Here is a 71,352-nt window from a genome sequence, read left to right on the forward strand (position 1 = left end):
AGTAGTGACTGGGCTCTGCTATTCCATGGTATATATATATATAGGGAGGCAGTGGTAGTAGTGACTGAGCTCTGCTACACCATGGTATATATATATATATATATATATATATATATATATATATATATATATATATATATATATATATATATATATAACATGGCGGAGTAGATGGGGCTTTGTCTCTCTGCTTGTATGTAGTCACTGCTGACGTCCATCACAGCGTCTGACCCGAGCAGAGACGGCAGGAGCGGCCACTGATAACGCTGCTGCCACCTGTCACTACCAGCGGATTATGGTAAATAAATACAGTCACTTCCGGAGGATGAGCCGTTGTACTTCCGGCGCGGCGCTGTTTTCTGCAGGCACTTCCTCTTTATGAGCCGTAAAACTTCCGGTACGCTGCGTTCCATAGTGACGCTTACTTCCCGAGCGCCGCGTTCCAAGGAGTTAATTCCTTTTTTTTTTTTTTTTTTTTTTTTTTTTTGTGTTGCGTTCCATATTGAATAATATTTCCGGCGCTCTGCGTTTCATACTGACGGCCGTTTCCGGTCTCAGCTCTGAAGGGGTGGAGCTTTTCAGGCCCCGCTCGGCTTCCGTACTTTTGATGTGGCCTCAGCTCTTCCACGTCACTGAGAGACTGAGCTGTTCTGACATCCGGGCAGAGAGCAGGTAACGTCCCCGGGAGTCCCGGACCGTCCTGGGCCCCTCTGGTATCTCTACACACCCGGTGTGTGTGGCCCCGCCGCCTCCTTCTTTCTCTATGGAGTCTCCCCTATTCTCTGTATGTCCGGTATCGGTGAGCTTGTGGCTCCTTGTACACCAGGTATATGTACAGGTGCACGCTATGTGAGGCTCCTAGACTGATGGCGGCCGGTCAGTAATATGGGGGAGGGCGGTCAGTAATACGGAGGAGGGCGGTCAGTAATACGGGGGGAGGGCGGTCAGTAATACGGGGGGAGGGCGGTCAGTAATACGGGGGGAGGGCGGTCAGTAATACGGGGGAGGGCGGTCAGTAATACGGGGGGAGGGCGGTCAGTAATACGGAGGGAGGGCGGTCAGTAATACAGGGGGAGGGCGGTCAGTAATACGGGGGAGGGCGGTCAGTAATACGGGGGAGGGCGGTCAGTAATACAGGGGGAGGGCGGTCAGTAATACGGGGGAGGGCGGTCAGTAATACGGGGGAGGGCGGTCAGTAATACGGAGGGAGGGCGGTCAGTAATACGGAGGGAGGGCGGTCAGTAATACGGGGGGAGGGCGGTCAGTAATACGGAGGGAGGGCGGTCAGTAATACGGAGGGAGGGCGGTCAGTAATACGGAGGGAGGGCGGTCAGTAATACGGAGGGAGGGCGGTCAGTAATACGGAGGGAGGGCGGTCAGTAATACGGAGGGAGGGCGGTCAGTAATACGGAGGGAGGGCGGTCAGTAATACGGAGGGAGGGCGGTCAGTAATACGGAGGGAGGGCGGTCAGTAATACGGAGGGAGGGCGGTCAGTAATACGGGGGGAGGAGCGGTGCGATGGCGGCCGGTCAGTAATACGGGGGGAGGAGCGGTGCGATGGCGGCCGGTCAGTAATACGGGGGGAGGAGCGGTGCGATGGCGGCCGGTCAGTAATACGGAGGGAGGGCGGTGCGATGGCGGCCGGTCAGTAATACGGGGGGAGGAGCGGTGCGATGGCGGACGGTCAGTAATACGGGGGGAGGAGCGGTGCGATGGCGGCCGGTCAGTAATACGGGGGGAGGAGCGGTGCGATGGCGGCCGGTCAGTAATACGGGGGGAGGAGCGGTGCGATGGCGGCCGGTCAGTAATACGGGGGGAGGAGCGGTGCGATGGCGGCCGGTCAGTAATATGGGGGGAAGGAGGTGCGATGGCGGCCGGTCAGTAATACGGGGGGAGGAGCGGTGCGATGGCGGCCGGTCAGTAATATGGGGGGAGGGAGGTGCGATGGCGGCTGGTCACTAATATGGGGGAGGGCGGTGTAATGGCGGCCGGTCACTAAGTGTCAGTAACATGGGTGGGGGAGAATACTATAATGGCGGTCGCTGGCGGTAACCGGTCAGTAATGTGGGGGGGGGGAGGAGCTTTGTTTTCTCGAAGCTTTGTTCCTGGTCATGTGATGGGTCGTTCCTTGGAGGAAGCATTGGTGGTGTTGCACAGAAAGTCGCCGTTAAAGGGGTACTCCACTCACACACAACTTCTGATATGTTGCTGCCCATGGTGAGACTAACAATTCCTTCCATACTTATCTATTCAGTCTCCTTCCCCCAGTTCTCAGCTGCTGCTTTCTGCTGAAGACACAAAAATCTGTGTGCGCTTTTCTCTGTCTCCCCCTCCTCACCCCTCCCTTCTGAGATGGCTGATGTTAACACGTCCCTGGCTGGCTGTATCTGCAACATTGTAGCTTCTCTGTAATCTTCGATGACTGTGATGTAATCGCTGCCAGTCTTCTCTTATTTACCATTTATTTTTGTTCTCCAGGTCCAGAACCTGCCGGAAGTTTTACCGTATATCTGAGATTGTCCGTGCCGTGCCGGAGCCATGACGGCCGCAGAGAACGTGTGCTACACACTCATCAACGTCCCCATGGACTCGGAGCCTCCGTCAGAGATCACGCTGAAAGCTGACCTAGGTGAGGAGCCATCCTGTGACCTCGGGACGGCAAGGGGAGCTTGTCAGGCTGCCTGCTCTTCATCCCACGGATGGGTCGGTGGTAGGCGGAGCCCCAGCTGCTAATGGGAGGAGCTTCTGCTGTAGACAGCCCCCAAGGATCAGCCCTGGGCAGACGCCATTGGTTTTATAGCCCTGATATCTTTCCCTTCCTCGAGCATTAATGGTGAACTACAAGAACCAGGAATCAATGCAGGGACTGGTCATGGAAGGTTGGAGCTCTGGGGGAGGGGGGTGCGTACTCTGGGGCCCCCAGTGATGTCACAGTAAGGGAAAGGAGCCTGTCTGAGCAACATACGTGTAGGAGGAGTCACTGAGGGGGTGGAGTCAGTCACTAGATAATAGGGACAGTAGGTGGAGCCACTGAGAGGGTGGAGTCAGTCTCTGGGTAATGGAGACAGTGGGAGGAGCCAGTGAGGGTGGAGTCAGTCTGTTAGATTGTCTGTCTTTCTGACTCCTCCCCCTTGTACCATGACCTCGTGCAGAGAAGGGTGACGTGAAGTCCAAGACGGAGGCTCTGAAGAAGGTGATCATCATGATCCTGAATGGGGAGAAGCTGCCCGGCCTCCTGATGACCATCATCCGCTTTGTGCTGCCGCTGCAGGATCACACCATCAAGAAGCTGCTGCTCGTCTTCTGGGAGATCGTCCCCAAGACCACGCCGGACGGCAAGCTGCTGCAGGAGATGATCCTGGTGTGCGACGCCTACAGGAAGGTGAGCGGGGGAGGGGGGGGTCACCCGAGGAGCCCTGGGGGTAGGGGTAACTGTGTGAGGAGCCCTGGGGGAGGGGGGGGGGGTCACCCAAGGAGCCCTGGGGGGAGGGGTAACTGTATGAGGAGCCCTGGGGGGAGGGGTAACTGTGTGAGGAGCCCTGTGGGAGGGGGGGGTCACCCAAGGAGCCCTGGGGGGAGGGGTAACTGTGTGAGGAGCCCTGTGGGAGGGGGGGGGGGGGTCACCCGAGGAGCCCTGGGGGTAGGGGTAACTGTATGAGGAGCCCTGGGGGGAGGGGTAACTGTGTGAGGAGCCCTGGGGGAGGGGGGGGGTCACCCGAGGAGCCCTGGGGGTAGGGGTAACTGTATGAGGAGCCCTGGGGGGAGGGCTAACTGTGTGAGGAGCCCTGGGGGAGGGGGGGGGTCACCCGAGGAGCCCTGGGGGAGGGAGGGGGTCTGTGTGAGGAGCCCTGGGGGAGGGAGGGGGTCTGTGTGAGGAGCCCAGGGGGAGGGGGGGGGTCTGTGTGAGGAGCCCAGGGGGAGGGGGGGGGGATCTGTGTGAGGAGCCCAGGGGGAGGGGGGGGGGGGGGATCTGTGTGAGGAGCCCTGGGGGAGGGGGGGGATCTGTGTGAGGAGCCCTGGGGGAGGGGGGGGATCTGTGGGGGGGGGGGGATCTGTGTGAGGAGCCCTGGGGAGGGGGGGGGGATCTGTGTGAGGAGCCCTGGGGGAGGGGGGGGGATCTGTGTGAGGAGCCCTGGGGGAGGGGGGGGGATCTGTGTGAGGAGCCCTGGGGGAGGGGGGGGGGGATCTGTGTGAGGAGCCCAGGGGGAGGGGGAACTGTATGAGGAGCCCTGGGGGGAGGGGGGGATCTGTGTGAGGAGCCCTGGGGGAGGGGGGGGGGATCTGTGTGAGGAGCCCTGGGGGAGGGGGGGGGATCTGTGTGAGGAGCCCTGGGGGAGGGGGAGGGGGAGGGGGGGGATCTGTGTGAGGAGCCCTGGGGGAGGGGGGGGATCTGTGTGAGGAGCCCTGGGGGAGGGGGGGGATCTGTGTGAGGAGCCCTGGGGGAGGGGGGGGATCTGTGTGAGGAGCCCTGGGGGAGGGGGGGGGGATCGTGTGAGGAGCCCGGGGGGGGGGGGGGAGGCGGTGTCACCATGTGAGGAGCCCGGGGGGGGGGGGGAGGCGGTGTCACCATGTGAGGAGCCCGGGGGGGGAGGCGGTGTCACCATGTGAGGAGCCCGGGGGGGGGGGGGGGGGGGAGGCGGTGTCACCATGTGAGGAGCCCGGGGGGGGGGAGGCGGGTGTCACCATGTGAGGAGCCCGGGGGGGGAGGCGGTGTCACCATGTGAGGAGCCCGGGGGGGGGGAGGCGGTGTCACCATGTGAGGAGCCCGGGGGGGGGGGAGGCGGTGTCACCATGTGAGGAGCCCGGGGGGGGGAGGCGGTGTCACCATGTGAGGAGCCCGGGGGGGGGGAGGCGGTGTCACCATGTGAGGAGCCCTGGGGGGGAGGCGGTGTCACCATGTGAGGAGCCCTGGGGGGGAGGGTTACCAGTGTGAGAAGTGTCACTGTGCCAGGAGGCCGGGGGGGCTGTACTATATATATGTGTGTGTGGGGGGGGGTAACTATGTCATAAGCCGGGTCATGGGCTGTACTGTGGGGTGGGACGTTGGTTGTCACTCAGCTTTCCCAGGTACAGCTGCATGGATTCCACATGGATCACTCAGGCCTCTGTACGTTTTCCCATCAGGATCTGCAGCATCCAAACGAGTTTATCCGGGGATCTACGCTGCGCTTCCTCTGTAAGCTGAAGGAGGCCGAGCTCCTGGAGCCCCTGATGCCGGCCATCCGAGCCTGCCTGGAGCATCGCCACAGCTACGTGCGGAGGAACGCTGTGCTCGCCATATACACCATCTACAGGTCAGCACACTGTAATAACCCCTCAGCTGTAACCTCCGCTCAGTGCACAACACTGCTACACTGTAACAACCCCTCAGCTGTAACCTCCGCTCAGTGCACAACACTGCTACACTGTAACAACCCCTCAGCTGTGACCTCCGCTCAGTGCACAACACTGCTACACTGTAACAACCCCTCAGCTGTGACCTCCGCTCAGTGCACAACACTGCTACACTGTAACAACCCCTCAGCTGTGACCTCCGCTCAGTGCAGGACACTGCTACACTGTAACAACCCCTCAGCTGTGACCTCCGCTCAGTGCAGGACACTGCTACACTGTAACAACCCCTCAGCTGTGACCTCCGCTCAGTGCAGGACACTGCTACACTGTAACAACCCCTCAGCTGTGACCTCCGCTCAGTGCACGACACTGCTACACTGTAACAACCCCTCAGCTGTGACCTCCGCTCAGTGCACAACACTGCTACACTGTAACAACCCCTCAGCTGTGACCTCCGCTCAGTGCACAACACTGCTACACTGTAACAACCCCTCAGCTGTGACCTCCGCTCAGTGCACAACACTGCTACACTGTAACAACCCCTCAGCTGTGACCTCCGCTCAGTGCACAAACACTGCTACACTGTAACAACCCCTCAGCTGTGACCTCCGCTCAGTGCACAATACTGCTACACTGTAACAACCCCTCAGCTGTGACCTCCGCTCAGTGCACAACACTGCTACACTGTAACAACCCCTCAGCTGTGACCTCCGCTCAGTGCACAATACTGCTACACTGTAACAACCCCTCAGCTGTAACCTCCGCTCAGTGCACAATACTGCTACACTGTAACAACCCCTCAGCTGTAACCTCCGCTCAGTGCACAATACTGCTACACTGTAACAACCCCTCAGCTGTAACCTCCGCTCAGTGCACAAAACTGCTACACCGTAACAACCCCTCAGCTGTGACCTCCGCTCAGTGCACAACACTGCTACACTGTAACAACCCCTCAGCTGTGACCTCCGCTCAGTGCACAACACTGCTACACTGTGACAACCCCTCAGCTGTGACCTCCGCTCAGTGCACAACACTGCTACACTGTGACAACCCCTCAGCTGTGACCTCCGCTCAGTGCACAACACTGCTACACTGTGACAACCCCTCAGCTGTGACCTCCGCTCAGTGCACAACACTGCTACACTGTAACAACCCCTCAGCTGTGACCTCCGCTCAGTGCACAACACTGCTACACTGTAACAACCCCTCAGCTGTGACCTCCGCTCAGTGCAGGACACTGCTACACTGTAACAACCCCTCAGCTGTGACCTCCGCTCAGTGCACGACACTGCTACACTGTAACAACCCCTCAGCTGTGACCTCCGCTCAGTGCACAACACTGCTACACTGTAACAACCCCTCAGCTGTGACCTCCGCTCAGTGCACAACACTGCTACACTGTAACAACCCCTCAGCTGTGACCTCCGCTCAGTGCAGGACACTGCTACACTGTAACAACCCCTCAGCTGTGACCTCCGCTCAGTGCAGGACACTGCTACACTGTAACAACCCCTCAGCTGTGACCTCCGCTCAGTGCAGGACACTGCTACACTGTAACAACCCCTCAGCTGTGACCTCCGCTCAGTGCACGACACTGCTACACTGTAACAACCCCTCAGCTGTGACCTCCGCTCAGTGCACGACACTGCTACACTGTAACAACCCCTCAGCTGTGACCTCCGCTCAGTGCACGACACTGCTACACTGTAACAACCCCTCAGCTGTGACCTCCGCTCAGTGCACAATACTGCTACACTGTAACAACCCCTCAGCTGTGACCTCCGCTCAGTGCACAACACTGCTACACTGTAACAACCCCTCAGCTGTGACCTCCGCTCAGTGCACAACACTGCTACACTGTAACAACCCCTCAGCTGTGACCTCCGCTCAGTGCACAATACTGCTACACTGTAACAACCCCTCAGCTGTGACCTCCGCTCAGTGCACAACACTGCTACACTGTAACAACCCCTCAGCTGTGACCTCCGCTCAGTGCACAATACTGCTACACTGTAACAACCCCTCAGCTGTAACCTCCGCTCAGTGCACAATACTGCTACACTGTAACAACCCCTCAGCTGTAACCTCCGCTCAGTGCACAATACTGCTACACCGTAACAACCCCTCAGCTGTGACCTCCGCTCAGTGCACAACACTGCTACACTGTAACAACCCCTCAGCTGTGACCTCCGCTCAGTGCACAACACTGCTACACTGTGACAACCCCTCAGCTGTGACCTCCGCTCAGTGCACAACACTGCTACACTGTGACAACCCCTCAGCTGTGACCTCCGCTCAGTGCACAACACTGCTACACTGTGACAACCCCTCAGCTGTGACCTCCGCTCAGTGCACAACACTGCTACACTGTGACAACCCCTCAGCTGTGACCTCCGCTCAGTGCAGGACACTGCTACACTGTAACAACCCCTCAGCTGTGACCTCCGCTCAGTGCAGGACACTGCTACACTGTAACAACCCCTCAGCTGTGACCTCCACTCAGTGCACGACACTGCTACACTGTAACAACCCCTCAGCTGTGACCTCCGCTCAGTGCACAACACTGCTACACTGTAACAACCCCTCAGCTGTGACCTCCGCTCAGTGCAGAACACTGCTACACTGTAACAACCCCTCAGCTGTGACCTCCGCTCAGTGCACAATACTGCTACACTGTAACAACCCCTCAGCTGTAACCTCCGCTCAGTGCACAATACTGCTACACTGTAACAACCCCTCAGCTGTAACCTCCGCTCAGTGCACAACACTGCTACACTGTAACAACCCCTCAGCTGTGACCTCCGCTCAGTGCAGGCAGTGATGGCCGCTTTCTGTCAGTGTGGCGCCCTCCCAGCTTTATACAGTAATGGTATATGTGTGGTTGCACAGCTGCAGCTTTGTTACTTTATCATAATCTTCTTTTATCTATAGAAACTTTGAGCATCTGATCCCGGACGCCCCGGAGCTGATCCACGACTTCCTGGTGAACGAGAAGGACGCCAGCTGCAAGAGGAACGCCTTCATGATGCTGATCCACGCCGACCAGGTACCATGCCCATGTGACTGACCGCCCTCATCTGCGGGCCGCTACACCTGACCCCTCCCATCCCCATCGGGGGGCCGCTACACCTGACCCCCCTCCCCATCGGGGGGCCGCTACACCTGACCCCCTCCCCATCGGGGGGCCGCTACACCTGACCCCCCCCCCCTCCCCATCAGGGGGCCGCTACACCTGACCCCCCTCCCCATCGGGGGGCCGCTACACCTGACCCCCCTTCCCATCGGGGGGCCGCTACACCTGACCCCCTTCCCATCGGGGGGCCGCTACACCTGACCCCCCTCCCCATCCGGCAGGATGGTCGTGTACAGCCACACAATGTCCCTATGATAACTCTGACTGTCCTTGGGATGTTGTAGAGATGGGGGTCATTCTCTGTGTTTCAGGACCGGGCTCTGGATTATCTCAGCACCTGCATCGATCAGGTCCACACCTTCGGGGACATCCTGCAGCTGGTCATCGTGGAGCTCATATACAAGGTGCGTGCTGACCACCACTGCCATTGTTTGGCCTCTTAAAGGGCCAGTACACAAATAAAAGGTTTAAAGAGGTAAGGCCTGCAGAAATAGTGCAACCGTGTGTGTGTGTCCGGCAGGTGTGTCACGCCAACCCCTCGGAGAGAGCCCGCTTCATCCGCTGCATCTACAACCTGCTGCAGTCATCCAGCCCAGCCGTGAAGTATGAGGCGGCCGGGACCCTCGTCACCCTGTCCAGTGCTCCCACCGCCATCAAGGTGCTTATAGTATAGGAGGAGGGATGCGGTGTTGTAAGTACGCCGGGGTGTTGTGGTCTGGTACGCCGGGGTGTTGGGGGAGTGCAGTGTTGTGGTCTGGTATGGCGGGGTGTTGGGGGAGCGCAGAGTGTTGTGGTCTGGTACGCCGGGGTGTTGGGGGAGTGCAGAGTGTTGTGGTCTGGTACGCCGGGGTGTTGGGGGAGCGCAGAGTGTTGTGGTCTGGTACGCCGGGGTGTTGGGGGAGCGCAGAGTGTTGTGGTCTGGTATGGCGGGGTGTTGGGGGAGCGCAGTGTTGTGGTCTGGTACGCCGGGGTGTTGGGGGTGCGCAGAGTGTTGTGGTCTGGTATGGCGGGGTGTTGGGGGAGTGCAGTGTTGTGGTCTGGTATGGTGGGGTGTTGGGGGAGTGCAGAGTGTTGTGGTCTGGTATGGCGGGGTGTTGGGGGAGTGCAGTGTTGTGGTCTGGTACTCCGGGGTGTTGGGGGAGCGCAGTGTTGTGGTCTGGTATGGCGGGGTGTTGGGGGAGCGCAGAGTGTTGTGGTCTGGTATGGCGGGGTGTTGGGGGAGCGCAGTGTTGTGGTCTGGTATGGCGGGGTGTTGGGGGAGCGCAGAGTGTTGTGGTCTGGTATGGTGGGGTGTTGGGGGAGCGCAGTGTTGTGGTCTGGTACGCCGGGGTGTTGGGGGAGCGCAGTGTTGTGGTCTGGTACGCCGGGGTGTTGGGGGAGCGCAGAGTGTTGTGGTCTGGTATGGCGGGGTGTTGGGGGAGCGCAGTGTTGTGGTCTGGTACGCCGGGGTGTTGGGGGTGCGCAGAGTGTTGTGGTCTGGTATGGCGGGGTGTTGGGGGAGTGCAGTGTTGTGGTCTGGTATGGTGGGGTGTTGGGGGAGCGCAGTGTTGTGGTCTGGTATGGCGGGGTGTTGGGGGAGCGCAGTGTTGTGGTCTGGTACGCCGGGGTGTTGGGGGAGTGCAGTGTTGTGGTCTGGTACGCCGGGGTGTTGGGGGAGCGCAGTGTTGTGGTCTGGTACGCCGGGGTGTTGGGGGAGCGCAGTGTTGTGGTCTGGTACGCCGGGGTGTTGGGGGAGTGCAGAGTGTTGTGGTCTGGTACGCCGGGGTGTTGGGGGAGCGCAGTGTTGTGGTCTGGTACGCCGGGGTGTTGGGGGAGCGCAGAGTGTTGTGGTCTGGTATGGTGGGGTGTTGGGGGAGCGCAGTGTTGTGGTCTGGTACGCCGGGGTGTTGGGGGAGCGCAGTGTTGTGGTCTGGTATGGTGGGGTGTTGGGGGAGCGCAGAGTGTTGTGGTCTGGTACGCCGGGGTGTTGGGGGAGCGCAGTGTTGTGGTCTGGTATGGCAGGGTGTTGGGGGAGCGCAGAGTATTGTGGTCTGGTATGGTGGGGTGTTGGGGGAGCGCAGTGTTGTGGTCTGGTACGCCGGGGTGTTGGGGGAGCGCAGTGTTGTGGTCTGGTACGCCGGGGTGTTGGGGGAGCGCAGTGTTGTGGTCTGGTACGCCGGGGGGTTGGGGGAGTGCAGTGTTGTGGTCTGGTATGGCGGGGTGTTGGGGGAGAGCAGAGTGTTGTGGTCTGGTACGCCGGGGTGTTGGGGGAGCGCAGTGTTGTGGTCTGGTACTCCGGGGTGTTGGGGGAGTGCAGAGTGTTGTGGTCTGGTATGGTGGGGTGTTGGGGGAGCGCAGTGTTGTGGTCTGGTACGCCGGGGTGTTGGGGGAGCGCAGTGTTGTGGTCTGGTACGCCGGGGTGTTGTGGTCTGGTATGATGGGGTGTTGGGGGAGCGCAGAGTGTTGTGGTCTGGTATGGTGGGGTGTTGGGGGAGCGCAGAGTGTTGTGGTCTGGTACGCCGGGGTGTTGGGGGAGCGCAGTGTTGTGGTCTGGTATGGTGGGGTGTTGGGGGAGCGCAGAGTGTTGTGGTCTGGTATGGCGGGGTGTTGGGGGAGCGCAGTGTTGTGGTCTGGTACTCCGGGGTGTTGGGGGAGCGCAGAGTGTTGTGGTCTGGTACGCCGGGGTGTTGGGGGAGCGCAGTGTTGTGGTCTGGTAAGTGTGTGTGGGGGGCCCTCTAGCGGGGGTCCAGCCGCCCCCCGTTCCTTCCCTCACGTTCTTCTCTCTCGGCCTCCAGGCTGCGGCTCAGTGCTACATCGATCTGATCATTAAGGAAAGCGACAACAATGTGAAGCTGATCGTCCTGGACCGTCTGATAGAGCTGAAGGATCACCCGTCCCACGAGCGCGTCCTGCAGGTGGGTCCTCTGCCGCCGCCGCCGTACATTATACTCCGCCCACCTCCCCATCGACTTGTTTCCTTTCTCTGCTCTCTGATTGTTTCATCACCGGCCGTAATGAGTTATATGCTGCAGACTAGGCGTACATGGTATATATACTATATACTGCAGGCTAGGTATATATGGTATATATTATATGCTGCAGACTAGGTATATATGGTGTGTGTGTGTGTGTGTGTGTGTGTGTGTGTATATATATATATATATATATATATATATATATATATATATATATATATATATATATATATATTAATATCTCCTAGCCTGCAGTATATAATATATATACCATATACACCTAACTTGCAGTATATAATATATACCTAGCCTGCAGTTATTTATATTTATATATATATATAATATAAATAAATAAATACTGCAGGCTAGGTATAATATACTGCAAGTTAGGTGTATATGGAATATATATTATATACTGCAGGTTATATATATATATAATATTGCAGGTTAGGTATATATGGTATATATTATACGCTCATATATCTATCACCTTCTCCCTCGGTTACCCCAGGATCTGGTCATGGACATCCTGAGGGTCCTCGGTACCCCCGACCTTGAGGTGCGTAAGAAGACGCTGCAGCTGGCGCTGGACCTGGTGTCATCCAGAAATGTGGAGGAGGTGAGACCTGGAGGGGGTGTATATGTGTGCATATAGGGGGGTCTGTAGAGTGTGTGGGGAGGGTCTTTAGTGTGCAAGTCAGGGGTCTATGGCGTGTGTGTGTGGGGGCCGGCTCTGTAGCTGTGTGTGTGTGTGGGGGGGGGGCTCTGTAGCTGTGTGTGTGTGTGTGGGGGGGGGGGCTCTGTAGCTGTGTGTGTGGGGGCCGGCTCTGTAGCTGTGTGTGTGTGTGTGTGTGTGTGTGGGGGCCGGCTCTGTAGCTGTGTGTGTGTGTGTGGGGGCCGGCTCTGTAGCTGTGTGTGTGTGTGTGTGTGTGGGGGCAGGCTCTGTAGCTGTGTGTGTGTGTGTGTGTGTGTGTGTGTGTGTGGGGGCAGGCTCTGTAGCTGTGTGTGTGTGTGTGTGTGTGTGTGTGGGGGCCGGCTCTGTAGCTGTGTGTGTGTGTGTGTGTGTGTGTGTGTGTGGGGGCCGGCTCTGTAGCTGTGTGTGTGTGTGTGTGGGGGCCGGCTCTGTAGCTGTGTGTGTGTGTGTGTGTGGGGGCCGGCTCTGTAGCTGTGTGTGTGTGTGTGTGTGTGGGGGCCGGCTCTGTAGCTGTGTGTGTGTGTGTGTGGGGGGGGCTCTGTAGCTGTGTGTGTGTGTGTGGGGGGGGGGGGGCTCTGTAGCTGTGTGTGTGTGTGTGGGGGCCGGCTCTGTAGCTGTGTGTGTGTGTGTGGGGGCCGGCTCTGTAGCTGTGTGTGTGTGTGTGTGGGGGCCGGCTCTGTAGCTGTGTGTGTGGGGGCCGGCTCTGTAGCTGTGTGTGTGTGTGTGTGGGGGCCGGCTCTGTAGCTGTGTGTGTGTGGGGGCCGGCTCTGTAGCTGTGTGTGTGTGTGTGGGGGCCGGCTCTGTAGCTGTGTGTGTGTGTGTGGGGGCCGGCTCTGTAGCTGTGTGTGTGTGGGGGCCGGCTCTGTAGCTGTGTGTGTGTGTGTGTGGGGGCCGGCTCTGTAGCTGTGTGTGTGTGTGTGTGTGGGGGCCGGCTCTGTAGCTGTGTGTGTGTGTGTGTGTGGGGGCCGGCTCTGTAGCTGTGTGTGTGGGGGCCGGCTCTGTAGCTGTGTGTGTGTGGGGGCCGGCTCTGTAGCTGTGTGTGTGTGTGTGGGGGCCGGCTCTGTAGCTGTGTGTGTGTGTGTGTGTGGGGGCCGGCTCTGTAGCTGTGTGTGTGTGTGTGGGGGCCGGCTCTGTAGCTGTGTGTGTGTGTGTGGGGGCCGGCTCTGTAGCGCTGTGTGTGTGTGTGTGTGTGTGTGTGTGTGTGTGGGGGGGGGTCTGTAGCTGTGTGTGTGTGTGTGGGGGGGGGGGGTCTGTAGCTGTGTGTGTGGGGGGGGGGGGGGTCTGTAGCTGTGTGTGTGGGGGGGGGGGGGGGGTCTGTAGCTTAGTGTGCAGGTGGGGGGTCCGTAGCTGACAGTCTGTCCTCTTGTGGCAGCTGGTGATTGTCCTAAAGAAGGAAGTCATAAAGACCAACAATGTGACGGAGCACGAGGACACAGACAAGTACCGGCAGCTCCTGGTCCGCACCCTGCACTCCTGCAGCGTCCGCTTCCCAGACATGGCCGCCAACGTCATCCCTGTGGTATGTGCTGCTTAAAGGGGAACTCCTCTCATCCGCAATGACTGTGGATGTGACCCCCACTTTCATAATGTGTGATACCGCTGTCTCCTGTGTGTATGTGTATATAGTATATATATATAACCATGTGACCCCTGTGTCCGTAGCTGATGGAGTTCCTGAGTGACAGCAATGAAGCTGCGGCCGCAGACGTCCTGGAGTTTGTGCGGGAGGCCGTGCAGCGGTTTGATAACCTGAGGACGCTGATCGTGGAGAAGATGCTGGAAGTTTTCCATGCGATCAAATCTGTGAAGTGAGTAACAAAGTCCTCAGTGATCAGTGACCGATCCCGAGGAGGCGTCTGTGTGGCCGTCCCCACTAGTCACCAGGAAGGTGGGGGGGGGTCCAGAGTCATCTCTGTGGTCATGGGTGGTGGGGGGGCATGGCGCCATCTTTGTGGCAACGCATGCATTGTGATGCCTCTGGTTCTGCAGGATATATCGCGGAGCGCTGTGGATTCTGGGTGAATATTGCAGCACAAAGGATGATATCCAAAGCGTGATGACAGAAGTGCGACGCTCCCTGGGAGAGGTGAGAGGGGGGCGCCTCATAGATAGAGGTGGTGGTGAGGGGGATGGTGATGGTGGTGGTATGATGGTGGTGAGGGGGGGGGATGATGGTGGTGGTTAGGTATATGATGATGGTGGTGGTGGTGAGGGGGGATGATGGTGGTGGTGGTGGTGACTGGGGGGGTTGATAGTGGAGATGGTGGGGGTGGGGGGGGTGGATGATGATGTTGATGTCATCGTCACTGCCTTCTCTCTCTCCTCCAGGTTCCCATTGTAGAGACAGAAATTAAGAAGGAGTCAGGGGAAATGAAGGGGGAGGAGGAGGTGATGGTCGGCCCCTCCCAGAAGCTGGTGACAGAAATGGGCACATATGCCACCCAGAGCGCCCTCAGCAGCTCCCGGCCCACCAAGAAAGAGGAAGAGAGGTGAGCACCCTCATATACTCAATCACCTCCAGAGCTGTATTCACACTTCTGCTCTCTATCTATGATGACTGCACGGGCAGATATACAGTGTCACACTCCAGAGCTGCGCTCATTGTTCCGGTGGCTGTTATTTGAGGTCATAAACTGTGCTGTCTCTTGCAGGCCGCCTCTCCGGGGATTTCTGCTGGACGGAGATTTCTTTGTCGCCGCTTCTCTCGCCACCACCCTGACCAAGATCGCGCTGCGCTACGTGGCCCTGGTCCCGGATAAGAAGAAACAGAACGTGAGTACAAAATCCTCATTGTAGCTGTGGGTGTCCTCATGTACTGGGGGTGGTGGTGACCCCTGCTGGGACCGGGGGAGCCGGGAAGGGGTGATGGAGGGATGATAATGATGATGGGGGATGGAGGGAGGGGAGTTGGGGGAGGGTGATGGGGGGGGGGGAGGGTGGGTGATGGAGGGATGATGATGATGGGGGATGGAGGGAGGGGAGTTGGGGGAGGGTGATGGAGGGGATGAGGAGATGTGAAGCAGCTGATGGTGAGTCTCTTCTCTCCCCTCAGTCCTTTGTGGCGGAGTCCATGCTCCTCATGGCCACCATCCTGCACTTGGGCAAGTCCTCCCTCCCCAAGAAGCCGATCACAGACGACGACGTGGACCGCATCTCTCTGTGCCTGAAGGTTCTGTCTGAGTGCTCGCCGCTGATGAACGACATCTTCAACAAGGAGTGCCGCCTGTCCCTGTCCCACATGCTGTCCGCCAAGCTGGAGGAGGAGAAGCTCTCACAGAAGGTGACCCCCCCCCCCCCCAATATGGCCGCCTGGCAGGGGGGACCTGCCACTCTCCAGCTGTGACACAACTACAACTCCCATCATGCCTGGAGGGCGGAAGGTTCCCCATCCCTGCACCACATGATGTACGGCCCGGATACTGATCGCTGGTTTCTTTTCCTCGAGCAGAAAGAATCTGAGAAGCGAAACGTGACTGTTCAGGCCGACGACCACATCTCCTTCATGCAGCTGACCGCCAAGAGCGAGATGGCGTCCAAGGAAGATCAGTTCCAGCTAAGTCTCCTCGCTGCTATGGGCACAACCCAGAGGAAGGAGGCAGCTGATCCACTGGCATCCAAGCTGAACAAGGTATCATCCAGGAGGCGGGGCTTTGACTCCCTCTCTATACACAGGATATACAGGGGGCGGGGCTGTGACTACCTCTATATATACAGGGGGCGGGGCTGTGACTCCCTCTCTATACACAGGACATACAGGGGGAGGGGCTGTGACTCCCTCTCTATACACAGGATATACAGGGGGCGGGTCTGTGACTCCCTCTCTATACACAGGACATACAGGGGGCGGGGCTGTGACTCCCTCTCTATACACAGGATATACAGGGGGCGGGGCTGTGACTCCCTCTCTATACACAGGATATACAGGGGGCGGGGCTGTGACTACCTCTCTATACACAGGATATACAGGGGGCGGGGCTGTGACTACCTCTCTATACACAGGATATACAGGGGGCGGGGCTGTGACTACCTCTCTATACACAGGATATACAGGGGGCGGGGCTGTGACTACCTCTATATATACAGGGGGCGGGGCTGTGACTACCTCTCTATACACAGGACATACAGGGGGCGGGGCTGTGACTCCCTCTCTATACACAGGATATACAGGGGGCGGGGCTGTGACTCCCTCTCTATACACAGGACATACAGGGGGCGGGGCTGTGACTCCCTCTCTATACACAGGATATACAGGGGGCGGGACTGTGACTCCCTCTCTATACACAGGATATACAGGGGGCGGGGCTGTGACTACCACTCTATACACAGGATATACAGGGGGCGGGGCTGTGACTCCCTCTCTATACACAGGATATACAGGGGGCGGGTCTGTGACTACCTCTCTATACACATGATATACAGGGGGCGGAGCTGTGACTACCTCTCTATACAGAGGGTATGATATATACAGGCTGGGTGGATCTCATCACGTTGCTCTTCTCTCCGGTGCAGGTGACGCAGCTGACAGGGTTCTCGGATCCAGTATACGCTGAGGCCTATGTCCATGTGAACCAGTATGACATTGTGCTGGATGTGTTAGTCGTCAATCAGACCAGCGATACTCTGCAGAACTGCACCCTGGAGCTCGCCACCTTAGGTGAGTATCTGTAGTACCTCAGTGTAGACAGCAGGTGGCAGCAGTGTGCTCTCCTTATAGTGAATGAATCATGTGGTTTGCAGCGTCTGTTGGGAGGATCAGCAGTTGTCTCCATATACACTTGCTCTGCACATGTTGGGGGTGAAGATCCATATGATAAAGTTATACCCTCAGTATACACTGGGGTGCAGAGCTCTAGAATTTACCTTTTATCCTCAGTATACACTGGGGTGCAGAGCTCTAGAACGTTCTTGTATCCTTCGTATATGCCGGGGGTGCAGTGCTCTAGAACGTTCTTATATCCTCAGTATACACTGGGGTGCAGCGCTCTAGAACATTCTTATATCCTCAGTATATGCCGGGGGTGCAGTGCTCTAGGACGTTCTTGTATCCTTCGAATATGCCGGGGGGTGCATTGCTCTAGAACGTTCTTGTATTTTCAGTATACATCGGGGTGCAGAGTTCTAGAATCTTCTTGTATCCTTAGTATATGTCGGGGGGTGCAGAGCTCTAGTACCTTTTTTATATCCTCAGTATACGGCGGGGGTGCAGAGTTCTAGAATCTTACCTTTTATCCTCAGAATATGCCTGGGGTGCATCGCTCTAAAACGTTCTTGTATCCTTCGAATATGCCTGGAGTTCAGAGCTCTAGAACGTTCTTATATCCTCAGTATATGCCGGGGGGTGCATTGCTCTAGAACGTTCTTGTATTCTCAGTATACACCAGGGTGCAGAGTTCTAGAATCTTCTTGTATCCTTAGTATATGCCGGGGAATGCAGAGCTCTAGAACCTTTTTTATATCCTTAGTGTACACCGGGGGTGCAGAGCTCTAGAATCTTCTTATATCCTCAGTATACGTCAGGGGTGCAGAGCTCTAGAACATTCTTATACGTCTCAGTATACACCGGAGGTGCAGAGCTCTAGAATCTTCTTATATCCTCAGTATATGCCGGGGGTGCAAAAGCTCTAGAACATTCTTCTATCCTCAATATACAGCGGGGGTGCAGAGCTCTAGAACATTCTTTTATCCTCAGTATACGCCGGGCTGCAGAGCTCTAGAATCTTCTTATATCCTTAGTATATGCCGGGGGTGCAGAGCTGTAGAACGTTCTTATATCCTCAGTACACATCAGGAGTGCAGAGCTCTAGAACATTCTTCTATCCTCAATATACAGCGGGGGTGCAGAGCTCTAGGACGTTCTTGTATCCTTCGTATATGCAAGGGGTGCAGAGCTCTAGGACGTTCTTGTATCCTTCGTATATGCAAGGGGTGCAGTGCTCTAGAACATTCTTGTATCCTTCGTATATGCCAGGGGTGCAGTGCTCTAGAACTTTTTTTTATATCCTCAGTATACACTGGGGTGCAGAGCTCTAGAACATTCTTGTATCCTTCGTATATGCCGGGGAATGCAGAGCTCTAGAACCTTTTTTTATATCCTCAGTATACACTGGGGGTGCAGAGCTCTAGAATCTTATATCCTCAGTATACGTCAGGAGTGCAGAGCTCTAGAACATTCTTCTATCTTCAATATACAGCGGGGGTGCAGAGCTCTAGAACGTTCTTATATCCTCAGTATACGCCAGGGGTGGGGGCAGATCTCTAGAAGGTTCTCCTGACCGTCTCTTCTCCTCAGGGGATCTGAAGCTGGTAGAGAAGCCGTCTCCTCTCACTCTCGCTCCTCACGACTTTGCAAACATCAAAGCAAATGTGAAAGTCGCCTCAACAGAAAACGGGATAATATTCGGAAACATTGGTGAGTCCCTGGTGTGATACCCCGACCACAGGGGGCGCCACTAAGCGGCTGCAGTGTACTGTGTGTGTACAGGGTGGAACGTGCTGCAGATGGTCGCACCCTGTAACTCCCAGCCTTCTGTCTCCACAGTGTATGACGTGTCGGGCGCAGCCAGTGACCGCAACTGCGTGGTGCTCAGCGACATCCACATCGACATCATGGATTACATCCAGCCGGCCAGCTGCACCGACACAGAGTTCCGGCAGATGTGGGCCGAGTTCGAGTGGGAAAATAAGGTGAGTAGCGGTCATAAGTGAGGAGGGGGCGGCCATAGAGAGGAGGGAGGATGGGGAGGGGGCGGCCATAGAGAGGAGGGAGGATGGGGAGGGGGCGGCCATAGGGAGGAGGGAGGATGGGGAGGGGGCGGCCATAGAGAGGAGGGAGGATGGGAGGGGGCGGCCATAGGGAGGAGGGAGGATGGGGAGGGGGCGGCCATAGGGAGGAGGGAGGATGGGGAGGGGGCGGCCATAGAGAGGAGGGAGGATGGGGAGGGGGCGGCCATAGGGAGGATGGGGAGGGGGCGGCCATAGAGAGGATGGGGAGGGGGCGGCCATAGGGAGGATGGGGAGGGGGCGGCCATAGAGAGGATGGGGAGGGGGTGGCTATAGGGAGGAGGGAGGATGGGGAGGGGGCGGCCATAGAGAGGAGGGAGGATGGGGAGGGGGCGGCCATAGGGAGGATGGGGAGGGGGCGGCCATAGAGAGGATGGGGAGGGGGCGGCCATAGGGAGGAGGGAGGATGGGGAGGAGGCGGCCATAGGGAGGAGGGAGGATGGGGAGGGGGCGGCCATAGAGAGGAGGGAGGATGGGGAGGGGGCGGCCATAGGGAGGAGGGAGGATGGGGAGGGGGCGGCCATAGAGAGGAGGGAGGATGGGGAGGGGGCGGCCGTAGAGAAGATGGGGAGGGGGCGGCCATAGAGAGGATGGGGAGGGGGTGGCTATAGGGAGGAGGGAGGATGCGGACGGGGCGGCCATAGGGAGGAGGGAGGATAAGGAGGGGGCGGCCATAGAGAGGAGGGAGGATGGGGAGGGGGTGGCCATAGGGAGGAGGGAGGATGGGGAGGGGGTGGCTATAGGGAGGAGGGAGGATGGGGAGGGGGCGGCCATAGGGAGGAGGGAGGATGGGGCGGCCATAGAGAGGAGGGAGGATGAGAAGGGAGGATGGGGAGGAGGCGGCCATAGAGAGGAAGGAGGATGGGGCGGCCATAGGGAGGATGGGGAGGGGGTGGCCATGGAGAGGATGGGGAGCGGGCGGCCATAGGGAGGAAAAGGATGGGGAGGGGGCGGCCATAGAGAGGAGGGAGGATGGGGAGGAGGTGGCCGTAGAGAGGAGGGAGGATGGGGAGGGGGCGGCCGTAGAGAGGAGGGAGGATGGGGAGGGGGCGGCCGTAGAGAGGAGGGAGGATGGGGAGGGGGCGGCCGCTAGAGAGGAGGGAGGATGGGGAGGGGGCGGCCGTAGAGAGGAGGGAGGATGGGGAGGGGGCGGCCGTAGAGAGGAGGGAGGATGGGGAGGGGGCGGCCGTAGAGAGGAGGGAGGATGGGGAGGGGGCGGCCGTAGAGAGGAGGGAGGATGGGGAGGGGGCGGCCATCACTGATATATACTGCTCTGTATCCATCCAGGTCACTGTAAACACAAACATCATAGACCTGAACGAGTATCTGCAGCACATCCTGAAGTCCACAAACATGAAGTGTCTGACGCCAGAGAAGGTGAGTGCCTCTACTGATCCTGTACTGATCCTGAGTAACTGATCCTTTACTATACTCCAGAGCTGCACTCACTATTCTGCTGGTGTTAGGATATAACCTGTGACCTGTGTTCTCCCTCAGGCACTGTCTGGTTACTGCGGTTTCATGGCCGCCAATCTCTACGCCCGCTCCATATTCGGTGAGGACGCTCTCGCCAACGTCAGCATCGAGAAGCCGATCCACTTGGGCCCCGACGCTCCGGTCACTGGACACATACGCATCAGAGCCAAGAGCCAGGTGAGAGTTCTGTCTGGTGGTCGGAAGGGGGGCGGAGCGCTGGGCCCTACCCAGTGGTCGGGGGGGGGGGGGGGGGGGGGGGGGGGGGAGGGGGGTGGAGAGCTGGGCCCTTCCTGGTTGTCGGAGGGGGGGGGGGGCGGAGCGCTGGGCCCTTTCTGGTGTGCGGGGGCTGTGTAGAGCTGGGCCCTTCCTGATGGGGGGTGGGCGGAGCGCTGGGCCCTTTCTGGTGGGTGGGCGAAGCGCTGGGCTCTTCCTGGTGTGTGGGTGGGGGTGGGGCGGAGCGCTGGGCCCTTCCTGGTGGTAAGAGGGGGGGGGGGGTCGGATTGGGGCGGAGCACTGGGCCCTTCCTGGTGGTCGGGGGGGGGGGGGGCAGAGCTCTGGGCCCTTCCTGGTGGTCGGAGGGGGGGGGGGGGGGGGCGGAGCTTTGGGCCCTTCCTGGTGGTCGGGGGGGGGGGGGCGGCCGGAGCTTTGGGCCCTTCCTGGTGGTCGGAGGGGGGGGGGGGCGGCCGGAGCTTTGGGCCCTTCCTGGTGGTCAGAGGGGGGGGGGGGGGGCGGGCGGAGTACTGGTCCCTTCCTGGTGGTCGGAGGGGGGGCAGGCGGAGCACTGGGCCCTTCCTGGTGGTTGGGGGGGGGGCGGAGCACTGGGCCCTTCTTGGTGGTCGGATGGGGGGGGGCGGAGCGCTGGGCCCTTCCTGGTGTGGGGGGCGGAGCGCTGGGCCCTTCCTGGTGTAGGGGGCGGAGCGCTGGGCCCTTCCTGTTGTGCAGGGGCTGTGTAGAGCTGGGCTCTCCCTGGTGGGTGGGGGGGTGGGTGGGGGGGTGGGCGGAGCACTGGGCTCTTCCTGGTGGGCGGGGGCTGTGTAGAGCTGGGCTCTTCCTGGTGGGTGGGGGGCTGGCGGAGCACTGGGCTCTTCCTGGTGGGCGGGGACTGTGTAGAGCTGGGCCCTTCCTGGTGGGGGGTGGGCGGAGCACTGGGCTCTTCTGGTGGGTGGGGGGTGAGCGGAGCACTGGGCTGTTCCTGGTGGGTGGGGGGTGGGCGGAGCACTAGGCTCTTCCTGGTGGGGGGTGGGCGAAGCACTAGGCTCTTCCTGGTGTGTGTGGGGTGGGCGGAACACTGGGCTCTTCCTGGTGGGCAGGGCTGTGTAGAGCTGGGCCCTTCCTAGTGGGTGGGCGGAGCATTGGGCTCTTCCTGGTGGGTGGGGGGTTGGCGGAGCACTGGGCTCTTCTGGTGGGCGGGGACTGTGTAGAGCCGGGCCCTTCCTGGTGGGGGGTGGGCGGAGCACTGGGCTCTTCTGGTGGGTGGGGGGTGAGCGGAGCACTGGGCTCTTCCTGGTGGGTGGGGGGTGGGCGGAGCACTAGGCTCTTCCTGGTGGGGGGTGGGCGGAGCACTAGGCTCTTCCTGGTGTGTGTGGGGTGGGCGGAACACTGGGCTCTTCCTGGTGGGCAGGGCTGTGTAGAGCTGGGCCCTTCCTAGTGGGTGGGGGTGGGCGGAGCATTGGGCTCTTCCTGGTGGGTGGGCGGAGCATTGGGCTCTTCCTGGTGGGTGGGCGGAGCACTTGGCTCTTCCTGGTGGGCGGGGGCTCTGCTGAGCACCTAGTAATGTCTGCTCTTCTTCCTGCAGGGAATGGCTCTGAGTCTCGGGGACAAAATCAACCTGTCTCAGAAGAAGTCTACTGTATAGAGAAGCCCCTCCCCCTCCGTGTGCCGCATAGTCTAGGATCTGCAGCAGATAGCTGACCTCTGACCCTGGGATCCCGGGATGATGACATCATTTCCCCCGTTGTGCCGCTGTACCGTCATGGCCGCCCCTTATAATAAACGCCTCTTTTGATTATTCTGTCGCAGTTTCTTCCAGTGATTTAGCTGCCGATCTGTGTCTGGGAAAGTTTGGGGTTCTCCAGGCTTAGAGAACCATGGCCGCCCCTGTCCTCAGTTTGGGTGCGGTATTGCAGCATTGATGTGATTGCAGATGAATTGTAATACCGCACACAGCCTGAGGACGGGGAGAGGGCGCTGTTTCTGCAACCAAGTAGCCATACTTCTCTAATCGCTGATAATCCCTTTAAGTGGGTGGGACTCCTGTCCTGACTACCTGCTGTGCTGTGGCGGATGGCGGCCATATTGGCTATCGCTCAGAATTTTCAGCCAATGTCTCTTGTCCTGATGGTTTGTTACAATGTGTCAGTCCAGGATTGTCCAGACTGCTACATTGTAACTACCAGTAAGTGATGGCGTCATACTGTGGAGCAGCCAGCAGGGGGCGAATGTGAGGCCGCCATCTTATAATCTATCCTGGGTCTGGCCCGGTGTATATCACAGTGTGCAGGATGCATAGTCAGCTGTGTGCGCTGCTTCAGCTCTGCTGCATCCCTGATCACTCTGGATCTACTGCTGTACCCCAGAGCAATGGCCGGAGTGTCCGATCTTCGTCACCTCTTCCCCTGAATGTGATCTAATGAGTCTCCTGTCAGCGCCCACAGCAGCACAGAGTGTTTCAGGAGGCGACTACTAATTCCTGACTAGTGATAGAACATCCTCTGATCCTCTATCTGTTATCAGCCGTGGAGGATGGGTCACTGCAGTCTACTGCTCCCTGTTATCAGCCACAATCCTGTGAGAGCAAAGCCTGGCCCCTGCAGGGGAACCCCACCGACTAATGCATGAAGAGACAGACTGCACAAGAGTGACTGTAAGGAATAGAGTGCACCCACCTGGACCCCCAGCAGCAGGCATCACATCATAACCTATATCCACCAGCAGAATAGTGAGTGCAGCTCTGGAGTATAATACAGGATCAGTAATGTATGTACACAGTGACCCTACCAGCAGACTAGTGAGCGCAGCTCTGGAGTATAATACAGGATCAGTAATGTATGTACACAGTGACCCTACCAGCAGACTAGTGAGCGCAGCTCTGGAGTATAATACAGGATCAGTAATGTATGTACACAGTAACCCCCACCAGCAGAATAATGAGTGCAGCTCTGGGGTATAATACAGGATGTAATTTAGGATCAGTAATGTATGTACACAGTGACCCCACCAGCAGAATAATGAGTTCAGCTCTGGGGTATAATACAGGATGTAATTTAGGATCAGTAATGTATGTACACAGTGACCCCACCAGCAGAATAGTGAGTGCAGCTCTGTATTGCACCATCTGATCTGTCACATCCAGCACATGAGGGATTTATGTAACCTCATTCACAGTCCGTGAAGCTCAGAGCGACGCCATGACGTGAGGATAGTAACGTGCAGAGAAAGGATCGTGTCTTGTGAAATCTGCTGATACTTTTGAGAAATTGGGTAATACAGGAGGATAAGCCCCAAAGGTGGCTTCCCTGCCCACGACTGATCCTGGGCTCTGATTTGTGCTGCGTGCTGATCCTGGGCTCTGATCTGTGCTGCGTGCTGATCCTGGGCTCTGATCTGTGCTGATCCTGTGCTGTGGGTAATACAGGAGGCTACGCCACAAAGGTGCCTTCCCTGCCCACGACTGATCCTGGGCTCTGATTTGTGCTGCGTGCTGATCCTGGGCTCTGATCTGTGCTGCGTGCTGATCCTGGGCTCTGATCTGTGCTGATCCTGTGCTGTGGGTAATACAGGAGGATACGCCACAAAGGTGCCTTCCCTGCCCACGACTGATCCTGGGCTCTGATTTGTGCTGCGTGCTGATCCTGGGCTCTGATCTGTGCTGTGTGCTGATCTGCACTGATCCTGGGCTGTGCGCTGATCCTGTGCTGTGTGCTGATCCTGGGCTATGATCTGTGCTGTGTGCTGATCCTGGGCTCTGATCTGTGCTGCGTGCTGATCCTGTGCGGTGTGCTGATCCTGTATTATATCTAGAAGAGTAATCTATGTGGTCGCTCTTGTATCACCTTCCAGGCCTGACATCCACCATAGTAACATAACAATCAGATCCAACATGGCGTCCAGACTGATGGCTGAGCACACACAAGAGCCGGCTCTTACATTTATACATCAGATACATTATACATCGGATACTCGGTGCTCGGATACATTAGATACTCAATGCTCGGATATATCGGATATCTCAACCATAAGAGTTTTTGGGGAAAAAATTCCTAATGTTTGAATCATAATAACTGATCCAGATCGTGGCGAGAAGAAGATGATGAGACTGCCATCGCTGTTCCTGCAGTGTCCTCTGTGTCATCCCAGCTCTGCTTCATCATGTATCTGAGTCATGTGACCTTTTAGATTTAAAATGACATTCCCTCCCTATCAATCCCATGACTCATCAGCAGCGAGAGTCAGCACCATGTCAGCCTTCCGGAGGACAGTGCAATAATCCTATAGAGTCAGGAAGGCGGAGCTCTCATCACATGCATTGTCTGTAACTGTACTTGTCCTCCTATAATACTGGACAGGAGGTGTGATGATACAATGTTATTGCCTTGTACCACTATAATACTGCCCCCTATGAACAGGAGGTGTACCCCTATAATACTGCCCCCTATGGACAGGAGGTGTACCCCTATAATACTGCCCCCTATGGACAGGAGGTGTGATGATACAGTGTTATCGCCTTGTACCCCTATAATACTGCCCCCAATGGACAGGAGGTGTGATGATACTGCGATGCCCCAGGCCCCTAGGGGCCACTCCGTAGTGTAGATGGTGCTAACAGGCAGGAACCGGGGCAACTGCAGGGTATAGGGTTGTCACGGTGTAGGCACGAGGGTGATACAGCTGGAAACCGGGCTCCTGACCATGCGGGAATACTGGGCGTGCGATTCCTCGTTGTCCTTAGTCAGAGCACCAATTATCACACCAATGCCAAGGTTCAGAAACAACAGTAGTTGTATATTTATTATAACGGTGGTAACTAGTAGCAACAGTCTCTCCGGATGCAACCGGGAATAAGGCAATCCGGAATAAAGGAGAGTAATGGGTGATGCTGCAATAGGCTGTGAGAGTAGCGTGCTGAATGATGGGAGTAGTAGTGATACTGAGGATAATATGCTGGGTGGAATGAGACTTGAATGAAATACTTGCTGTTGATGATTAGAGAAGATGATGAGAGGAATGACTGAAGAATCAACACCCAGATGAGAATCTTGAGACTTGAGACAGGAACACAGCCAGCCGACTGGAGCAGCAGAGCACACGCAGGCCTCTCTCTTAGTAGGGAGAGAGGACAAACACACCCTATCCCCTCTGTGGCAGGGATTAGACTCAGGTAGAACAGGAAGTCACATGGTAACCCCAGCCAAAGCTCGAATGGAAAAAATGAATGGAATAGCAGACCTGAATACTGAGAAGGGTAACACAATACACACAGTTTGCAGTGGACCATAGCTTTCCAGAACAGAACTGGTTATAATACAAGTGTGACCATAAGAGGGGCTGTTCTGGGACACTGCATACCTCCCTACTAGAAATGAGCCGACCTCGGCGAACCACAAGTTGAGGTAGATGTGGCCGAATGAACATAGAGAACCAGGACAACAAGACAAGAGGAAGGAATGTTAGTGTGAGTGAGTATGTAGATGTGTGTTTCCCACGCTGAAGGCACAGGTGACAAGAGAAAATATGAAGAGAAAGAAAACCCTAGTGGCAGGACTTCACCTAGGGGTGCCTAACGTACTCTAGTTACAGGTAGTTAGTGCGTGGACCATCTGACATGGAAGTCAGGACTACTTAACTGCTGGTGGGGGACCCTCAATTCCAGCCAGTGTGGACAGTAGGTTTCCAATGAAATACGTTACCTTGCTGGAAAAAGAACGTGAAGACCTGTGTACTGCCTTGGGTGACTGTGTGAAGTGACTTGGACACCTGGAAGAGAAAAGAATAAAATAACAAAAGCAAACATACAGTTGAGGCCTCAATACACACCACTCAATCATACGACACAAGTACTTCATAGGCCAAACACACGAAAAGGAATCCAAGGTGCAATGTGTATGGACAAGTGTAAGTGTGGAGTGGGACTATGTGCAGCAACTACTGTGTTGGGACAAGACAAGGATAAACAAACAATGGAGACACAAGGAAGGGAAACATAGAGGACAACAAACACTATGAGGTCCTGAAGAACACTGGCGCAAATAATCTTTCCAGTGGATGACACAATAATACAATATATGAGGAAAAATAGAAAACCCTTTAGGAAATACACTCTTTAGAAAATAGACTCTCTCTGAGGCTATAGATACATACTGACTTCTTACTCAGAGGAGGAGGAAACTGTCTGACTCTGACATGAAAATTTACACTGTGAGAAGAAATACTTTGTCTAAAGACACACTTTACTCTGAGACTCTAAATGACTTTCCTGCCTACTCAGAGGTAGGAAATATATATATATAAGACTCTGACATGAAAATAGACTTTCTCTGAGGCTATAGATATATACTGACTTCTTACTCAGAGGTAGGAAATATATATATATAAGACTCTGACATGAATATAGACTTTTGACCACTGAAGGGCTATAATAAGCTTCTTACCGGCCAATAACACACAACTTCTACTCATCCTCTTAGCAAACACATTACTACAGGTTTCACATCTCTCTAACTCTTACCATGAGTTACTTCAGACCTATAAAACAACGCACTGCGACCGCTCATTGGCCAAAACCTGGTGAGGAGCTGCTCCCCCCCTACAATCTCCACATCCATGAAGCCCACTTGCTTCACTTCTTTTTCTTGTATGTCTCTCTCAATTCGCGCCAGCAGACAGATCCATCCCACATCTGCTGCGGTCTTCTGCCATTCAAGAGACATAACAAGGCACCACCAGCCGACTGGGGTCTGTCCGCTGTCATGGTGTCACCATCTCGAGTGCTGGGTGCCCAGGGTCGCGAACTATACACCCACCAGGGGACTGGACTCGCTTTGTCATCTACCCCACAACTACACATCTCAGCTAACACATACATTATATCCTATTAAACAGTTATAGCAATTCTATGACTATTATCCCACTTCTGACACCATTATGTAACCGGTTGCTTTTGATAATAGTCTGAGAAGGCTATAACCACACAGATTTATAGAAAAATAAGAGATTTATTACAGAAAACAATACTTAGCTGTAGTTACAGATGGTACAGATGCATAGATGTTCCTTCCACAATGAGATGGGGAGCCCCATTGTATATTATGGACTAATATACACCCATCTCGCTCGATGACAGGGTGCTGGGCACCTTCCATCCATGGTCCCAGCTGAGGCTGACTAGAAGCTACATACCCCCGACCTTTATAGTAAGTTTGGGTGGGGGGTGATGTGCTTCCAGAAATGTCTATGTAGACCACTGATGACCATGAATGGAAGTTTCCCCGGCCTTGTACATGTTTATCAAGCACAATGGGCACATGGTTTTACAACTACAGCTACAAGGTTTTGACAGCTGAACAACAACAACAACCAATTTTGACATTACTGGGGAGGTAGACCCATCTGGTTACACCCCTTATATACAGATCTGTATCCGGGGGGTGCACATAGACTCCGCCCAGTTGTAGGGACCCCCTGTAACCCCTTAAATACAGATCTGTATCCGGGGGGTGCACATAGACTCCGCCCAGTTGTAGGGACTCCCTGTAACCCCTTATATACAGATCTGTATCCGGGGGGTGCACATAGACTCCACCCAGTTGTAGGGACCCCCTGTAACCCCTTATATACAGATCTGTATCCGGGGGGTGCACATAGACTCCGCCCAGTTGTAGGGACCCCCTGTAACCCCTTATATACAGATCTGTATCCAGGGGGGGGAATATAGACTCCACCCAGTTGTAGGGACCCCCTGTAACCTTTTACATACAGATCTGTATCCGGGGGGAGGGGGGTGCACATAGACTCCGCCCAGTTGTAGGGACCCCCTGTAACCCCTTATATACAGATCTGTATCCGGGGGGTGCACATAGACTCCACCCAGTTGTAGGGACCCCCTGTAACCCCTTATATACAGATCTGTATCCGGGGGGTGCACATAGACTCCACCCAGTTGTAGGGACCCCCTGTAACCTTTTACATACAGATCTGTATCCGGGGGGAGGGGGGTGCACATAGACTCCGCCCAGTTGTAGGGACCCCCTGTAACCCCTTATATACAGATCTGTATCCGGGGGGTGCACATAGACTCCACCCAGTTGTAGGGACCCCCTGTAACCCCTTATATACAGATCTGTATCCGGGGGGTGCACATAGACTCCACCCAGTTGTAGGGACCCCCTGTAACCTTTTACATACAGATCTGTATCCGGGGGGAGGGGGGTGCACATAGACTCCGCCCAGTTGTAGGGACCCCCTGTAACCCCTTATATACAGATCTGTATCCGGGGGGTGCACATAGACTCCACCCAGTTGTAGGGACCCCCTATAACCCCTTATATACAGATCTGTATCCGGGGGGAGGGGGCTGCACATAGACTCCACCCAGTTGTAGGGACCCCTGTAACCCCTTATATACAGATCTGTATCCAGGGGGTGCACATAGACTCCGCCCAGTTGTAGGGACCCCTGTAACCCCTTATATACAGATCTGTATCCAGGGGGTGCACATAGACTCCGCCCAGTTGTAGGGACCCCCTGTAACCCCTTATATACAGATCTGTATCCAGGGGGTGCACATAGACTCCGCCCAGTTGTAGGGACCCCCTGTAACCCCTTATATACAGATCTGTATCCAGGGGGTGCACATAGACTCCGCCCAGTTGTAGGGACCCCCTGTAACCCCTTATATACAGATCTGTATCCAGGGGGTGCACATAGACTCCGCCCAGTTGTAGGGACCCCCTGTAACCCCTTATATACAGATCTGTATCCAGGGGGTGCACATAGACTCCGCCCAGTTGTAGGGACCCCTGTAACCCCTTATATACAGATCTGTATCCAGGGGGTGCACATAGACTCCACCCAGTTGTAGGGACCCCCTATAACCCCTTATATACAGATCTGTATCCGGGGGGAGGGGGCTGCACATAGACTCCGCCCAGTTGTAGGGACCCCCTGTAACCCCTTATATACAGATCTGTATCCAGGGGGTGCACATAGACTCCGCCCAGTTGTAGGGACCCCCTGTAACCCCTTATATACAGATCTGTATCCAGGGGGTGCACATAGACTCCACCCAGTTGTAGGGACCCCCTGTAACCCCTTATATACAGATCTGTATCCAGGGGGTGCACATAGACTCCACCCAGTTGTAGGGACCCCCTATAACCCCTTATATACAGATCTGTATCCGGGGGGAGGGGGCTGCACATAGACTCCGCCCAGTTGTAGGGACCCCCTGTAACCCCTAATATACAGATCTGTATCCGGCCGTTGGTAACTCAGGAATTTGTATTTTTTTCTCTTTTTTGCTATTTATGACATTTCTGGGTAATATCATTTTATCCTGTTTCCATAGAAACGTTCTATTTCTGCAGCTTCTTGTGCAGCTTTAGGTCAATGGTGATTACATCACAGCCCCAAGAGCTGACACTCGTCTCCTCCTGCCATGCCGGCCCCAGGTTACATGCAGGGTTATCGCGGCTGCTGGGGGTGACACCCCATCCATGACTGTCACTGCCTGACACCCTGTACATGACTGTCACTGCCTGACACCCTGTACATGACTGTCACTATACCCTGTCCATGACTGTCACTGCCTGACACCCTGTCCATGACTGTCACTGCCTGACACCCTGTCCATGACTGTCACTGCCTGACACCCTGTCCGTGACTGTCACTACACCACATCCATGACTGTCACTACACCCCATCCATGACTGTCACTGCCTGACACCCTGTACATGACTGTCACTGCCTGACACCCTGTACATGACTGTCACTATACCCTGTCCATGACTGTCACTGCCTGACACCCTGTCCATGACTGTCACTGCCTGACACCCTGTACATGACTGTCACTATACCCTGTCCATGACTGTCACTGCCTGACACCCTGTCCATGACTGTCACTGCCTGACACCCTGTCCATGACTGTCACTGCCTGACACCCTGTCCGTGACTGTCACTACACCACATCCATGACTGTCACTACACCACATCCATGACTGTCACTACACCCCATCCATGACTGTCACTACATACCGTCCATGACTGTCACTGCCTGACACCCTGTCCATGACTGTCACTGCCTGACACCCTGTCCATGACTGTCACTACACCACATCCATGACTGTCACTGCCTGACACCCTGTCCATGACTGTCACTACACCCCATCCATGACTGTCACTACATACCGTCCATGACTGTCACTGCCTGACACCCTGTCCATGACTGTCACTGCCTGACACCCTGTACATGACTGTCACTACACCCCATCCATGACTGTCACTGCCTGACACCCTGTCCATGACTGTCACTACACCACATCCATGACTGTCACTGCCTGACACCCTGTCCATGACTGTCATTGCCTGACACCCTGTACATGACTGTCACTATACCCTGTCCATGACTGTCACGGCCTGACACCCTGTCCATGACTGTCACTACACCACATCCATGACTGTCACTACATACCATCCATGACTGTCACTGCCTGACACTCTGTACATGACTGTCACTATACCCTGTCCATGACTTTCACTGCCTGACACCCTGTCCATGACTGTCACTATACCCTGTCCATGACTGTCACTGCCTGACACCCTGTCCATGACTGTCACTACACACATCCATGACTGTCACTGCATGACACCCTGTCCATGACTGTCACTGCCTGACACCCTGTCCATGACTGTCACTACACCACATCCATGACTGTCACTACATACCATCCATGACTGTCACTGCCTGACACCCTGTCCATGACTGTCACTGCCTGACACCCTGTCCATGACTGTCACGGCCTGACACCCTGTCCATGACTGTCACTACACCACATCCATGACTGTCACTACATACCATCCATGACTGTCACTGCCTGACACCCTGTACATGACTGTCACTATACCCTGTCCATGACTTTCACTGCCTGACACCCTGTCCATGACTGTCACTATACCCTGTCCATGACTGTCACTGCCTGACACCCTGTCCATGACTGTCACTACACCACATCCATGACTGTCACTGCCTGACACCCTGTCCATGACTGTCACTGCCTGACACCCTGTCCATGACTGTCACTACACCACATCCATGACTGTCACTGCCTGACACCCTGTCCATGACTGTCACTACACCCCATCCATGACTGTCACTACACCACATCCATGACTGTCACTGCCTGACACCCTGTCCATGACTGTCACTACACCACATCCATGACTGTCACTGCCTGACACCCTGTCCATGACTGTCACTGCCTGACACCCTGTCCATGACTGTCACTGCCTGACACCCTGTCCATGACTGTCACTATACCACATCCATGACTGTCACTGCCTGACACCCTGTCCATGACTGTCACTACACCACATCCATGACTGTCACTACATACCGTCCATGACTGTCACTGCCTGACACCCTGTCCATGACTGTCACTGCCTGACACCCTGTACATGACTGTCACTATACCCTGTCCATGACTGTCACTGCCTGACACCCTGTCCATGACTGTCACTACACCACATCCATGACTGTCACTACATACCATCCATGACTGTCACTGCCTGACACACTGTCCATGACTGTCACTGCCTGACACCCTGTCCATGACTGTCATTGCCTGACACCCTGTCCATGACTATCACTATACCCTGTCCATGACTGTCACGGCCTGACACCCTGTCCATGACTGTCACTACACCACATCCATGACTGTCACTACATGCCATCCATGACTGTCACTGCCTGACACCCTGTCCATGACTGTCACTGCCTGACACCCTGTCCATGACTATCATTGCCTGACACCCTGTCCATGACTGTCACTACACCACATCCATGACTGTCACTACATACCATCCATGACTGTCACTGCCTGACACCCTGTACATGACTGTCACTATACCCTGTCCATGACTTTCACTGCCTGACACCCTGTCCATGACTGTCACTATACCCTGTCCATGACTGTCACTGCCTGACACCCTGTCCATGACTGTCACTACACCACATCCATGACTGTCACTGCCTGACACCCTGTCCATGACTGTCACTGCCTGACACCCTGTCCATGACTGTCACTACACCACATCCATGACTGTCACTACATACCATCCATGACTGTCACTGCCTGACACCCTGTCCATGACTGTCACTGCCTGACACCCTGTCCATGACTGTCACGGCCTGACACCCTGTCCATGACTGTCACTACACCACATCCATGACTGTCACTACATACCATCCATGACTGTCACTGCCTGACACCCTGTCCATGACTGTCACTGCCTGACACCCTGTCCATGACTATCATTGCCTGACACCCTGTCCATGACTGTCACTACACCACATCCATGACTGTCACTACATACCATCCATGACTGTCACTGCCTGACACCCTGTACATGACTGTCACTATACCCTGTCCATGACTTTCACTGCCTGACACCCTGTCCATGACTGTCACTATACACTGTCCATGACTGTCACTGCCTGACACCCTGTCCATGACTGTCACTACACCACATCCATGACTGTCACTGCCTGACACCCTGTCCATGACTGTCACTGCCTGACACCCTGTCCATGACTGTCACTACACCACATCCATGACTGTCACTACATACCATCCATGACTGTCACTGCCTGACACCCTGTCCATGACTGTCACTGCCTGACACCCTGTCCATGACTGTCACTACACCCCATCCATGACTGTCACTACACACCGTCCATGACTGTCACTGCCTGACACCCTGTCCATGACTGTCACTGCCTGACACCCTGTCCATGACTGTCATTGCCTGACACCCTGTCCATGACTATCGCTATACCCTGTCCATGACTGTCACTACACCACATCCATGACTGTCACAGCCTGACACCCTGTCCATGACTGTCACTACACCCCATCCATGACTGTCACTACACCACATCCATGACTGTCACTGCCTGACACCCTGTACATGACTGTCACTACACCCTGATGTCACTACACCCTGACCAAGGGCTGAGCAATATGGGCAAAAAATAAAATCTTGATTTTTAAAATTTTTTTGGGACAATTCTCGATTTAAATCTCGATTTTTTTTCTTTTTTACCAAATAAACAGAACATTTTTCTCCTTGCAGCGTAAGATTCTATTTTATTAACGTTTGAGACAACAACTGTATTGCTTCCCACTGTGACAGTTCACCCCCTGTGACCCCATGAAGTTTAGGAGATCTTCTTTCTGCCTCCATATAGGTAGGGTGTAGTAGTGGAGGTTTAGTGGATAAGTGGTGTAGTAGTACAGGTATAGTGGATAAGTGGTGTAGTAGTAGTACAGGTATAGTGGATAAGTGGTGTAGTAGTAGTACAGGTATAGTGAATAAGTGGTGTAGTAGTACAGGTATAGTGGAAAAGGGGTGTAGTAGTACAGGTATAGTGGATAAGGGGTATAGTAGTAGTACAGGTATAGTGGATAAGGGGTATAGTAGTAGTACAGGTATAGTGGATAAGGGGTGTAGTAGTACAGGTATAGTGGATAAGGGGTATAGTAGTAGTACAGGTATAGTGGATAAGGGGCGTAGTAGTACAGGTATAGTGGATAAGGGGCATAGTAGTACAGGTATAGTGGATAAGGGGCATAGTAGTACAGGTATAGTGGATAAGGGGTGTAGTAGTACAGGTATAGTGGATAATGGGTATAGTAGTAGTACAGGTATAATGGATAAGGGGTATAGTAGTAGTACAGGTATAGTGGATAAGGGGTATAGTAGTAGTACAGGTATAGTGGATAAGGGGCATAGTAGTACAGGTATAGTAGATAAGGGGCATAGTAGTACAGGTATTCCCCTCCTCTCACCCTGGGCACACACGTTATCCTCCTGACAGCACACAGAGGTCCCCTATCTCTTAAGCAGAAGGAAGCCGTAGGGACAACTGAGTTTGGGTGACTGGCAAAGGTGATGGCGTCGCTGCGGGTGCTGGAGCTGACTGTCATTACCTGACACCCCGTCCTTGACTGTCACTACACCCCGTCCATGACTGTCACTGCCTGACACCCCGTCTATGACTGTCACTGCCTGACACCCTGTCCATGACTTCACGACACCCCGTCCATGACTTTCACTACACCCCATCCATTGCTGTCACTGCCTTACACCCTGTCCAAATCTGTCACTGGCCTTGACTGTCACTACACCCCATCCATGACTGTAACTGCCTGACATCGTCTATGACTTTCACTACACCCTGTACATGACTGTCACTACACCCCATCCATCACTGTCACTGCCTTACACCCTGTCCAAGACTGTCACTGGCCATGACTGTCACTACACCCCATCCATGACTGTAACTGCCTGAAACCCTGTCCATGACTGTCACTATACCCTAACAATGACTGTCACTACACCTCGTCCATGACTGGCACTACACCCCGTGCATTACTTTCGCTGCCTGACACCCTGACCATACCTGTCACTGCCTGACACCCCTTCCATGACTGTCACTACACCCCATTCATGACTGTCACTGCCTGACACCTTGACCATGAATGTCTCTGCCTGACACCCCGTCCATGTTTGTCACTGCCTGACACCCTTTCTATGACTTCACTACACCCCATTCATGACTGTAACTGCCTAAAACCCTTTCTATGACTTTCACTACACCATAACCATGACTGTCACTACACCCCAACCATGACTGTCACTACACCCCAACCATGACTGTCACTACACCCCCTCCATGACTGTCACTACACCCCATCCATGACTGTCATTGCCTGACACCACGTCCAAGACTGTCACTACACCCTATCCAGGACTATAACTGCCTGACACCCTGTCTGACTTTCACTACACCCTGTCCATGACTTCACTACACCACATCCATGACTGTCACTACACCTTATCCATGACTGTCACTGCCTGACACCCTGACCATGACTGTCTCTGCCTGACACCCCGTTCATGACTGTCACTACACCCCATCCATGACTGGCAAAGGTGATGGCGTCGCTGCGGGTGCTGGAGCTGTACAGCAGGATCGATCCTACTGTACAGCTCTAGTAACTGCAGCGACACTATCACCTTTGCCAGTCACCCAAACTCAGTTGTCCCTACTGCTTCCTTCTGCTTAAGAGATCGGGGACCTCTGTGGGCTGTCAGAAGGGAAGCTCGTCCGCCACACCACCAGCCCAGTACCTTACCGCGCCGCCAGCCCCGTACCTCGCGTCGCTGTGCCAACAGCCCTGTACCTTGCCTTGCTTTGCCGACAGCCCTGTACCTCGCCTTGCTTTGGCGACAGCCCCGTACCTCGGCTCGCTGTGCCGCTAGCCCCGTACCTCACCTCACTGTGCCGCCAGCCCCTTACCTAGCCTCGCTGTGCCGCCAGCCCCATACCTCACCTCGCTGTGCCGCCAGCCCCAAACCTCACCTCGCTGTGCCGCCAGCCCCGTACCTCGCCTTGCTGTGCTGCCAGCCCCGTACCTCACCTTGCTGTGCCGCCAGCCCCGTACCTCGCCTGGCTGTGCTGCCAGCCCTGTTTTTCGCCTCGCTGTGCCGCCAGCTCTATACCTCGCCTCGCTGTGCCATTAGCCCCGTACCTTGCTTCGCTGTGCCGCAAGCCCTATACCTCGCCTCGCTGTGCTACCAGCTCTGTATTTTGCCTCCCTGTCCCGCCAGCCCCGTACCTTGCCGTGCCGACAGCCCCATACCTCGCCTCACTGTGCCGCCAGCCCCGTACCTCGCCACCAGCCCAGTACCTCGCTGTGTCGCCATCCCCTTACCGCGCCGCCAGCCCACCCGCAATGATTTTTTCTGAAAATTTACGCTTTTCACAAAAAATCTAATCAATTTTCAAATTCTGGGCAAATTAATCGAATTCATTTGATTAATCGCCCAGCCCTACCCTGACCATGACTGTCACTACACCCCATCCATGACTGTCACTGCCTGACACCCTGACCTTGACTGTCACTACACCCTGTCCATGATTGTCACTACACCCCATCCATGATTGTCACTGGCTGACACCCCTTCCATGACTGTCACTACACCCCTTCCATGACTGTCACTACACCCCATCCATGACTGTCACAGCCTGATACCCTGACCTTGACTGTCACTACATGCCATCCATTACTGTGACTGCCTGACACCCCTTCCATGACTGTCACTACACCCCATCCATGACTGTCACAGCCTGACACCCCTTCCATGACTGTCACTACACCCCATTCAGGACTGTCACTGCCTGACACCCTTTCCATGACTTCACTACACCCCATTCATGACTGTAACTGCCTGACACCCTTTCTATGACTTTCACTACACCATAACCATGACTGTCATTACACCCCAACCATGACTGTCACTACACCCCGTCCATGACTGTCATTGCCTAACACCACGTCCAAGACTGCAACTACACCCTATCCATGACTGTAACTGCCTGACACCCTGTCTATGACTTTCACTACACCCCATCCATGACTTCACTACACCACATCCATGACTGTCACTACACCCTATCCATGACTGTCACTGCCTGACACCCTAACCATGACTGTCTCTGCCTGACATCCCGCTCATGACTGTCACTACACCCCATCTATCACTGCCACTGCCTGACACCCTGTCCATGACTGTCACTGCCTGACACCCTGTCCATGACTGTCACTACAGCCCGTACTTGACTGTCACTACCTGACACCCCGTCCTTGACTGTCACTACACCCCATCCATGACTGTAACTGCCTGACACCGTCTATGACTTTCACTACACCCCATCCATGACTGTAACTGCCTGAAACCCTGTCCATGACTGTCACTACCCCCTGTTCATGACTGTCACTACACCCCATCCATGACTGCCACTGCCTGACACCCTGTCCATGACTGTCACTACAACCCGTACATGACTGTCATTACCTGACACACCGTCCTTGACTGTCACTACACCCCGTCCATGACTGTCACTGCCTGACACCCCGTCTATGACTGTCACTGCCTGACACCCTGTCCATGACTTCACGACACCCCGTCCATGACTTTCACTACACTCCATCCATTGCTGTCACTGCCTTACACCCTGTCCAAAACTGTCACTGGCCTTGACTGTCACTACACCCCATCCATGACGGTAACTGCCTGACATCGTCTATGACTTTCACTACACCCTGTACATGACTGTCACTACACCCCATCCATCACTGTCACTGCCTTACACCCTGTCCAAGACTGTCACTGGCCATGACTGTCACTACACCCCATCCATGACTGTAACTGCCTGAAACCCTGTCCATGACTGTCACTATACCCTAACAATGACTGTCACTACACCACATCCATGACTGTAACTGCCTGAAACCCTGTCCATGACTGTCACTATACCCTAACAATGACTGTCACTACACCTAGTCCATAACTGGCACTACACCCCGTGCATTACCTTCGCTGCCTGACACCCTGACCATAACTGTCACTGCCTGACACCCCTTCCATGACTGTCACTACACCCCATTCATGACTGTCACTGCCTGACACCTTGACCATGAATGTCTCTGCCTGACACCCCATCCATGTTTGTCACTGCCTGACACCCTTTCTATGACTTCACTACACCCCATTCATGACTGTAACTGCCTAAAACCCTTTCTATGACTTTCACTACACCATAACCATGACTGTCACTACACCCCAACCATGACTGTCACTACACCCCAACCATGACTGTCACTACACCCCAACCATGACTGTCACTACACCCCAACCATGACTGTCACTACACCCCAACCATGACTGTCACTACACCCCCTCCATGACTGTCACTACACCCCATCCATGACTGTCACTGCCTGACACCACGTCCAAGACTGTCACTACACCCTATCCAGGACTGTAACTGCCTGACACCCTGTCTATGACTTTCACTACACCCTGTCCATGACTTCACTACACCACATCCATGACTGTCACTACACCCTATCCATCACTGTCACTGCCTGACACCCTGACCATGACTGTCTCTGCCTGACACCCCGTTCATGACTGTCACTACACCCCATCCATGACTGCCACTGCCTGACACCCCGTCCATAACTGCCACTGCCTGACACCCTGTCCATGACTGTCACTACAGCCCGTACATGACTGTCACTACCTGACACCCTTTCCATGACTTCACTACACCAGATCCATGACTGTCACTGCCTGACACCTTGTCCATGACTTTCACTACACCCCATCCATTGCTGTCACTGCCTTACACCCTGTCCAAAACTGTCACTGGCCTTAACTGTCACTACACCCCATCCATGACTGTCACTACACCTCATCCATGACTGTAACTGCCTGACACCGTCTATGACTTCCACTACACCCTGTACATGACTGTCACTACACCCCATCCATCACAGTCACTGCCTTACTCCCTGTCCAAGACTGTCACTATACCCTGTCCATGACTGTCACTACCCCCTGTTCATGACTGTCACTACACCCCAACGATGACTGTCACTACACCTCGTCCATGACTGGCACTACACCCCGTCCATGACTTTCGCTGCCTGACACCCCTTCCATGACTGTCACTACACCCCATTCATGACTGTCACTACACCCCATCCATGACTGTCACAGCCTGACACCCCGTCCATGACTGTCACTACACCCTATCCATGACTGTCACTACCTGACACCCTGTCCATGACTGTCTCTGCCTGACACCCTGTCCATGACTGTCACCACACCCCATCCACGACTGTCACTGCCTGACACCCCCTCCATGACTGTCACTACACCCCATCCATGACTGTCACTGCACCCCATCCATGACTGTCACTGCACCCCATCCATGACTGTCACTACCCCCCATCCATGACTGTCACTACCCCCCATCCATGACTGTCACTACACCCCATCCATGACTGTCACTGCACCCCATCCATGACTGTCACTACCCCCCATCCATGACTGTCACTACCCCCCATCCATGACTGTCACTACACCCCATCCATGACTGTCACTGCACCCCATCCATGACTGTCACTGCACCCCATCCATGACTGTCACTACCCCCCATCCATGACTGTCACTACCCCCCATCCATGACTGTCACTACACCCCATCCATGACTGTCACTGCACCCCATCCATGACTGTCACTGCACCCCATCCATGACTGTCACTACCCCCCATCCATGACTGTCACTACCCCCCATCCATGACTGTCACTACACCCCATCCATGACTGTCACTACACCCCATCCATGACTGTAACTGCCTGACACCCTGTCCATGATTGTCACTACACTCCATCTTTGACTGTCACTGCCTGGCGCCCTGTGACTCCCCTGCTGGGATGACACTGTACCCCACAGACTGTACACTGCCTTGCTGTACATGGGAGGGATTCTTTACTGTACCAGCTGTAGATCTATGGAAAAAGAAGAGGAAGAGACATCAGTAACACAAACTGTAGGAACACCTGTTATAACCACCACAAAGAGGACTACAAGTATCAGAGCGCCCCCCCTCCCCAGGATGAGACTGTCACCCTGGGGATGAGACGGGCAGTGTTCTCCGCTCAATGCTCTCATTATACCCTTATTACAGGACGCCATGTGACTAACACAAACTGTTTACAGATCTCAACAATGGGAAGAAGCTGATGTGTGAGCCGAGGCTGTAACCCGGGACAATGCTGGCATTGAGAGGGGGGATGAAGTGTGCCAAGTGAGACCTGGTCATGTGACCGCTCACAGAGCACGGCCGCTAAGACTGTGTATCATCACACCTCCTGTCCATAGGGGGCAGTATTATAGGGGTACAAGGCGATAACACTGTATCATCACACCTCCTGTCCATAGGGGGCAGTATTATAGGGGTACATGCCGATAACACTGTATCATCACACCTCCTGTCCATAGGGGGCAGTATTATAGGGGTACATGCCGATAACACTGTATCATCACACCTCCTGTCCAGTATTATAGGGGTACAAGCTGCTTACACTGTGTATGAAGACACCTCCTGTCCATAGGGGGCAGTATTATAGGGGTATAAGGCCGCTAACACTGTATCATCACACCTCCTGTCCATAGGGGGCAGTATTATAGGGGTACACTTCCTGTCCATAGGGGGCAGTATTATAGGGGTACAAGGCCGCTAACACTGTGTATAATGACACCTCCTGTCCATAGGGGGCAGTATTATAGGGGTACAAGGCGGTAGCACTGTATCATCACACCTCCTGTCCATAGGGAGCAATATTATAGGGGTACAAGGCTGCTAACACTGTATCATCCCACCTCCTGTCCATAGGGGCAGTTTTATAGGGGTACAAGCCGCTAACACTGTATCATCACACCTCCTGTTCATAGGGGGCAGTATTATAGGGGTACAAGCCAATAACACTGTATCATCACACCTCCTGTCCATAGGGGGCAGTATTATAGGGGTACAAGGCCGCTAACACTGTATCATCACACCTCCTGTCCATAGGGGGCAGTATTATAGGGGTACAAGGCGATAACACTGTGTATGATGACACCTCCTGTCCATAGGGTGCAGTATTATAGGGGTACAAGGCCGCTAACACTGCATTGCAGTGTCCCAGAACAGCCCCTCTTATGGTCACTGCAAACTGCGTGTATTGTGTTACCCTTCTCAGGTCTGCTATTCCATTCATTTCTTGTATATATATTCAGGTATCAGTGCCTAATGGTATTATGTCGCCCCCAGTGTTCAAGTATGGTACTTCTCATGTATATTTCTCTGTATATGCCTAATGGTGTGATGATGCAATGGCTGGATGTCACGTGACTGCCCCTGCTTCCATGGTAACTCCAATGGTGATCGAGCTTTGGCTGGGGTTACCATGTGACTTCCTGTTCTACCTCAGTCTATCTCCTACCACATAGGGGATAGGTTGGGTGTTTGTCCTCTCTCCCTGCTAAGAGAGAGGCCTGCGTGTGCTCTGCTGCTCCAGTCCACTGGCTGTGTTCCTGTCTCAAGTCTCAAGATTCTCATCTGGGTGTCGATTCTTCAGTCGTTCCTCTCATCTTCTCTAATCATCAACAGCAAGTATTTCATTCAAGTCTCATTCCACCCAGCATATTATCCTCAGTATTACTACTACTCCCATCATTCAGCACGCTACTCTCACAGCCTATTGCAGCATCACCCATTACTCTGCCTTATCCAAGTCTGCCTTATACCCGGTTGCATCCGGAGAGACTGTTGCTACTAGTTACCACCGTTACAATAAATATACAACTACTGTTGTTTCTGAACCTAGGCATTGGTGTGATAATTGGTGCCCTGACTAAGGACAACGAGGAATCGCATGCCCAGTATTCCCGCATGGTCAGGAGTCCGGTTTCCAGCTGTATCACCCTCGTGCCTAAACCGTGACAACGCTATACCCTGCAGCTGCACCGGTTCCTGCCTGTTAGCACCATCTACACTGCGGAGTGGCCCCTAGGGGCCAGGGCATCGCATTTGGCGTTACAAACAGGATACAAACTGCGTTGTGCCTACTGTCAGCATTCTCAAGGTACACTATCGATCCCCAGAAAGACTTTGCCATATCACCATGGGGGTAATCGAGGCGCTCAGGGCCCTAGACTGTACACAAGATGGCCGCTGTCTTCTTCAATTTCTCACTGCGCCATACCCCGGAGAGGAGGGGGTTAACCGCCATGCTGCCAAAGCACGGGAATCGCCCAGCGCCATAGACTTTACATGGACTGCTCCTGTTTGGCTGCCTGCGCCAGATGACGTCACTGTTGCTGGGCAGGCTACTGGGCCGGAACTTCAGCCTCTGCGCTCCGCCTTCTCCCAGGTCCTCAAGACCACGCCAGTGCGCAGCAAGATGGCGTCCTGTGAGGAGTGTAACTCCGAGGCTGCCGTACTTCCTCTACCGGAGCCTCCTACTATTCTGCCAGAACTCGATCCAGCCTGCTTGCTAGCCCCGCTGCCCTCGGACAGTGACAGCAGCTGGGGTTCCGTCCGGTCCAGAGACGGGCATCCAAGCCGGGCCTCCACGCCAAGCTCCCCTGACAGAGGTGAGGAGACTTCCGTACTCAGCGGTGCCTCCAGCCCCGAGCATTCCGGCTCCTCCCGCTACACCTTCTCTACCGGACCATCGCTCTCCTCTGAGGATGACCGGATCGTAGACGGGTCCTTGGCAGCGCCTCCAGACCCGGAGCTCGGGGGTAAGACTCTCTCTAAGGGCCCCATCTCTCCGGGCCTGTGGCGACCCCCTGGCCGGGATTCTCCACCTCTCCCGCGATGGGTATTTGGCCGGGAGCCTAGGGTCATGCAGTTGGTGGCTGAGATCCAGCGGGCTCTTACTCTTTTACCCCCTGCCACTAAAGCTGCGCCCGCTACAGCTACCATGGCGCCTGCAGCAGCTACCACCGCCCGGCAGTTCACAGCAACCCCTACTGCCGGTGATATCTTTCTTACCCAGCCCGGCCTAGCGCCGGAACCACCTCCATCTGTGCCTTATCTTATCTTATGCTCCGCTGTGGGTTCACCAATATACCCCCTATCTGGAATCTCATGCTGCATCTGAGCGGTTGTTCATCCGCAAGCTGGAAAAACCTTGACCCGGTGCTGCCCCCCACGAAAGGAGGAGAGGAACCGTGACAAAATTTGACAAGCAAAGGGGGTACGGCCTGGTCATGGATTCGTACTGGTGCTGGTGAATAGACGAGCTGTAATGCGGGACTACCAACCCGCCTATCTCAATAACCTTGTTCCTGGAGAAGTGATTGAGTATACCCTGGTGGGATCCCCAAAGGGTCCATGGGCTGCAGCAGTTACCCGGCCTAAGAACCCGGTACAGCGGCCCTTCCTACCAACTCCCTCAGAGAACTGGGATGAAGATTGGCAGGATTTTAAACCTCTAGGTTCTATCACTGCTGCTTCCAGGGCTCCAGGTTCAGCTACCACCGCAGCCTGCTCTACTGCTCCTGCGGCTGTGGTAAAGCCGCTTGCTCCACCACTACGGTCACTTACCATGTGGCGCCAATCATCTCTCCTCTCACCACAGTGACCCCTAGCGTTGTGGTCACCACCGCGTCCGCGGATGCCTCGGCTCCAGCGTCCCCACGCTTCTATTATCCGTGGGAGAAGAAAAAGCAGAAGAAGAAGGGGCCTAATGAGGTTCCTCCCGCCTCTTCACAATAATTCGCTATAGAGACCAAAGTCCTTAAACTGTTCCTGTTTTGTTGTTGTTCCTGTATGATTAAGAAGTCCTATGCAACGTTCAAGGTCCGTGCCTGGTCCTCCTGACCAAGTTTCCTTATTATCATCCAGCTATGTGCTGATGGACACTCAGTGACCAAACTGTTCTCTAGTCCCAGAGCCTTTACATGGACCATGTTCTATATTGCCTAAAGAGACTCTACCACACAGAGACACTTACCCAATTCTTCCTAAAGCACTTGTCATGATTGTGTGATTGTCAGAATGGATGTTATCGTATTACCGGTATTGGAACGACGAATGTGTAGAAGGTAACAGTGTGATAGTGAAAAGTGTAACTTCCAGCCATAAATGACGGCTTGTATATTTGTGTTGTAATGGTCCGTATATGACGTTGCATGTGTATTTGCGCTGCAGAAAAGTTTTTCTATCTCTGTATCTAGGAGAGCAGAGTGAGCAGCAGCTTGTCGGGTAACAGTCTGTGTTCAGCCCCTGAAGCTGATCTATGGCTTATAGTAGTAGCATGGAGTTGTATGGCTGATGTATGGCTTATAGTAGTAGCATGGAGTTGTATGGCTGATCTATGGCTTATAGTAGTAGCATGGAGTTGTATGGCTGATGTATGGCTTATAGTAGTAGCATGGAGTTGTATGGCTGATCTATGGCTTATAGTAGTAGCATGGAGTTGTATGGCTGATGTATGGCTTATAGTAGTAGCATGGAGTTGTATGGCTGATGTATGGCTTATAGTAGTAGCATGGAGTTGTATGGCTGATGTATGGCTTATAGTAGTAGCATGGAGTTGTATGGCTGATGTATGGCTTATAGTAGTAGCATGGAGTTGTATGGCTGATGTATGGCTTATAGTAGTAGCATGGAGTTGTATGGCTGATGTATGGCTTATAGTAGTAGCATGGAGTTGTATGGCTGATCTATGGCTTATAGTAGTAGCATGGAGTTGGTGGAGTTTTAAGTCTAATATTACTAGATATTCACATTTGACACTAATGAAGATCATGAATATATTGGCTAGAATGATACCAGTTGGGGACTCTGTTTGTCATTTGAAGGAAAGTTGATGACTATCTGGTGGTGAGATCTATAGACTTAATCTCTGTACAAAGTGTTGTCCTCTGTCCATTGTTTTAGTGTTTGTATTTTCTGTATGTGGACCAGTCAGATAAAGGTTAGTCTGATGGAACATGAGGACTTCATGGGATTATTTAATCTATGATATAACTAATATGTCTGTGTTTTATCTGCAGGTTCTTGGAGTATTGCTATATATAGTATGTGTATAACCTGGGATGTAATGGATATCCTTTAACATTAATGTAAATCCACGTGGTAACAAATTGGCCAAATGTCAGTACTTTTGTATTGTGTACATGTGTTTTCCTTATTGTTTTGTATTCTGCAGCTGTTGAGAGAAGAACAGAAGTGAAGAGACACCCCCTGCTTATGTTTTTCTTCCCCTAATTACAACTAATGATTTGTTTGTTTGCAGGAGTAAGTGGCCGTCCGAGTCGTCAGGATGACTGTGTGAACATTACACAGCAGCATATGGAGGAGAATTCTGGAGCGCAGCTCTGAGGGCAGGAGACAGCAACAACTCTGTAAACCAAACCAGTGACTGTATCTGCTTACTGGTTCATTATACTCCAGAGCTGCGCTCACTCTCCGCTGCTGAATATTGAGGAGATGTATCAGCATAGAGCAGGGGTGCCCGATCACTTTTCTCTCATACACTGCATACTGAAGCTCTTTGGTTAGTGCTGACCTCTGACCTCAGTATTAGCGGTGACCTCTGACCCCAGACACAGAAACAAGAAGAGCAGATTATTAACCACGAATTGTTAGACATTACATAATAGCTAAGAGGGGTCACCTGTCAGTAAGGTGGGAAGGGTCACCTGTCAGTAAGGAGGGAGGGTATTCTGTCAGTAAGGAGGGAGGGTATTCTGTCAGTAAGGAGGGGGTCACCTGTCAGTAAGGAGGGGAGGGTCACCTGTCAGTAAAGAGGGGAGGGTATTCTGTCAGTAAGAGGGGGAGGGGGTCACCTGTCAGTAAGGAGGGGGAGGGGTCACCTATCAGCAAGGAGGGGAGGGGTCACCTGTCAGTAAGGAGGGGAAGGGGTCACCTATCAGCAAGGAGGGGAGGGGTCACCTGTCAGTAAGGAGGGGGAGGGTCACCTGTCAGTAAGGGGGATGGTCACCTTTTAGTAAGGGGGGAGGAGGGGTCATGTATCAGTAATGGGGGTCACTGGTCAGTAAGGAGGGGGGAGACACCTGTCAGTAGGGAGGGGTCACTTGTCAGTAAGGAGGAGGGGGGTCACCTGTCAGTAAGGAGGGTTGGGGTGCTCACCTGTCAGTAAGGAGGGCTCACCTGTCAGTAAGAATAGGGTGTGACCTGTCAGTAAATAGGGGTCAGCTGTCAGTAGAGGGGGGGGGGGGTGACCTGTCAGTAAGGAGGGGGGTGACCTGTCAGTAAGGAGGGGTTACCTATCAGTAAGGAGGGATCACCTGTCAGTAAGGAGGGGGAGGGTCACCTGTCAGTAAGGAGGGGGAGGGTCACCTGTCAGTAAGGAGGGGGAGGGGGAAACCTGTCAGCAAGGAGGGGAGGGGTCACCTGTCAGTAAGGAGGGGTCACCTGTCAGTAAGGAGGGGGAGGGGCCACCTGTCAGCAAGGAGGGGAGGGGTCACCTGTCAGTAAGGAGGGGGAGGGTCACCTGTCAGTAAGGAGGGGGAGGGTCACCTGTCAGTAAGGAGGGGGAGGGTCACCTGTCAGTAAGGAGGGGAGGGGTCACCTGTCAGTAAGGAGGGGGAGGGTCACCTGTCAGTAAGGAGGGGGAGGGTCACCTGCCAGTAAGGGGGGTGGTCACCTTTTAGTAAGGGGGGGAGGAGGGGTCATGTGTCAGTAATGGGGGTCACTGGTCAGTAAGGAGGGGGGAGACACCTGTCAGTAGGGAGGGGTCACTTGTCAGTAAGGAGGGGGAGGTCACCTGTCGGTAAGGAGGGTTGGGGGGCTCACCGGTCAGTAAGAATAGGGTGTGACCTGTCAGTAAGTAGGGGTCAGCTGTCAGTAGAGGGGGAGGGTGACCTGTCAGTAAGGAGGGGGGTGATCTGTCAGTAAGGAGGGGTTTCCTATCAGTAACGAGGGATCACCTGTCAGTAAGGAGGGGGAGGGTCACCTGTCAGTAAGGGGGATGGTCACCTTTTAGTAAGGGGGGGAGGAGGGGTCATGTGTCAGTAATGGGGGTCACTGGTCAGTAAGGAGGGGAGGGGTCACTTGTCAGTAAGGAGGGGGGGGGGTCACCTGTCAGTAAGGAGGGGGAGGGTCACTTGGCAGTAAGGAGGGGGAGGGGTCACCTGTCAGTAAGGAGGGGGAGGGTCACCTGTCAGTAAGGAGGGGGAGGGTCACTTGGCAGTAAGGAGGGGGAGGGGTCACCTGTCAGTAAGGAGGGGGAGGGTCACCTGTCAGTTAGGAGGGGGAGGGATCACCTGTCAGTAAGGAGGGGGAGGAATCACCTGTCAGTAAAAAGGGGGGCAGTCACCTGTCAGTAAGGAGGGGGAGGGATCACCTGTCAGTAAGGAGGGGGAGGGTCACTTGGTAGTAAGGAGGGGTCATCTGTCAATATGAATAGGGTGTGACCTGTCAGTAAGTAGGGGTCACTTGTCAGTAACGAGGGATCACCTGTCAGTAAGGAGGGGGAGGGATCACCTGTCAGTAAGGAGGGGGGGTCACCTGTCAGTAAGGAGGGGGTGGGGGGCTCACCTGTCAGTAAGGAGGGGTCATCTGTCAATAAGAATAGGGTGTGACCTGTCAGTAAGTAGGGGTCAGCTGTCAGTAAGGAGGGGGAGGGATCACCTGTCAGTAAGGAGGGGGGGGGGGGGGAGTCACCTGTCAGTAAGGATGGGAGGGTCACCTGTCAGTAAGGAGGGGGTCACCTGTCAGTAAGGAGAGGGAGGGTCACCTGTCAGTAAGAAGGTGGGGGGGTCACCTGTCAGTAAGGAGGGGGGGGGGCTCACCTGTCAGTAAGGAGGGGAGGGGGTCACCTGTCAGTAAGGAGGGGGGGGGGCTCACCTGTCAGTAAGGAGGGCGGGGGTCACCTGTCAGTAAGGAGGGGAGGGGGTCACCTGTCAGTAAGGAGGGGGGGGGGCTCACCTGTCAGTAAGGAGGGCGGGGGTCACCTGTCAGTAAGGAGAGGGAGGGGGTCACCTGTCAGTAAGGAGGGGGGGGGGCTCACCTGTCAGTAAGGAGGGCGGGGGTCACCTGTCAGTAAGGAGGGGAGGGGGTCACCTGTCAGTAAGGAGGGGGGGGGCTCACCTGTCAGTAAGGAGGGCGGGGGTCACCTGTCAGTAAGGAGAGGGAGGGTCACCTGTCAGTAAGAAGGTGGGGGGGGTCACCTGTCAGTAAGGAGGGGGGGGGGGCACACCTGTCAGTAAGGAGGGGAGGGGGTCACCTGTCAGTAAGGAGGGGGGGGGGCTCACCTGTCAGTAAGGAGGGGGGGCTCACCTGTCAGTAAGGAGGGGAGGGGGTCACCTGTCAGTAAGGAGGGGTCATCTGTCAATAAGAATAGGGTGTGACCTGTCAGTAAGTAGGGGTCAGCTCAGCTGTCAGTAAGGAGAGGTCACCTGTCAGTAAGGAGGGGGGTGACCTGTCAGTAAGGAGGGGGCGGGGTCACCTGTATGATACTTTGCGGCTTTGAGGTCACCTGTAGGTCTACTTCCCCCCCCCCCCCCGTGATGCTTTGCGGCAGGCTGTGAGGCGGTGAGGTAACCGCGGGTCACGTGACCGCAGATTGTTGAGGCGCTGGGGAAGAACTGGGCGCTGCCGGGAACTCAATAACATGGAACAGCCCCGCCCCCTCATGAATATTTAACTCCTTATCGTAATCGGGCAGCCGCATCCCCAACTGTAACGTATCGGGCGAAACGGGCTACAAGCCACGCCTCCAGCCGACGGAAACCCCTAAGCCCCGCCCTTCTTCTGAAAATAGCTATACTATGCAAATCTGGATCCAATAGGCCGCTTGTTTAGCTCCTCCTTATCACTCAACATGCATCGCCCTGATTAGCCTAGTGCCGCCCAATAGGTATCGCCCTGATTAGCCTAGCTCCGCCTCTCCCGAAGAATATGTATCGCCCTGATTAGCCTAGCCCCGCCCCTCCTGCAGAATAGGCATATCCCTTATTAGCTTAGCCCCGCCCCTCTTGCGGAATATGCATCGTCCTGATTAGCCTAGCCCCGCCCCCGGAGCGGCAGTGCTGGCTGGCGGCCCCTCGTTCGGCCATTTGTATCGCGGCGCAGGGACCCCCGCCCCGGGCATGGCCGGCTGGAAGGACGGCTCGGTGCAGGACAAGTACCGGCTGGTGGTGGTGGGCGGCGGCGGGGTGGGCAAGTCTGCGCTCACCATCCAGTTCATCCAGGTGGGTACCTATAGGGCGAGTGTGCTGGAATGCGGGGCCCCTGTGCGGCGGCGGCGGCCCCGGGTCCTAGTGCCCCCCACATGCTCTGTCCTGTAGCCTCCCGGCTGGTGGGGAACTACAACTCCCAGCATGCTCCAGCAGCCAGTGCTAGGTCGCGCAGCTATACGTTAGGGTGACCGTCCTGCAGATTGTTGGGGTCAGGGCATGCTGGGAGTTGTAGTTCTCTCTGGAGTCGGTCTGTAGAGATCAGGCTTTCACCATTGTCAGGACCTCTGCTTGCTGTCAGTGAGTGTGTTACAGTGTGTGAGTGCAGGCCAGGGCATGCTGGGAGGGATTGGGATGCTCTGTGATACAACTGTGACAGACCCTTTGCTGTCAGTACAGGGGCGCCTCAGCTATCAGGAGGTTCTGTGTTGCTCCTAGCAACCAATCACAGCTCAGTTCATAGCAGCCAATCACAGCTCAGCTTTCATTTTATATCATGCCCTGGTAAAATGAAAGCTGCTCACTGATTGGGTGCCATCAGCTGAGCGCTAATTCGTCTCTATTCAGAGCCCTGATTGGTTGCTGTGTACTGAGCCCTGATTGGTTGCTGTGTACTGAGCCCTGATTGGTTGCTGTGTACTGAGCCCTGATTGGTTGCTTTGGGCTTAGCTCTGGTCACAGCTGACTTGTAATAGGTGGTTAACGGAGTTTCTTCTTGGTGGTTGCTATGGACTGAGCTGTTGTTGCTATGGATTGAGTTCTTATGGTTGTTATGGGCTGTTATGTATGGTTACTATGGGATGAGTTATGTATGGTTGCTATGGGCTGAGTTATGTATGGTTACTATGGGCTGAGTTGTGTATGGTTGCTATGGGCTGAGTTGTGTATGGTTGCTATGGGCTGAGTTGTGTATGGTTACTATGGGCTGAGTTGTGTGGTTGCTATGGGCTGAGTTGTGTATGGTTGCTATGGGCTGAGTTGTGTATGGTTGCTATGGGCTGAGTTGTGTATGGTTGCTATGGGCTGAGTTGTGCATGGTTACTATGGGCTGAGTTGTGCATGGTTGCTATGGGCTGAGCTCTGGTTGCTATGGAGTGTTATTTATGGTTGCTATGGACTGAGTTCTTTATAGTTGCCAGGGGCATCCGGACAGATTTTTTTTTAGTTTTTTTGTGTCCTGGCAGAAGTGTATGGGTTGCGCCTGGGTTGGAACCTGGACGCGTGTGTGTGTGGGGGGTTGAGGCTGGTTGGGACGCGGGACACATATTTCAGGGTTGCGCCCAGGTGGGATGTGGGACGTTTGTGTGTGTGTGGGACGTGTGTGTGGGGGGGGGGGACGTGGGGGTGTGTGTGTGTGTGTGACGTGGGTGTGTGTGTGGGGGGGGGATGTGGGGGGGTGTGTGTGTGCGGGGGACGACGACGACGTGGGTGTGTGTGTGTGGGGGGGGGGGGGGACGTGGGGTGTGTGTGTGTGTGTGTGTGTGTGTGTGTGTGTGTGTGTGGGGGACGTGGGTGGGGGTGTGTGTGTGTGTGGGGGGGGGGGACGTGGGTGTGGGGGGGGACGTGGGTGTGGGGGGGGGGGACATGGGTGTGTGTGGGGGGGGGGGACGTCGGTGTGTGTGTGTGTGTGTGTGGGGGACGTGGGTGGGGGTTGTCTGTGTGGGATTTGTTGGGGTCTTGCAGCCCCCCGCCCCCCCTGTCTTCTCAGTGATTGGACGCTCCTGTCTGCGAGGTCACTGGCCCTTTAAGATGAGACTCTTTGTGCCCTTTAGTGCAGGAGCAAAGTGCGTTGTGTGGATTGGGAGCGGCCGCCATCATCCTGTACTTACTGTCTGTAACTGATACACAGCTGAGGGTCCGTCACCATTGCATCCTCTGTGAGACATACAGCCTGGATATATATTCAGTGAATAGCGGCCGCAGAGAACCTGTCAGTGCCCACAATGGAGCGTGCGGCTCTGACTGCAATATGAGAATCACAATACTGAGCAAAAATACTGTGTGTGAACGCGGCCTAACAGACCATCAGCATGGGGGGGGGGGGGGGGGGCAGGATTATACATGTTCTTGGGCAGGGAGTTGCAGATTGTACATGTTCCTGCGCTATGATGATGTCACCTGCGGCTTTCTCCTGTTTGGAGGACTTTGGTGGTTTGTTACAGTGTATCAGTCTGGAGTCAATAAGCTCATAGAGGATGATCTCCTTCACTGACGCCTCTCGGGTGTGTGTCAGGTACAGGCGGTGTGTGCAGTGTGTGTCAGGTACAGGCGGTGTGTGCTGTGTGTATCATGTACAGCTGGTGTGTGCAGTGTGTGCCATGTACAGCTGGTGTGTGCAGTGTGTATCATGTACAGCTGGTGTGTGCCATGTACAGCTGGTGTGTGCAGTGTGTGCCATGTACAGCTGGTGTGTGCAGTGTGTATCATGTACAGCTGGTGTGTGCCATGTACAGCTGGTGTGTGCAGTGTGTATCATGTACAGCTGGTGTGTGCCATGTACAGCTGGTGTGTGCAGTGTGTATCATGTACAGCTGGTGTGTGCAGTGTGTGCCATGTACAGACGGTGTGTGCAGTGTGTGCCATGTACAGCTGGTGTGTGCCATGTACAGGCGGTGTGTGCAGTGTGTGCCATGTACAGCTGGTGTGTGCCATGTACAGACGGTGTGTGCAGTGTGTGCCATGTACAGCTGGTGTGTGCCATGTACAGATGGTGTGTGCAGTGTGTGCCATGTACAGCTGGTGTGTGCCATGTACAGCTGGTGTGTGCAGTGTGTGCCATGTACAGCTGGTGTGTGCCATGTACAGGCGGTGTGTGCAGTGTGTGCCATGTACAGCTGGTGTGTGCCATGTACAGATGGTGTGTGCAGTGTGTGCCATGTACAGCTGGTGTGTGCCATGTACAGCTGGTGTGTGCAGTGTGTGCCATGTACAGCTGGTGTGTGCCATGTACAGGCGGTGTGTGCAGTGTGTGCCATGTACAGCTGGTGTGTGCAGTGTGTGCCATGTACAGGCGGTGTGTGCAGTGTGTGCCATGTACAGGTGATATGTATCATGTACAGCTGGTGTGTGCAGTGTGTGCCATGTACAGACGGTGTGTGCAGTGTGTGCCATGTACAGCTGGTGTGTGCCATGTACAGCTGGTGTGTGCAGTGTGTGCCATGTACAGGCGGTGTGTGCAGTGTGTGCCATGTACAGGTGATATGTATCATGTACAGCTAGTGTGTGCCATGTACAGCTGGTGTGTGCAGTGTGTGCCATGTACAGGCGGTGTGTGCAGTGTGTGCCATGTACAGGCGGTGTGTGCAGTGTGTGCCATGTACAGCTGGTGTGTGCCATGTACAGCTGGTGTGTGCAGTGTGTGCCATGTACAGCTGGTGTGTGCCATGTACAGCTGGTGTGTGCAGTGTGTGCCATGTACAGGTGATATGTATCATGTACAGCTAGTGTGTGCCATGTACAGGCGGTGTGTGCAGTGTGTGCCATGTACAGGTGATATGTATCATGTACAGCTGGTGTGTGCAGTGTGTGCCATGTACAGGCCGTGTGTCAGGTACAGGTGGTGTTTATCATGTTCAGGCTGTGTGTACAGTGTGTGTCTTGCACAGGCGGTGTTGGTCATGTGCAGGCGGTATGTTTGGCATGAATCTTGTACAGGTGGTGTGTGTCATGTACAGGCGGTGTGTGCAGTGTGTTTATTGTACAGGCGGTGTGTACAGTGTGTATAATGTACAGGCAGTGTGTGTGTATTACACACTGCACACACCGCCTGTACAATACACACACTGCACACCCCGCCTGTACATGATACACACTGCACATACCGCATGTACAAGACACCCCCCCCCCGCCTGTACAAAAAACACACTGTACAAGACACAAACTGTACAAGACACACTGAACACGGCACCTGTACAAGACACACACTTACTGCATACACAGCCTGTACAAGACACACACGCACTGCCTGTATAAGACACACACACTGTATACACCACCTGTATGAGACACACACTGCACACACCGCCTGTACATGAGACACACACACACCACCTGTACATGATCCATCCCAAACACACCGCCTGCACATGAGATACACCACCTTTACAAGACACACACTGTACACACCGCCTGTACATCATGTGCAGTGTGTGTATCGTACAGTGTGTGTATTGTACAGGCCCTGTGTTCAATGTGTATCATGCACAGGCTGTGTGTGTCTTGTACAGGCGGTGTATGCAGTGGTGGTGAGCAGTGCAGAGTACGCCTGACGTCATGTATTACGGTGGCCGCAGCTGTTGCTGTTGGGGCCTCTTGCTGTCAGCTGTCACTGACCTGTCACCCCCGTGGCTGTCGTCATTTATAGCTGTATATGTAGATGGGGTGCAGATATGTGGGCACTACCGCATATTACAGCAGTGTTCCCTGACCACACCACTACAACTCCCAGCATGCCCTGCAGCATCCTGTAGGTGTATGGATGCAGAGTGTCAGTCACCCAGCTTTCCCATGAGCAGACAGGTGGTGTATGGGTGTAGTAGGACGTGTGGAGGTGACCGCGCAGCGCCTGCTCCTCCTGCAACATTAATCCTGAGAAGACGAAGAAACATTAACCAGGGCGACGGGGTGAGGAAACCCCAGGTGTGCCCGCTCCCACACAACATGGCGCACAGCCTGGAGTTCATCCTGAGCCTCCTGCTTTATGATTAGAATAGGTGCAGCAGCTGAGTAGTGTCATAGGATGAATAGAATCCCAGAGCGGGCGGCAGTGAGGACTGACAGCCAGGAGAAATGTGGCCACGGCTGACACCAATATGGCCGCCAGTACAGCTCCCTCCACCTTACTGATAGTGTGTATAGGACAGCGGGGTGAGCGCTCCCTGGAGGAGGGTGGCCATGTCTCCTGAGGGTATGTTACAGTGTATCGGTGTAGACCGTGCTCTGTGAGGCTGATGGCTGCGGCTGCTCCAGGAGGGAGCTCTCTCCATAGTGATATCACTCGCTCTCTCTTCAAGAGATTGTGTTACCGGACGGTGTGATGGTCATGGTCACTGGAGGACGGTGTGATGGTGTTGGTCACTGGAGGGCAGTGTGATGGTGTTGGTCACTGGAGGACGGTGTGATGGTGTTGGTCACTGGAGGACAGTGTGATGGTGTTGGTCACTGGAGGACGGTGTGATGGTGTTGGTCACTGGAGGACGGTGTGATGGTGTTGGTCACTGGAGGACGGTGTGATGGTGTTGGTCACTGGAGGACGGTGTGATGGTCATGGTCACTGGAGGACGGTGTGATGGTGTTGGTCACTGGAGGGCAGTGTGATGGTGTTGGTCACTGGAGGACGGTGTGATGGTGTTGGTCACTGGAGGACGGTGTGATGGTGTTGGTCACTGGAGGACGGTGTGATGGTGTTGGTCACTGGAGGACGGTGTGATGGTGTTGGTCACTGGAGGATGGTGTTGGTCACTGGAGGACGGTGTGATGGTGTTGGTCACTGGAGGATGGTGTTGGTCACTGGAGGATGGTGTTGGTCACTGGAGGATGGTGTGATGGTGTTGGTCACTGGAGGACGGTGTGATGGTGATGGTCACTGGAAGGCAGTGTGATGGTGTTGGTCACTGGAAGACGGTGTGATGGTGTTGGTCACTGGAGGATGGTGTTGGTCACTGGAGGATGGTGTGATGGTGTTGGTCACTGGAGGACAGTGTGATGGTGTTGGTCACTGGAGGACGGTGTGATGGTGTTGGTCACTGGAGGATGGTGTTGGTCACTGGAGGATGGTGTTGGTCACTGGAGGATGGTGTGATGGTGTTGGTCACTGGAGGATGGTGTTGGTCACTGGAGGACGGTGTGATGGTGTTGGTCACTGGAGGATGGTGTTGGTCACTGGAGGATGGTGTTGGTCACTGGAGGATGGTGTGATGGTGATGGTCACTGGAAGGCAGTGTGATGGTGTTGGTCACTGGAAGACGGTGTGATGGTGTTGGTCACTGGAGGATGGTGTTGGTCACTGGAGGATGGTGTGATGGTGTTGGTCACTGGAGGACAGTGTGATGGTGTTGGTCACTGGAGGACGGTGTGATGGTGTTGGTCACTGGAGGATGGTGTGATGGTGTTGGTGACTGGAGGACGGTGTGATGGTGTTGGTGACTGGAGGATTGTGTTACCGGACGGTGTGATGGTGTTGGTGACTGGAGGATTGTGTTACCGCACGGTGTGATGGTGTTGGTCACTGGAGGATTGTGTTATCGGACGGTGTGATGGCGTTGGTCACTGGAGGACTGTGTTACCAGACGGTCTGTTGGTGTTGGTCACTGGAGGATTGTGTTACCAGACGGTCTGTTGGTGTTGGTCACTGGAGGACTGTGTTACCGGACGGTGTGATGGCGTTGGTCACTGGAGGACTGTGTTACCAGACGGTCTGTTGGTGTTGGTCACTGGAGGACTGTGTTACCGGACGGTGTGATGGCGTTGGTCACTGGAGGACTGTGTTACCAGACGGTCTGTTGGTGTTGGTCACTGGAGGATTGTGTTACCAGACGGTATGTTGGTGTTGGTCACTGGAGGACTGTGTTACCGGACGGTGTGATGGTGGTGCTGCTCTCTGGGATTACTGCACTTCTAATCCAGATCTGCAGGGTTCAAATGTTCCCTTCTACCCCAGTTACATCCAGAGCAGAATTTAGAGTGCAGCTCTGGAGGTCCCTCTTCTGGTCCCCTCATTCCCCCAAAGCGCCGCCATGTGCTGGGATACAACCACAGCCTGCGGAGCCCCCCAGGATGCTCTCCATGTGACTGGAGCTCAGGATCAGTACAGATCTGTGATGCTCAGCAATAGTAGAGAGATTTGTCACCCGGCCTCCTGGCCGCAGTTCAGGCAGTGACATCATCCTGCATAGTATTCTGGCCTGCACTGCTGTGATGTCATCAGAGGGGTTAACCCTGTGTGTGCCGCACAGGAGGAGGTAAGGGGGCGGGAGCTCTATAACTGAAGCTAAAGCTTCTGACAACTGAGGGTTTGCTACAACTGTATCCTGTGTGTGCAATCCACTACAGTGATGGAGTATGGTCTGCTGATGGTAAGTGATGGAGTATGGTCTGCTGATGGTAAGTGGTGGAGTATGGTCTGCTGATGGTAAGTGATGGAGTATGGTCTGCTGATGGTAAGTGGTGGAGTATGGTCTGCTGATGGTAAGTGGTGGAGTATGGTCTGCTGATGGTAAGTGATGGAGTATGGTCTGCTGATGGTGAGTGATGGAGTGTGGTCTGCTGATGGTAAGTGATGGAGTATGGTCTGCTGATGGTAAGTGGTGGAGTATGGTCTGCTGATGGTAAGTGATGGAGTATGGTCTGCTGATGGTAAGTGATGGAGTATGGTGGGGTATGGTCTGCTGATGGTAAGTGGTGGAGTATGGTCTGCTGATGGTAAGTGATGGAGTATGGTCTGCTGATGGTGATGGAGTATGGTCTGCTGATGGTGAGTGATGGAGTATGGTCTGCTGATGGTAAGTGATGGAGTATGGTCTGCTGATGGTAAGTGATGGAGTATGGTCTGCTGATGGTAAGTGATGGAGTATGGTGGGGTATGGTCTGCTGATGGTAAGTGGTGGAGTATGGTCTGCTGATGGTGAGTGATGGAGTATGGTCTGCTGATGGTAAGTGATGGAGTATGGTCTGCTGATGGTAAGTGGTGGAGTATGGTCTGCTGATGGTAAGTGATGGAGTATGGTCTGCTGATGGTAAGTGATGGAGTATGGTCTGCTGATGGTAAGTGATGGAGTATGGTCTGCTGATGGTAAGTGATGGAGTATGGTGGGGTATGGTCTGCTGATGGTAAGTGGTGGAGTATGGTCTGCTGATGGTGAGTGGTGGAGTATGGTCTGCTGATGGTGAGTGATGGAGTATGGTCTGCTGATGGTGAGTGATGGAGTATGGTCTGCTGATGGTGAGTGATGGAGTATGGTCTGCTGATGGTAAGTGGTGGAGTATGGTCTGCTGATGGTAAGTGATGGAGTATGGTCTGCTGATGGTAAGTGGTGGAGTATGGTCTGCTGATGGTAAGTGATGGAGTATGGTCTGCTGATGGTGAGTGATGGAGTATGGTCTGCTGATGGTAAGTGGTGGAGTATGGTCTGCTGATGGTGAGTGATGGAGAATGGTCTGCTGATGGTAAGTGGTGGAGTATGGTCTGCTGATGGTGAGTGATGGAGTATGGTCTGCTGATGGTAAGTGATGGAGTATGGTCTGCTGATGGTAAGTGATGGAGTATGGTGTGCTGATGGTGAGTGATGGAGTATGGTCTGCTGATGGTAAGTGATGGAGTATGGTCTGCTGATGGTGAGTGATGGAGTATGGTCTGCTGATGGTGAGTGATGGAGTATGGTCTGCTGATGGTGAGTGATGGAGTATGGTCTGCTGATGGTGAGTGATGGAGTATGGTCTGCTGATGGTGAGTGATGGAGTATGGTCTGCTGATGGTGAGTGATGGAGTATGGTCTGCTGATGGTCAGTGATGGAGTATGGTCTGCTGATGGTCAGTGATGGAGTATGGTCTGCTGATGGTCAGTGATGGAGTATGGTGTGCTGATGGTGAGTGATGGAGTATGGTCTGCTGATGGTCAGTGATGGAGTATGGTCTGCTGATGGTCAGTGATGGAGTATGGTCTGCTGATGGTCAGTGATGGAGTATGGTCTGCTGATGGTCAGTGATGGAGTATGGTCTGCTGATGGTCAGTGATGGAGTATGGTCTGCTGATGGTCAGTGATGGAGTATGGTCTGCTGATGGTGAGTGATGGAGTATGGTCTGCTGATGGGAAGGTAATGGAGTATGGTCTGCTGATGGTCAGTGATGGAGTATGGTCTGCTGATGGTCAGTGATGGAGTATGGTCTGCTGATGGGAAGGTAATGGAGTATGGTCTGCTGATGGTCAGTAATGAGGTATGGTCTGCTGATGGTAAGTGGTGGGGTATGGTCTACTGAGGGCTGCACCCTAAAAGTTTCTATTCACTGACAGGAACAGAGGTCCGGAAACGACTTATGACAGTACAGCAGTGATATAAGAGGAGAGGCTGATATCTTATTACAGTACAGCAGTGATATAAGAGGAGAGGCTGATATCTTATTACAGTACAGCAGTGATATAAGAGGAGAGGCTGATATCTTATTACAGTACAGCAGTGATATAAGAGGAGAGGCTGATATCATCTTATTACAGTACAGCAGTGATATAAGAGGAGGGGCTTATATCTTATTACAGTACAGCAGTGATATAAGAGGAGAGGCTGATATCATCTTATTACAGTACAGCAGTGATATAAGAGGAGGGGCTTATATCTTATTACAGTACAGCAGTGATATAAGAGGAGAGGCTGATATCCTATTACAGTATAGCAATGATATAAGAGGAGAGGCTGATATCTTATTACAGTACAGCAGTGATATAAGAGGAGAGGCTTATATCTTATTACAGTACAGCAGTGATATAAGAGGAGAGGCTGATATCTTATTACAGTACAGCAGTGATATAAGAGGAGAGGCTGATATCTTATTACAGTACAGCAGTGATATAAGAGGAGAGGCTGATATCTTATTACAGTACAGCAGTGATATAAGAGGAGAGGCTGATATCATCTTATTACAGTACAGCAGTGATATAAGAGGAGAGGCTGATATCTTATTACAGTACAGCAGTGATATAAGAGGAGGGGCTTATATCTTATTACAGTACAGCAGTGATATAGGAGGAGAGGCTGATATCATCTTATTACAGTACAGCAGTGATATAAGAGGAGAGGCTGATATCATCTTATTACAATACAGCAGTGATATAAGAGGAGAGGCTGATATCCTATTACAGTATAGCAATGATATAAGAGGAGAGGCTGATATCTTATTACAGTACAGCAGTGATATAAGAGGAGAGGCTGATATCTTATTACAGTACAGCAGTGATATAAGAGGAGAGGCTGATATCTTATTACAGTACAGCAGTGATATAAGAGGAGAGGCTGATATCTTATTACAGTACAGCAGTGATATAAGAGGAGAGGCTTATATTCCCTTATTACAGTACAGCAGTGATATAAGAGGAGAGGCTGATACCATCTTATTACAGTACAGCAGTGATATAAGAGGAGAGGCTGATATCTTATTACAGTACAGCAGTGATATAAGAGGAGAGGCTGATATCATCTTATTACAGTACAGCAGTGATATATGAGGAGAGGCTGATATCTTATTACAGTACAGCAGTGATATAAGAGGAGAGGCTGATATCTTATTACAGTACAGCAGTGATATATGAGGAGAGGCTGATATCTTATTACAGTACAGCAGTGATATAAGAGGAGAGGCTGATATCTTATTACAGTACAGCAGTGATATAAGAGGAGAGGCTGATATCTTATTACAGTACAGAAGTGATATAAGAGGAGAGGCTGATATCATCTTATTACAGTACAGCAGTGATATAAGAGGAGAGGCTGATACCTTATTACAGTACAGCAGTGATATAAGAGGAGAGGCTGATATCTTATTACAGTACAGCAGTGATATAAGAGGAGAGGCTGTTATCTTATTACCGTACAGCAGTGATATAAGAGGAGAGGCTTATATCTTATTACAGTACAGCAGTGATATAAGAGGAGAGGCTGATATCTTATTACAGTACAGCAGTGATATAAGAGGAGAGGCTGATTATTACAGTACAGCAGTGATATAAGAGGAGAGGCTGTTAACTTATTACCGTACAGCAGTGATATAAGAGGAGAGGCTGATACCTTATTACAGTACAGCAGTGATATAAGAGGAGAGGCTGATATCTTATTACAGTACAGCAGTGATATAAGAGGAGAGGCTGATATCTTATTACAGTACAGCAGTGATATAGGAGGAGAGGCTGATATCATCTTATTACAGTACAGCAGTGATATAAGAGGAGAGGCTGATATCATCTTATTACAATACAGCAGTGATATAAGAGGAGAGGCTGATATCCTATTACAGTATAGCAATGATATAAGAGGAGAGGCTGATATCTTATTACAGTACAGCAGTGATATAAGAGGAGAGGCTGATATCTTATTACAGTACAGCAGTGATATAAGAGGAGAGGCTGATATCTTATTACAGTACAGCAGTGATATAAGAGGAGAGGCTAATATCTTATTACAGTACAGCAGTGATATAAGAAGAGGATGATATCTTATTACAGTACAGCAGTGATATAAGAGGAGAGGCTGATATCTTATTACGTACAGCAGTGATATAAGAGGAGAGGCTGATATCACCTTATTACAGTACAGCAGTGATATAAGAGGAGAGGCTGATATCATCTTATTACAGTACAGCAGTGATATAAGAGGAGGGGCTTATATCTTATTACAGTACAGCAGTGATATAAGAGGAGAGGCTGATATCATCTTATTACAGTACAGCAGTGATATAAGAGGAGGGGCTTATATCTTATTACAGTACAGCAGTGATATAAGAGGAGAGGCTGATATCCTATTACAGTATAGCAATGATATAAGAGGAGAGGCTGATATCTTATTACAGTACAGCAGTGATATAAGAGGAGAGGCTGATATCATCTTATTACAGTACAGCAGTGATATAAGAGGAGAGGCTGATATCATCTTATTACAGTACAGCAGTGATATATGAGGAGAGGCTGATATCTTATTACAGTACAGAAGTGATATAAGAGGAGAGGCTGATATCATCTTATTACAGTACAGCAGTGATATAAGAGGAGAGGCTGATATCTTATTACAGTACAGCAGTGATATAAGAGGAGAGGCTGATATCTTATTACAGTACAGCAGTGATATAAGAGGAGAGGCTGATATCTTATTACAGTACAGCAGTGATATAAGAGGAGAGGCTGATATCTTATTACAGTACAGCAGTGATATAAGAGGAGAGGCTCATATCTTATTACAGTACAGCAGTGATATAAGAGGAGAGGCTGATATCATCTTATTACAGTACAGCAGTGATATAAGAGGAGAGGCTGATATCTTATTACAGTACAGCAGTGATATAAGAGGAGAGGCTAATACCTTATTACAGTACAGCAGTGATATAAGAGGAGAGGCTTATATTCCCTTATTACAGTACAGCAGTGATATAAGAGGAGAGGCTGATATCTTATTACAGTACAGCAGTGATATAAGAGGAGAGGCTGATATCATCTTATTACAGTACAGCAGTGATATAAGAGGAGAGGCTGATATCATCTTATTACAGTACAGCAGTGATATAAGAGGAGGGGCTTATATCTTATTACAGTACAGCAGTGATATAAGAGGAGAGGCTGATATCACCTTATTACAGTACAGCAGTGATATAAGAGGAGAGGCTGATATCTTATTACAGTACAGCAGTGATATAAGAGGAGAGGCTGATATCTTATTACAGTACAGCAGTGATATAAGAGGAGAGGCTGATATCTTATTACAGTACAGCAGTGATATAAGAGGAGAGGCTGATATCTTATTACAGTACAGCAGTGATATAAGAGGAGAGGCTGATATCTTATTACAGTACAGCAGTGATATAAGAGGATGGGCTGATATCAATTAAATCAGTGCTTGAGCGTTATAAGCCAGATGTGGCTGATAACAGGAAACAATAGTTCACATTATATGTTGGTTTAGTGTAAATAGTTTTATATGAATAATTGTTCTGTGGTTGTTAGAATTGTTTACATTCCCCCTCCTGTACTTACCTGTATATTATCACCCCCTTTCTGTATATTATCACCCCCTTTCTGTATATTATCATCCCCCTTCCTGTATATTATCACCTCCTTTCTGTATATTATCATCCCCCCCCTCATGTATATTATCACCCCCCTCATGTATATTATCACCCCCCCCTTCTGTATATTATCTTCCCCCCTCCTGTATATTTTCACCCCCCCTCCTGTATATTTTCACCCCCCCTCCTGTATATTTTCACCCCCCCTTCTGTATATTATCACCCCCCCCCCTGTATATTATCACCCCCCCTCCTGTATATTATCACCTCCCCTCCTGTATATTATCACCCCCCCTCCTGTATATTATCACCCCCCCCTCCTGTATATTATCACCTCCCCTCCTGTATATTATCATCCCCCCCTCCTGTATATTATCACCCCCCCCTCCTGTGTATTATCACCCCCTCCTGTATATTATCACCCCCCCTCCTGTGTATTATCACCCCCCCTCCTGTATATTATCATCCCCCCTCCTGTATATTACACCCCCCTCCTGTATATTATCATCCCCCCCTCCTGTGTATTATCATCCCCCCCTCCTGTGTATTATCACCCCCCCTCCTGTATATTATCACCCCCTCCTGTATATTATCACCCCCCCCTCCTGTATATTATCACCCCCCCCCCCCTGTATATTATCACCCCCCCCCCCTGTATATTATCACCCCCCCTCCTGTATATTATCACCCCCCCTCCTGTATATTATCATCCCTCCTCCTGTATATTATCACCCCCCCCCTGTATATTATCACCCCCCCCCCTTCTGTATATTATCACCCCCCCTCCTGTATATTATCACCCCCTCCTGTATATTATCACCCCCTCCTGTATATTATCATCCCCCCCTCCTGTATATTATCACCCCCCCTCCTGTATATTATCACCCCCCCCTCCTGTATATTATCACCCCCCCTCCTGTATATTATCACACCCCCTCCTGTATATTATCACCCCCCCCTGTATATTATCACACCCCCTCCTGTATATTATCACCCCCCTCCTTTATATTATCACCCCCCCTCCTGTATATTATCACCCCCCCTTGTATATTATCACCCCCCTGTATATTATCACCCCCCCCTCCTGTATATTATCACCCCCCCCTGTATATTATCACCCCCCTCCTGTATATTATCACCCCCCCTCCTGTATATTATCACCCCCCCTCCTGTATATTATCACCCCCCACTGTATATTATCTTCCCCCCTCCTGTATATTATCACCCCCCCCTGTATATTATCTTCCCCCCTCCTGTATATTATCACCCCCCCCTGTATATTATCACCCCCCCCTGTATATTATCACCCCCCCTGTATATTATCACCCCCCCCTGTATATTATCACCCCCCCTGTATATTATCACCCCCCCCTCCTGTATATTATCACCCCCCCTCCTGTATATTATCATCCCTCCTCCTGTATATTATCACCCCCCCCCCCTGTATATTATCACCCCCCCCTGTATATTATCATCCCCCCCCCCCCTCCTGTATATTATCACCCCCCCCCCTGTATATTATCATCCCTCCTCCTGTATATTATCCCCCCCCCCCCCCTGTATATTATCACCCCCCCCTCCTGTATATTATCACCCCCTCAGTCCTATTGATGATTGCGGCTTCTGGTTGTAGTTTGGAAGACAACAGGAAGTCAGTGTCACCGCACCTGGTATCCTGTGCTTGTTTATCACACTCCTCTCTGCTGCTCTCTCTGTGGAGACCCCCATGTACTTATCCCCAAGGGTTATATATAGGTGCTGCTACAGGAAGGTCACCCAGATTTCCTAGGGTCCTCAATGACTCGTGTAGTATATATAACTCCAGCCACTATATGTGGATCAGGGGAGGTCACCCAGCTTTCCTAGGGTCCTGAATGACTCGTGTAGTATATATAACCCCAGCCGGTATATATGGGTCAGGGGAGGTCACCCAGCTTTCCTAGGGTACTGAGTGAATCAATTAGTGTATATATAACCCCAGCCAATATATATGGGTCAGGGGAGGTCACCCAGCTTTCCTAGGGTACTGAGAGAATCAAGTAGTATAAATAACCCCAGCCAATATATATGGGTCAGGGGAGATCACCCAGCTTTCCTAGGGTCCTGAGTGACTCATGTAGTATATATATAACCCCAGCCGGTATGTAGGATTCAGGAGAGGTCATCCAGCTTTCCTAGGGTCCTGAATGACTCATGTACTATATATAACCCCAGCCTGTATATAGGGGTCAGGAGAGGTCACCCAGCTTTCCTAGGGTCCTGAATGACTCGTAGTATATATAACCCCAGCCTGTATATAGGGGTCAGGAGAGGTCACCCAGCTTTCCTAGGGTCCTGAGTGACTCATGTAGTATATTTAACCCCAGCTGGTATATAGGGGTCAGGAGAGGTCACCCAGCTTTCCTAGGGTCCTGAGTGACTGATGTAGTATATATAACCCCAGCTGGTATATAGGGGTCAGAGGAGGTCACCCAGCTTTCCTGATCTGTAGTGTCCCCTCCCCCGGGCTATGTTTAGGGGCTCTGGTTATTGGTGATGGGGTCTCCTGCCTCCGCCAGCAGCTCAGACACCAACTCATAAAAATACCTCCTAGTATGTAAATCAGGGCGAGAGGGGAAAACCGGGCTGGAAACCCCCCGCACATCACCAGAGACCTACAGAGGCAAACTGCGCTCACTCAGCTCTGCTACATAGTCATACATCATGTCTCCAGAGCTGCACTCACTATTCTGCTGTAACATCCTGTCTCATCCTCCAGAGCTGCACTCACTATTCTGCTGTTACATCATGTCTCATCCTCCAGAGCTGCCCTCACTATTCTGCTGTTACATCATGTCTCATCCTCCAGAGCTGCCCTCACTATTCTGCTGTTACATCATGTCTCATTCTCCAGAGCTGCACTCACTATTCTGCTCTTACATCATGTCTCATCCTCCAGAGCTGCACTCACTATTCTGCTCTTAAATCATGTCTTATCCTCCAGAGCTGCACTCACTATTCTGCTCTTACATCATGTCTTACACACTTGGTGACTACAGGGTGGTTAGATCAGAGATGATAGTAGAATATTCCGCTCACTCCCCATATAGTGTTGCACCCCGGTCACGTTTCACTGCCTCACTTTCACATACCTGGAATACCAGGAAGAGTCTATGGATGGGCCGCAGCTGTCACATCTCTACTAGACACCGCCACATACTGCTGAGCCCCCCCCCCCCCCAGTATGTGATCAGAGGGGACGGACTCCTAATCTCCTTCCTGAAATAATATTTGTAACATCACAACAGACCCGGCCTAATATAACCGAAAGATTATACCGCACCGAGACATCCAGATAACTGGCGCTGGCTTATATCTAACACATAGGCGGCAGTATTATAGTAGTTATATTCCTGTATATAGGAGCAGTATTATAGTAGTTATATTCCTGTATATAGGGAGCAGTATTATAGTAGTTATATCCCTGTATATAGGAGCAGTATTATAGTAGTTATATTCCTGTATATAGGCGGCAGTATTATAGTAGTTATATTCCTGTATATAGGAGCAGTATTATAGTAGTTATATTCCTGTATATAGGAGCAGTATTATAGTAGTTATATCCCTGTATATAGGAGCAGTATTATAGTAGTTATATTCCTGTATATAGGAGCAGTATTATAGTAGTTATATTCCTGTATATAGGAGCAGTATTATAGTAGTTATATTCCTGTATATAGGAGCAGTATTATAGTAGTATATTCCTGTATATAGGAGCAGTATTATAGTAGTTATATTCCTGTATATAGGAGCAGTATTATAGTAGTATATTCCTGTATATAGGGGCAGTATTATAGTAGTATATTCCTGTATATAGGAGCAGTATTATAGTAGTTATATTCCTGTATATAGGGGCAGTATTATAGTAGTTATATCCTTGTATATAGGAGCAGTATTATAGTAGTTATATTCTTGTATATTGGAGCAGTATTATAGTAGTATATTCCTGTATATAGGAGCAGTATTATAGTAGTTATATTCCTGTATATAGGAGCAGTATTATAGTAGTTATATTCCTGTATATAGGAGCAGTGTTATAGTAGTTATATTCCTGTATATAGGAGCAGTATTATAGTAGTTATATTCCTGTATATAGGGGCAGTATTATAGTAGTATATTCCTGTATATAGGAGCAGTATTATAGTAGTTATATTCCTGTATATAGAAGCAGTATTATAGTAGTATATTCCTGTATATAGGGGGCAGTATTATAGTAGTTATATTCCTGTATATATGGGGGCAGTATTATAGTAGTATATTCCTGTATATAGGAGCAGTATTATAGTAGTTATATTCCTGTATATAGGAGCAGTATTATAGTAGTTATATTCCTGTATATAGGGGCAGTATTATAGTAGTTATATCCCTGTATATAGGAGCAGTATTATAGTAGTATATTCCTATATATAGGGGCAGTGTTATAGTAGTTATATTCCTGTATATAGGGAGCAGTATTATAGTAGTTATATTCCTGTATATATGAGCAGTATTATAGTAGTTATATTCCTGTATATAGGAGCAGTATTATAGTAGTATATCCCTGTATATAGGGGCAGTATTATAGTAGTATATCCCTGTATATAGGAGCAGTATTATAGTAGTTATATTCCTGTATATAGGAGCAGTATTATAGTAGTATATTCCTGTATATAGGAGCAGTATTATAGTAGTATATCCCTGTATATAGGAGCAGTATTATAGTAGGTATATTCCTGTATATAGGAGCAGTATTATAGTAGTTATATACCTGTATATAGGAGCAGTATTATAGTAGTTATATTCCTGTATATAGGGGGCAGTATTATAGTAGTTATATTCCGGTATATAGGAGCAGTATTATAGTAGTTATATTCCTGTATATAGGGGGCAGTATTATAGTAGTTATATCCCTGTATATAGGAGCAGTATTATAGTAGTATATCCCTGTATATAGGAGCCGTATTATAGTAGTATATTCCTGTATATAGGGGGCAGTATTATAGTAGGTATATTCCTGTATATAGGGAGCAGTATTATAGTAATTATATCCCTGTATATAGGGGGCAGTATTATAGTAATTATATCCCTGTATATAGGGGGCAGTATTATAGTAGTTATATCCCTGTATATAGGGGCAGTATTATAGTAGTATATTCCTGTATATAGGAGCAGTATTATAGTAGTTATAGTCCTGTATATAGGAGCAGTATTATAGTAGTTATATTCCTGTATATAGGAGCAGTATTATAGTAGTATATTCCTGTATATAGGAGCAGTATTATAGTAGTATATTCCTGTATATAGGGGCAGTATTATAGTAGTATATTCCTGTATATAGGGGCAGTATTATAGTAGTTATATTCCTGTATATAGGGAACAGTATTATAGTAGTATATTCCTGTATATAGGGAGCAGTATTATAGTAGTATATTCCTGTATATAGGAGCAGTATTATAGTAGTTATATTCCTGTATATAGGAGCAGTATTATAGTAGTTATATTCCTGTATATAGGGGACAGTATTATAGTAGTATATTCCTGTATATAGGAGCAGTATTATAGTAGTATATTCCTGTATATAGGAGCAGTATTATAGTAGTTATATCCCTGTATATAGGAGCAGTATTATAGGAGTTATATTCCTGTATATAGGAGCAGTATTATAGTAGTTATATTCCTGTATATAGGAGCAGTATTATAGTAGTTATATCCCTGTATATAGGGAGCAGTATTATAGTAGTATATCCCTGTATATAGGGAGCAGTATTATAGTAGTATATTCCTGTATATAGGAGCAGTATTATAGTAGTTATATTCCTGTATATAGGGGGCAGTATTATAGTAGGTATATTCCTGTATATAGGGAGCAGTATTATAGTAATTATATCCCTGTATATAGGGGGCAGTATTATAGTAGTTATATCCCTGTATATAGGGGCAGTATTATAGTAGTATATTCCTGTATATAGGAGCAGTATTATAGTAGTTATAGTCCTGTATATAGGAGCAGTATTATAGTAGTTATATTCCTGTATATAGGAGCAGTATTATAGTAGTATATTCCTGTATATAGGAGCAGTATTATAGTAGTTATATTCCTGTATATAGGAGCAGTATTATAGTAGTTATATTCCTGTATATAGGAGCAGTATTATAGTAGTATATTCCTGTATATAGGGGCAGTATTATAGTAGTATATTCCTGTATATAGGAGCAGTATTATAGTAGTTATATTCCTGTATATAGGAGCAGTATTATAGTAGTATATTCCTGTATATAGGAGCAGTATTATAGTAGTATATTCCTGTATATAGGGGCAGTATTATAGTAGTATATTCCTGTATATAGGGGCAGTATTATAGTAGTTATATTCCTGTATATAGGGAACAGTATTATAGTAGTATATTCCTGTATATAGGGAGCAGTATTATAGTAGTATATTCCTGTATATAGGAGCAGTATTATAGTAGTTATATTCCTGTATATAGGAGCAGTATTATAGTAGTTATATTCCTGTATATAGGGGACAGTATTATAGTAGTATATTCCTGTATATAGGAGCAGTATTATAGTAGTATATTCCTGTATATAGGAGCAGTATTATAGTAGTTATATCCCTGTATATAGGAGCAGTATTATAGGAGTTATATTCCTGTATATAGGAGCAGTATTATAGGAGTTATATTCCTGTATATAGGGGGCAGTATTATAGTAGTTATATTCCTGTATATAGGAGCAGTATTATAGTAGTTATATCCCTGTATATAGGGAGCAGTATTATAGTAGTATATTCCTGTATATAGGAGCAGTATTATAGTAGTTATATTCCTGTATATAGGGGGCAGTATTATAGTAGTTATATTCCTGTATATAGGAGCAGTATTATAGTAGTTATATCCCTGTATATAGGGAGCAGTATTATAGTAGTATATCCCTGTATATAGGGAGCAGTATTATAGTAGTATATTCCTGTATATAGGAGCAGTATTATAGTAGTTATATTCCTGTATATAGGGGCAGTATTATAGTGGTTATATCCCTGTATATAGGAGGCAGTATTATAGGAGTTATATTCCTATATATAGGAGCAGTATTATAGTTGTTATATCTCTGTATATAGGAGCAGTATTATAGTAGTTATATTCCTGTATATAGGAGCAGTATTATAGTAGTTATATCCCTGTATATAGGGGGCAGTATTATAGTAGTTATATTCCTGTATATAGGAGCAGTATTATAGTAGTTATATCCCTGTATTTAGGGAGCAGTATTATAGTAGTATATCCCTGTATATAGGGAGCAGTATTATAGTAGTATATTCCTGTATATAGGAGCAGTATTATAGTAGTTATATTCCTGTATATAGGGGCAGTATTATAGTGGTTATATCCCTGTATATAGGAGGCAGTATTATAGGAGTTATATTCCTATATATAGGAGCAGTATTATAGTTGTTATATCCCTGTATTTAGGAGCAGTATTATAGTAGTTATATTCCTGTATATAGGGGGCAGTATTATAGTAATTATATCCCTGTATATAGGGAGCAGTATTATAGTAGTATATTCCTGTATATAGGAGCAGTATTATAGTAGTTATATTCCTGTATATAGGGGCAGTATTATAGTGGTTATATCCCTGTATATAGGAGGCAGTATTATAGGAGTTATATTCCTATATATAGGAGCAGTATTATAGTAGTTATATTCCTGTATATAGGAGCAGTATTATAGTAGTATATTCCTGTATATAGGAGCAGTATTATAGTAGTTATATTCCTTTATATAGGGGGCAGTATTATAGTAGTATATTCCTGTATATAGGGGCAGTATTATAGTAGTATATTCCTGTATATAGGGGCAGTATTATAGTAGTTATATTCCTGTATATAGGAGCAGTATTATAGTAGTTATATTCCTGTATATAGGGGGCAGTATTATAGTAGTTATATTCCTGTATATAGGGGGCAGTATTACAGTCTTTCTCCACAATGTTGGCTGGATATATTGATGTTGTCATTCTTTCTGTGTTATATATGTTATTTTTTATGTCAGGTGTTTCTCTGTATTATAGACACTGATGTATTATAGTCCGGTGATGCAGATGTCTCGTGGTTTATCAACCTTCTTTTTCCTCTCTATGGTTTTTATGATATCTTTTGCCCCCCTGTGTTGCGGGGTCACTCAGCAGATGGAAGTTATTTTGGGTGTGTTTTTTCTTTTTTTGGGTCATGTGATGTATAACCTGATCCGTCCTCATTAAGTAGACATATGGCGGACTGGCGCTGGTCTCGACTGGTGGTCACTGGTGCAGACATACCTCGGTCTAGACTGATTGTGAAATTCATTAGGAGTCGTTCAGGACATTGGAGCGCTGAGCGTTGTGGAGTCTTAAAGGGCTCCTGTCCCATTTACCTCTAGTCTAGCTGGGAGGGCAGAGCCGCCTGCAGGACCGCTGTATGTGGTGACACCTGCTGGTTGCGTTAAGTAATGACCGTTCATGGATCATCTCTCATCAATAATAGATGAGTTATAATAAGCGTTGTCCGTTCTCCTCTTCCTCCTGTAGTCGTACTTTGTCACAGACTATGACCCCACCATTGAGGATTCCTACACCAAGCAATGTGTTATCGATGACCGCGCCGCCCGCCTGGACAGTGAGTAATAACATTATAATATCCTGTGTGTACAGAGCGGTGTATATGTATACTGGGGGGGGGGGGGGCCACGCCACACCACACCTCTGACATCACGACTAACGCCGCTCTCTGTGTCTCCAGTCCTAGACACCGCCGGGCAGGAGGAGTTTGGAGCAATGAGAGAACAATACATGAGGACCGGAGAGGGGTTCCTGCTGGTGTTCTCTGTAACAGACAGAGGAAGGTATGTCCTATACATCATCCAGGGGGCGGGGCTGTGACTACCACTCTATACACATGGTATACAGGGGGCGGGGCTGTGACTACTTTCCTATACACAGGATATACAGGGGGCGGGGCTGTGACTACCTCCCTATACACAGGATATACAGGGGGCGGGGCTGTGACTACCTTTCTATACACAGGATATACAGGGGGCGGGGCTGTGACTACCTCTCTATACACAGGATATACAGGGGGCGGGGCTGTGACTACCTCTCTATATACAGGGGTAGGGGCTGTGACTACCTCTCTATACACAGGATATACAGGGGGCGGGGCTGTGACTACCTCTCTATACACAGGATATACAGGGGGCGGTGCTGTGACTACCCCCTCTATACACAGGATATACAGGGGGCGGGGCTGTGACTACCCCCTCTATACACAGGATATACAGGGGGCGGGGCTGTGACTACCTCTCTATACACAGGATATAGAGCGGGCGGGGCTCTG

The 71,352-nt window shown here is 51.8% G+C and overlaps 2 protein-coding genes across 2 annotated transcripts in view; both read left to right on the forward strand.

Moving 5' to 3' along the window:
- The first annotated feature begins 559 nt into the window (after positions 1-559).
- On the forward strand, positions 560-22,380 carry COPB1 (COPI coat complex subunit beta 1). The gene is made up of 22 exons (XM_069965009.1): positions 560-672; positions 2,480-2,630; positions 3,154-3,383; positions 5,126-5,295; positions 8,267-8,381; positions 8,780-8,872; positions 8,989-9,126; positions 11,243-11,362; positions 11,934-12,041; positions 13,489-13,635; positions 13,779-13,924; positions 14,106-14,202; positions 14,445-14,605; positions 14,768-14,888; positions 15,169-15,396; positions 15,565-15,744; positions 16,626-16,770; positions 18,406-18,525; positions 18,655-18,800; positions 20,184-20,273; positions 20,394-20,549; positions 22,168-22,380. The coding sequence occupies exons 2-22, from the start codon at positions 2,540-2,542 to the stop codon at positions 22,225-22,227; spliced, it is 2,862 nt and encodes a 953-aa protein (XP_069821110.1). The 5' UTR covers positions 560-672; positions 2,480-2,539; the 3' UTR covers positions 22,228-22,380.
- Positions 22,381-49,021: 26,641 nt separating this feature from the next.
- Positions 49,022-71,352, forward strand: part of RRAS2 (RAS related 2) — a 32,801-nt gene continuing 10,470 nt past the window's right edge. The window contains exons 1-3 of the mRNA XM_069968014.1: positions 49,022-49,218; positions 70,548-70,635; positions 70,759-70,861. Of these exons, the coding sequence (XP_069824115.1) occupies positions 49,117-49,218; positions 70,548-70,635; positions 70,759-70,861 (293 nt within the window). The 5' untranslated portion in view covers positions 49,022-49,116. The remainder of the gene's footprint in view (positions 49,219-70,547; positions 70,636-70,758; positions 70,862-71,352) is intronic.

This window comes from Dendropsophus ebraccatus, chromosome 4 (assembly GCF_027789765.1).
Source record: "Dendropsophus ebraccatus isolate aDenEbr1 chromosome 4, aDenEbr1.pat, whole genome shotgun sequence".
NCBI lineage: Eukaryota > Metazoa > Chordata > Amphibia > Anura > Hylidae > Dendropsophus > Dendropsophus ebraccatus.

Excerpts from the sequence above, each read along its gene's own strand:
- COPB1 (XM_069965009.1), top strand. The coding sequence starts at position 2,540 with ATGACGGCCGCAGAGAACGTGTGCTACACACTCATCAACGTCCCCATG. Across the intron at positions 3,384-5,125 it reads TGTGCGACGCCTACAGGAAG|GATCTGCAGCATCCAAACGA; the intron begins GTGAGCGGGGGA and ends TTTTCCCATCAG. Across the intron at positions 8,873-8,988 it reads TCGTGGAGCTCATATACAAG|GTGTGTCACGCCAACCCCTC; the intron begins GTGCGTGCTGAC and ends TGTGTCCGGCAG.